The following is a 72,089-nucleotide window of genomic DNA, read 5'->3' as shown; positions in this document are numbered from 1 at the left end:
CTAGTAAATAACAGGATGCAAAGCTGAGCCTGTCCAGCTCCAAAATCTCAGTCTGAGTCCAGTATATCCAGCAGTCAGCCTAATTCCCTCCCACTCCAGCTGTCCTAACGCAAGTACTTTCATTGCTGCTTTGATACAGTCATTTGCCATCAGTTAAATCAGTTTTTACATAGACTTCATTTGTTAATGGCTGTTAATGCTTCTGTTCTAGAACTAGCTCTCCCTCCGGGATGCCAGGGAACATTTCAAAGTTGCACAAAGCAGTAACAAATTATATTTTTCTTAACAAATTTCTCACCTAGTCATAAAACGATTGCGGATGTTGCCTGTGTATGTTGGTGTTTACTTTCTGGCTGTGAGCAGTAGTGCAGGAAAACATCAAAGTTTTGTGGTTGACAAAGAATCACCTCTGATCTTTACTTCAAAGGTAACCAAACAAAAAACCGTCACAGCAACACTTTTGAGATGAACGTCAATCAGGCTTTTTCCTCAACTTGTTTATACAAGTAAGTGCATTATAATAAGTGAAGCTTGTTAGAATAACCATAAACTTCATCTAAAATAGCAGCAAAAATACCTACAGCACATGCACACATACTTTTTTCCTAATTATTATAAGAGAATTTTAGTAAATGGCATCTTTTTATCCTTTAGCCCTGATTCTCTAACACTGATTTTTAAAGGGTTCCAACAAGGTTCCATCACAAAGAGGGACAAGTGCTATTTCTAAGCCCATAAATCTAAACACTTGGCATTTTCTGTAATGTCTGCAAGACTTTCTCTTCTTCCTCTCCAGAGCCCAAGTCTGACTCTGCCTCTTCTCCTGAGCACACACTCAGCTTCACAAAGCCTTTTGGTCTGGGACTGGGGCTTCTTCAAAACTCTCAATTTTACCTCTACCTCTTCCACCTCCACCTCCATCTCTTCTGGGATGTGGCAATCTGAGGAAAGAGTCCTTGCTCCGGGCACACTGCCTAGACTGGTTTGATGCCTCGTTTCTGTCTCCACAGCACCTGGTGCTGCCTGGACCACATCACTTCCAGTGCAGTCACCACCCAATCAACCCTTAGAGAGCCAGAGTTATATTTGCATCATCTTCGTATCCCAGGCACACAGCCCAGTGCCCAAAACACAGTGGGTGCTCAGTTAGTACCTGTGGTCCAGTTGAGTGTATAAATGCAAGTGTAGACCACCCTTCACCCCTGTGGCTGAAAACAAGAGTCCTCAGGATTCTGGGACAGGAGAGGGATAACACTTAAAGAAATCAACTGGAGCAGAGATAGATAATTGGAGTATGTGATGTGGAAAGGTCCAGATTAGCTCATTAAAAGGAGGCTCATTAGGAACAAGCTAAAGATGAGATAGATAATAACATGACAGTTGTTGTAGGGCACGGGCTTGAGCTTCTGGCCCCAGAGCCCATGCCTCAGGCTATGCCTCCATGATGAGCCTGTCCCAAAAAGAGCCCGGTAAGATGCCCCCAGCATGAACTAGATCACCTGTTAGTAATCCACTGTGTTATTGGGAATTGATTAAGAGCATTATGAAACACCTTAAAGTGGTTTTTAAACATTTTTAATTATTGGGAATTGATTAAGAGCATTATGAAACACCTTAAAGTGGTTTTTAAACATTTTTAATACCTTGAATTTAATAATTCATCGAATCAACATATGTGTTGTTTCAAATATGTGTTGACTGTTGTGATATATCTAAAGAAATGTCTTGTACAGCTCACAGTCCTAGTTAATATGACGGTAAGAATGTCAAATGTAAAAACATTACACTCTTGCCATTCACTCTGCACTTATGCAGCCATCACCATGAAGAGTTAAAAGAATGTGAACAAGAGCTAAAGACAGAATATTCGTCTTTTCAAGTTTTTTCTCAACTCCAGCATATATTAAAAGGGTGATTTCTCCTCTGAGTTACTGAAAGGAAGTGAGAGTTGATTTGCAGGGATTTTATTAATAGGGATTGTCTTTATTCTTTATATGAAATTCATCCCAGAATCCAGATAATGAATGTTAATAACAGCATGTCCAGAAGCACAAAGCAAATACGTTAGATTGACTCAGTTGCAGAAAACAGAATTTACATCAGCTCCTGCAGGTCAGCAGGTCTCAGAGGCTGCCACTTTCTGTTCAGTTCCTTCTTCAAACTCATCAATGAGAAAAGAAGCTTTTCCTTCCTTGGGGAAAAGTGGGGAAGGGAGCAGAGATAACCGGGCATGTTATCCTACTGGAAATATCTCCACCTGGAATCTATAGGTGTGAGGAATTAAGGGCTTTCCACTAACCAGCTCAATATTTTGAACTACTGTAGGTGATTTCATTCCTTGTGATTTTGACCTGGATTCTGTCTTTCAAAAATGAGTAAATCACAATGTGTGTCTGACCTAATTGCTTAAATAAGGACTGTGGTCTGCCACAGGAACAGACACCTACGATGGATAAGAGAAATTTCTAACTAGCTGGAGTCCTGCAAAATCATCCCTTTTAAGAATGTTTTATTATTTCACGTACTATCAATCCCAGGCCCAGAGCATTAACATTGGTATTGATGGAAAGATCTCAGAGGGATCAACAATCACTCTAAAGCACATTTTCACAAACTTCTCAACGGGCTTAACATGTAAACTCCCACAGATACTACATCCTGACACACCAACTTATTTTGACGTTATTTTTTCCAGCAAGCCAGCCTCATTCAACATAGCCTTTAATAATGCACTTCAGATACTCTCACTAATCTTACTGAAAATAGAGTGCAGTTCTGAAAAAATAAATAGATTTCGATTTATAAGTCAACTCTTTGACTTCCTTCCTACTGTTTTGATTATCACTTGAAAGATTTATCTTATTCTCCTTTTGTTTAAATTTGGGAACTGGAATTTTAAAGAGTAGCTGATAAAGTACATGTTTTAGACTTTTAAGTTTCAGCCTAATATTAACTCATCAGAAAAAAAAAGCTAGTAGATTTTCATTTTTCATGAAAATATGGCAATAAAAATGTATTTGCTGTTGCAAAAACAGGTCAAGGTCATTTGTGGCACTCATTAATCCTGCCATTCCTGTGGGGGGAAAAAAGCTAAAAGCATTGCCTACATTTTGCAGATGGAAAAAAAGTAACAGGTTCCATCTTGCTCTGAGTATAATATCAAAGCCTATCGTAGAGCCTGAAATAGAAACTGAAGGAATTTGTGTTCCTTTTTTGATGTAGAATGGGAAGCAACTCAAGGAGTCTCATTAAAATTGTGCTACATTAGAAGCAGGTCTATTTCTTCACTAAATTTTCTTTTATAGAATTAAATAGTTCATTTGGCTATACTTTCAATTGGATACCTTATGCTAATTAATTTAACTGACCAAATATAATTCGTGTAGACTACATTGAATGCTAAGCATAATAAATAACATATAATCATTTCAAATAACATTTTTTAAAGAAATATTTAAAATCAAATATTAAAAAATAAACACATAATAAAATAAAATCCAAGGTAGAGTCAAGAAGACTTCTAGTCAAGGGTAGAGTAGGTAAACTGAGAGTGTGTTCTTCCATGAGCACATCAAAATTACAACTGAATTATAAAACGACCAGCCTTGAAAACCAACTGAAGACTAGCTGAACAGAATTCCTATGAGACACAAAATGGGCAGGTCCTAAATCAATGGTGTGGTGATTAAGAATCAGGAGGGATATCTCAGCAATGGAAGTCCCCCCTGTGGATTGAGGGGTCCCTGCTCCAAGCCTGGATCTCTAGTCCAGGGCACCAGTGCTAGGAAGAGGGGTCCCCATAACACTTGGCTGTCAAAACCAGCAGGGATTGCCTCCCAGAGAGACAAAGGGCTGTGGGAGATGGAGACATGCTGCTCTTAAAGGGCCAGCACACAAGCTCACCCACTCTAAGCTCCAGCACAGGGGAAGTAGCTCAAAAAGCACCCAGGATATATGAGGAGGAGCTAAATTCACTAACTTTAGGGCAAAACCTAGAGGGGCAGGATTCGGGGCAACTCTCTTTAGGGACAGAAGAGCTGGCAGGCACCATTTTTCCTTTGTTGACCTCTCCTCCCAACCCAGTGGGACTAGCACAGAGAGTACTTAGCTAACATAATTTGCCCAGCCCTGGTGATTCCCTAGAACCCCGTCCCACCCAACATACCCTATCAACTCCTTCATAGGAGCAGCCTCACTCAGCTGGCGCTGAAGACTCAAAGGACCACAAATTGAACATGAGTGGTGGCTGCCCTAGGCTTTGCCTGCAGACATTCTCAAAGGTCCACATAAGTGGTGGCTGCCCTCGGCTTTGCTACAGCTTCCTTCTCAAAGGTCCACAAACCCCACATGAGGAACTGCTGGCCTCACCATACATTGTAGGTCCTGCCAAGTGGCCTCAAGCTCAGCAGAAGCAGCAACCTGTCTCAACTTGTACTGCAACTCCCATCAGGTGACTTCGCATAAGTAGCAGCCCATCTTAGCCTGGAACATAGTTCCAACTAAGCAGCCACGAGGCTGGCATAAGTGGAAGCTGGCCTCAGATCTCATCATAGTGCCTACCAAAGATTCCCAAGTCAGGCACAAATGGCAGACAGACTTGGTTCACAGTGTAGTCTCTCCCAAGTGCCTGCAAGCCCAGCACAATTGGCAACCAACTGCATATTTCTTTGTAGCTCCTATCAAGTGGCCCCAAGCCCTGCACTAAAGATGACTGACTCTAGTCTGTACCAGAACTCCTCAGAAGAGGCTCCAGACCCAACACACACAATGGCTGGCTTCAGACTACACCAAAGCCCTACCCAACCAACTGACACACCCAAAGTGGGGACTCTGCTATTACCAAAGCCCCACTAAAATGATTCCTGCTCCATGAATCAGCTGCTACACAACAGCTCATCCTCTGTAGTCACAATCACCCTTCACAGCAAGTCAACTTGAAAGTCAGTCCCACCCACTGATACACCAACAGCAATCAAGGCCCAACTACAACAGGAGGGCATACATAGCCATCACAAGTGACCAAGCAGATGCACCACTGGACCCCACAGGACACCTTTGGCATAAAGCTACTCTAATAAATAGAAACAAACACAAGGAATCAGCGAAAATGAGGATACAAAGAAACATGTGCAAAATGAAATAACAGGACAAAACTCCAGAAAAAGAACTAACTGAAATGGAGACAAGTAATCTACCAGATACAGAGTTTAAAACATTGTTTATAAGGATGCTCAATGAAATTAGGAGAAGAATATATGAACCCAGTGAGAACTTTAACAAAGAGATAGAAAATACACACAAACACACAAAGTTAGAAAACATAAAAAACAACCATTAAGAACTGAAGAATACGATAACTAAATGAAGACTACATTAGAGGGAATCAACAGCAGATTAGATGAAGCAGAGGAATGAATCAGTAATCTGAAATAAGAAGTAGTGAAAAACACCCAATCAGAATAGCAAAAAAAAAAAAAAAAGAAGAAGAATTTTAAATAATAAAGATAGTTCAAGGAGCCTCTAGGACAACATCAAGCATACCAATATTTGCAACATACGCATCCCAGGAGAAGAGAGAGAAAAAGGGATTGAAAACCTATATGAAGAAATAATGACTGAAAACTTCCCTAGTCTGGTGAAGGAAATAGACATACAAATCTAGGAAGTACAGAGAGTCCCAAGCAAGATGAACCCGAAGATGCCCACAGCAAGACACATCATAATTAAAATGTCAAAGGCTGAAGAAAAAGAGAGAACCTTAAAAGTAGCAAGAGAAAAGCTATTGGTCACATATAAGGAAGCTCCCATGAGACTTTCTGCTGGTTTCTCAACAGAAACTTTGCAAGACAGAATGAAATAGCACTAAATATTCAAAATGATGAAGGGCAAAAATCTATAACCAAGATTACTCTATCCAGCAAGGCTATCATTTAGAGTCAAAGGAAAGATAAAGAGTTTCACAGACAAGAAAAGGCTAAAGGAATTCATCACCACTAAACCAGTATTATAAGAAATATTAAAGGGACTTGGTTAGGCAGAAAAGAAAAGATCAAAAATGTAAATAAGAAATATAGAAAAAAAAATATCACTCACAAGGCAAACACTTGGTAAAAGCAGTGGATGAACTAACTATAAAGCTAGTACAAAGGTTAAAAGACAAAGTAGGAGATCATGTGCAATTACAACAATAAATTAAGGGATACACACAAACACAAAGAAGAGGTAAAAAAAAAATAATGACAAAGACATAAACATGGAGGGGATTAGCAAAAATTGTAGTGATTTTAGAATGTGTTCAACCTTAAATGACCAGCAACTTAAAACGGACTGCTATAAACATAACTTGGTATATATAAAGCACTTGGTAGCCACAAACCAAAAATCTATACAAGAAGTAAAGAGGAAAGAGTCCAAACATAACAATATATAAACCTACAAAAAAATAGAACAAGAGAATAAGAAAGGAACATAGAAGAACTACAAAAATGATCAACCCCCCCAATAAAATAGCAATAACTATACACCCATCAATAATCAGTTAAATGTAAATAGACTAAATACTATAATCAGAAGACACAGGGTGGCTGAATGGATAAAAAAAAATCACATACATATGCTGCCTACAAGAGACCCACTTCACATACAAAGACACAAAGAGACTGAAAGTACAAGGATGGAAAACAATATTTCATGTAAATGGAAATGAAAAAAAACTGGGTAGCAATATCTACATCAGACAAAATAGATTTTTTAAAAAGGGGTTTTTTATAATCATAAAAGGATCAATGCAGCAAGAGGATATAACTCTTGTAATTATCTACGCAACCAATGTAGGAACACCTAATATGAAAAAACACGTATTAATGAACATAAAGAGAGAAATTGACAGAAAGCAATAAAAATAGGGGATGTTAACCCCCCGTTGGCACCAATAGATAGATCATCCAGACAAAATATCAACAAGGAAATAGTGGCCTAAAATGACACATTTGATTAGATGAACTTAATTGATATTTTTATAGCATTTCACTCAAAAGCAGCAGAATACACATTTATTTCAAGTGCTCATGCAATATTTTCTAGGATAGACTGAATGTTATATCACAAAATAAATCTCAATTGATTTAAGAAGATTGAAATTATATTAAGAATTTTCTCTGATCACAATGGTGTGAAACTAGAAATTAATTACAAGAAAACCAAAAAACACAAACATGCTACTAAACAAGGAATAGATTGACAATGAGATTAAGGAAGAAATCAAAAGACACCTTGAGACAAATGAAAATGAAAATACAAGGACCCCAAATCTATGGGACACAGCCAAAGCAGTTCTAAGAGGAAAATCCATAGCAATATAGGCCTACTTCAAGAAACAAGAACTATATCAAATAAACAATCTCACCTTACACCTAAAGGAATTAGAAAAAGAAGAATGAACAAAATCCAAAGTGAGTAAAAGAAAGGAAATAATAAAGATCAGATAGGAAATAAAATAGCATCTAAAAAAAAATAGGAAAACTCAATGAAACCAAGAGCCAATTCTTTGAAAAGATAAATAATATTGATAAGACTATAGCCAGACTCATCAAGAAAAAAAAAAGAAGCACCCCCAAAATAAAATTAGAAATGAAACAAGTGAAAAATGACAGCACGGAAATACAAATAATTATAAGAAAATACTACAACAGATTGGACAACCTGGAAGAAATGGGCAAATTCTCAGAAACATACAAATTTTCAAGACTGACTCAAGAAGAAACAAAATCTGAACAGAGCAATAACTACTAAGGAAATCAAATCAGTAATCAAGAACTCCCAACAAACAAAAGTCCTGGACCACATGGCTTCACAGGTGAATTTTCCAAATATTTAGAAAAGAATATCTATCTTTCACAATCTATTCCAAGAAACTGAAGAAGAGGGAAGGCTCTCAAACTTATTTAACAAAGCCAGCATTACCTTCACACCAAAACAGCAAAAATACTACAGAAAAGGGGGCCAATATTCCTGATAAACATAGATGCAAAAATCCTCAACAAAAAAATTCAGCAGCACATTAAAAAGAGATTTATTCCTGCGATGCAATTTTGGTTCGATAGTCACAAGTCAGTTAATGCAATACACCCACAGAAGCAAAATGGACAATAAAGATCATGTGATCAGGTCAAGACACAGAAAACGCATTTGACAAAATCCAACAACCATGATAAAAACTCTCAGCAAAGTGCGGAGGGAACATACTTCAACATAATAAAGGCTATTATTACAAACCCACAGCTAACATCATACTCGACAGTAAAAAGCTGAAAGTTTTTTCTTTAAGATCAGAAACAAGACAAAGATGTCCACTTTCACCACTTTTATTCAACATAATATTGGAAGTCTTTGCCACAACAATCAGACAGGAAAAAAAATAAAAGGCATCCAAATTGGAAAGGAAGAAGTTAAACTGTCATTTTTTTTGCAGAAGATGTGATACTATAGAAAGAACCCTAAAAATGCCACCAAAAATTATTTAAACTGATAAATGAATTCAGTAAATTTGAAGGATATAAAATTAATATTCAGAAATCAGTTGCATTTTTATACACCAATAACAAACCATCAGAAGGAGAAATTATGCAAACAATCCCATTCACAATTGCATCAAAAAGAATGAAATACCCAGGAATAAATTTAACCAAGAAGATAAAAAACTTGTAGTTGGATAGCTATAAGACATTAAACACAGAAACTGAAGACACAAGGCAGTTGGAGCATATATTGTGCTAATGGATGAGTGATTAACATCATTAAAATGTCCATACCACCCAAAGCAATTGACAGATTCAATGCAATTTCTATGAATACACCAATGTCATTTTTTCACGGAATAAGAACAAATAATCCTAAAGTCTATAGGTAACCACAAAAACACCAAATAGCCAAAACAATCTTGAGAAAAGAGAACAAATTTGGATATATTACACTATGTGATATCAAACTATACTACAAGGCTATAGGAATCAAAACAGCGTGGTACTGGCATTAAAACAGCCATGTAGATCAATGGAAAAGAATAGAAAGCCCAGAAATAAACCCATGTCTACATGGTCAATTAATCTATGACAAAGGAGGCAATAATATATGAGGGGGTAAAGACAGTATCTTCAATAAATGGTGCTGGGAAAACTGGACAGACACATACAAAAGAACAAAACTAGACTACTTTCCTATACCAAATACAAAAATAAACACAAAATAGATTAAAGACCTAAATGTATGATCTGAAACCATAAAACTCCTAAAAGAAAACATAGGCAGTAAACTCTTTGACATTGCTCTTAGCAATATTTTTTTGGATATGTTTCCTTGAGCAAGGGGAACAAAAGGAAAAAATTAACAAATGTGATCACATCTAACTTAAAAGTTTTTACACAGAGAAGGAAACTATCAGCAAAATAAAAAGACAATCTATTCGATGGGAGAAGATAGTCACCAATGACACATCTGATAAGAGGTTAATATAGAAAATATATAAGGAATTCAAACAACTTAACAGCAAAAAACCCCCAAGCATTCTGAATAAAAAATGGGCAGTGAATCTGAATAGACATTTCTCCAAAGATGACATACGGATGGCCAACTGACATATGAAAAGATACTGAACACCACTAACCATCAGAGAAATGCAAATTCAAATCACAATGGGATATCACCTCACACCTGACAGAATGGCTATCATCAATAAATCGACAAACGTGTTGGCAAAGATGTGGAGAAAAGGGAACCCTCATGCACTATTGGTGAGACTGCAAATTGGTACAGCCACTGTGGAAAATAGTTTGGAGGTTCTTCAAAAATTAAAAGTAGAACTACTTCATAAACCAGCAATTCCCCTTCTGGATATTTATCTAAAGAAAACCAAAATACTGATTCAAAAATATATATGTATTTTTATGTTCACTATTTACAGTAGCCAAGATATGGAAGTAACCTAAGTGTCCATTGATAAGCAAATGGATAAAGAAGAGGCGGTACATATACACAATTGATTATTAGTCAGCCATAAAAAATAAAATAAAATCTTATCATTTGCAATTACATGGATGGACCTAGAGGGTATTATGCTAAGTGAAATAAGTAAGAGAAAGGCAAATACCATATGATTTTACTTATATGTGGAATCTAAAGAACAAAATAAACAAATAAAACAGAAACAGACCCATAGATACGGAGAACAAACTGGTGATTGCCAGATATGAGGGAGTTTGGAGGATGGGTGAAAAACGAGAAGGGATTAAGAAGTACAAATTGCTAGTTATAAAAATAGTTACGCAGCTGCGAAGTATAGCATAAGGAATATAGTCAATAATATTGTAATAACTATGGTGTCAGATAGGCATTAACTTATCAGAGTGATCACCTGGTAAGGTATATAAACGTCTAACCACTATGCGGTATACCTGAAACTAATATAATATTGTATGTCAACTGAAATTGGAAAATAAATTAGTTTTAAAAAATAATGAAAAATAAATCCACTCTAATCAAAACCCGTATGACAACAAGCCTATAGTTTAGGTTCAGCTAGCCAACATGCAACTTCTAATATGGCTCTCTTAATATATTTCTGGATTTTAAAGGTTTCTAAATCCCACAATCACTTTTAAAGAAAAGCACCTTCAAAGTTAAAGAAATTGAGAATTCCATGCTGCCATCCTGTGTTCACCATCTGGCCATTGCAGCTATGATTTCAGTTTCCTTCCCTATGTGCCTGTGTTTGTGTACAAGCGTTGGTGTGAAGCTTGAGCCACTAGCTGCTACACTGTTTAGAAGTACTGAGAATTTTGAAATGTTCACAAGCTATCTATACTATTAGAATGGGAATAGAATAGCTCTCACGAAATGTTAGCAGTATGGGGATCCTTACATGCAAATTGAGGAATTTCATTGTGCTTATTGTGCCCAGTAGGTAGCTGAAAGGATTAAATGAGATAAGCTATGGTGAGCAGTTAAAGAAGTGCAGAGCATGTAGTAAGTATGCAATAAAGGTTAACTCTTATTATCTTTGAAACACTGGCCTGAACACATGTTGACCTTGCAAACATCAACTTTTTATTGACATGCATTCCTATGACACATTATAATGAGCACCATTTACGGGCATTTTTAAGATGGTCTACAAGGGCCGGCAGGGTCTTGCAGCCACCACCATCTCACACCATATCCCCCCCACTAACTCCTGCATCTCAGTTTATATGATGCTTTATCCTGCATCTCTCTCCATCCCTACCTCTTGGCTTTTTGCACAGAAGTCACAGCAGCTTTCCTTCTTTTCCATGAGTGCACTGAGCTTCTCCCAAGACACACACTTTGCTCTTCCCTATACTTGGAACTATACCCGCAAGCTACCTCTCCTTTGCTTCATAAACTCAACTTTTATTTTCTGCTTAATCATCCCTTCCGCAACTTCAGAGCTGAGTCTTTGACCTGCATTCAAGCTCTTGTTAAATGGTAATTTTACATTTTTAAATATGATTCTTGTATTATTGTCTTTTTTATCCACTAGACTAAAAGTTTGCCAAGGGCAAGTCCATGTTTTTGGGCTTTTTTCTATTTGCTCCAGGTCTACCACACTCTTAGAGGTAAATATGATAGGATCTCAATAAATATGGGTTTTATAAACAAATAAACACATCCCAACATGAAGCTATTGCTCCCAAAGATTGAGCATTTCTTTCTTTCTCTTAGCTTTATTCATCTATACTGTGAAAACATACATATTTTACTTGGTAAAAATAGCACGGGGCAAATAAATGTAAATTTAATTTAAAAGGGAGAAGGGGAAAACAGAAATCAATGAAGTAATCATAGAAGTGAGGTGGCAAGTCAACATTAGCAAGGGGAAGTATAAGTGGTGGTTACGCCTGTATCTTGAGCCAGATAGAAGGAAAAAAGACGGAAGTCGGTGAAGATGCAGGAGATGAAAATAAAGAACGTCTTGGGGAGGGTTGAGGATGCCAGTGGGACTGGAGCCCAGACCAGAAGGCAGAAATGGTGCCGCTGGGGTAAGGGTCCCCTTAGGTTGCAGAACAGTTGGAAGGATAAAGCAGGCTGCAGGCCCATTCAGGGGCTGGGGAAAGAGGGACTGGGAAGCCGAAGGGTCAGAAGACTATCCCATCCCCAGGACAGGTAGTCTTCTTAGTGACTATCCTCTCTCTAGCAGACTGCCGCCAGGACTGTGGACCATGTGTCCTGCGCCCCAGGGCAATAGTCCTTGTCCATCGTGCATCTTGGTCTCTGCATTATCAACTACGGATCAAAATAGTGCCCTTCTCAGGTGTGCAGGGTGCCAAACAGCCATCATTCCTGGTAAAAAGACTTTTGTCATATTTAGACATTTCTTCGGTGAAATATATTTTCCAAAGCAGCATAGTAACACCAGTCATGAGTTTCACCTGTTTCTTAGTGTCAGAAGGGGCATTTGTTCACAGAACACACTATTTGCTATTTTCAGTTTTTCAAGTTGTAGTAAATACCTATGTTTTTCTCCTTAGCACTAGCACTCTAAGACGAATTTTCTATTTACATCAATTTGATTTTTTTGTTCTCCACTAGAAAATCAAAAGCTTTTGTTTCGTCCATGTAAGGGGTAGAAGGGTGCATGGCACATAATAGGCACTCAAAAGTAAAAAATGTGGCATAGGGAAGAGCCGCTGGGCATTCTAGGAGGCTGTGTGACTCTGAGCCCTGGCCGAGGTGCTGAGCTGGGGAGAGGTCAACGGCGAGGTTCTCGCCGGGAGAGTTCTCGCGGAGGGCACGTTGGCCTGAGAGAACCAGGTCCCCCACCGTCAAGGCCTGGAGAGACCACAGATCAATCCAGATCCGACGTCAGGACTCCCTGAGGATCCGAAAACGACGCTCAGCGCAGTCGGCTCGTGCTCCCATCGCAGCGGAAGCCGAAGGAAAAGGCCTGGGGCGACGACGCAGGGGCCTCTCTCCGCCCACCCCCGCCCAGTCCCCTCCTGGGGTTCCGCATCGCCTGCTGAGTTTCCCCGGTCGCCGGGCTTCTTTGTCCTGCGGAGCTGGGCGGTGAGTGTGCATCGGTCGTCCAGTCCCTTGCAGCGGGGCGGTCACGGCGGGGACCGGAAAACGTGGGGCCGGGCTCGCCCCGCGTCCCCTCAGGCTCTGCCCGCCAGGGGCTCCTGCTACCGGCGGCCAGAACCGAGGGGCAGAGCAGCGGTCGGCGGCCGGGGGTGGGTTGGGAGGTCGGGGCGGCCGTGCCGGTCCTGGGGCGGGTGAGGCGCAGACACCGCGCGGAGTCCAGACGTCCGGCGGGCGCCCTTTCCTGCGCTTTGCTTCTCCTGGGCGCGACTCGGGCTACTTTGTAGGGGTTCCGAGTCGCCCCGCCTATGGGGGGAAAGGAGCGCCCTTTCCGACCGACCGTGGGCCTGGGGAGTTTGTCTCCAGCGTCTGCGGGGGTGCAGCGGCCTGAGTTCTAAGCGCAGGCATGTCCCTGTCTTTGAATGAAATGAGATGACCCAGGCCCCCAGCACGTGGCCAATGGCGAACCGAGATCACCTGTGCTGTGGTTTGGGCAAAGGCTGGAATCTGGTTCTTCTCCCTTAAAGGAAATTTACATTCTCCGGCTGCACTGAGTAGAACAGCTGCTTCTAATGGATTTTCTGACTCGTTAAAGAAGCTGCTGAGATCCACTTTTTTGCTAAAGAATGTCCAAACCTGTAGAGAATTTTTATAAAAATTTATTTGAGCTAAACAGAGAATTCGCCTGGACTACTTTGTAGGGGTTCCGAGTCGCCCCGCCTATGGGGGGAAAGGAGCGCCCTTTCCGACCGACCGTGGACTGAGGAAAATACTTCCTACCAGGACAGTTTGTAGTTTCTTTTAGGCATTCGTGTTACCGACCCTCTTGGGTCAGGGACCCAAACGGAGGTCCTTCTGACCAGTGCCCTTTGCACCAACAGAACGAGACTGAGTTTGGTAAAGCAGAGCAGAAACTTTATTCTTTGATCAAGGAATGAAGAAGGGTGAGCTTAATACAGGAAAGAGGCATGAGAACTGTGCAAATTGACCAAACATGAAACCAAGTTGTATTCAGAGCCTGCTTAGTGCTGAACTTAGCTGACCAATCATGCAACAAGGCCATAAGGAACTTACAGAACAAAGAAAAATTCCTGTGAAGATTGCTAACAGCTATTTATTTGTCCATACTGTTAACATTTATCCATACCATAAAAGAAAGAACAAGACCATGAGCTGTACCTTGGAAAAGTTAAACCTAACATTTCTTTCAGTTTTTACTCCCCATAATCAGTAGTTTTCTCTAGAAACTAAAAACATATAAGCTCAGCCTCTAGGGATGGTGGGTCTGTCTGTCTGTCTGTCTGTCTGTCTGTCTCTCTCTCTCGGCGGGGACCGGAAAACAGGGGAAAGGGTTCTGCATGCTATCTGGTAGTGATCCAAAGCTTGCTGGCTCTGATGTTGAACTGTCTACAGCTGTCCTGGTTAACCAACAGCAGTTCACTTTGGTTCTTGTAAGCCAGCACAGCTTGTGACGCAGTTTAGTTATTTGGGAACATCAGGATTTCCTAGATGACACTTGGAGACATTTAGAATTAAAGAGGAACACAAGGAAGGTTAAATGAAGATAGGAGAAGGCAAGGTGGGGATTGGATTACAGGACAGTTAACAAGATTGTGTGCTCCCTTGAGGGGAGTTATGCTTCGGGGGTCTAAAAAAGAGAATTACTCTGGCATTTCACAGATGTATTAACCTAGATGTGTAAGAACAAGGGCCCAGGCTTGCTTAAGGCAAAGACCGAGCTTTTACTGGAGAAGTTATCTGCATGAGAGTGACTACCCATAACTTTCCCAGTTAAGATTTATGATCAGATCACCCTGTGAAGTTACTTTCTGTATAACCCCACGTTTTTTGTTGTTTTGTTGTTGTTGTTGTTGTTGTTGTTTTATCATCACATAGAATATTGACAAAAGAAGAGTGCAGGAAACTGAAGAGAACCATATAAAAAAAATCCCAAATCGCCCTTTCTTGTGCCCTTTTAAGGTTGACACAGCACCCTAAGAGGCTAACACAGGAGGGTAAAGTAAGTCTCCATAAAACCCAGAGAAGAGATTATAAAAGTCCTCTTTGTATCTTGTCTGGAGTCACAGCTGAATCAGAGGAAAATTTCTTTTCTGTTTGAGCAAAGTGATAAATTTAAATTTAACCTTCATTGTGATGATACTTTCAAGTAAAGTGTTGATGTTTGTCACTGAAGGCAGAACATCCCACTAGAATGATATAAATGCTATAAATTGAGAATATCTGAAAGCACTGGCTGACAAAGTGAAACCAGGCCCTAATAGTTTTTTCTTTTTTACTGTCTTACAGGAAATAACAGCAAGCTTCCTCACAGTGCTCCTGTGACCAAGCCCAATCAAACTGATCCCAAAGACTTGGGCAGGCCAGGAAGCCAACAAGAACTCTGAGTGACCCCAATAGGTAGCCAAAACCAAAATTCACCTCTAGCCAGAAACTCTGTATGCAGACTCGGTCCTCATGGACCATATTCAGAAGTGAGGGCTACCTAATAATTTGTACTTAGCCAGACACCTCGATCTAACCTAATCAGAAGTTAACAAAACAACATTTTGCAAGATCTGCTATCTCTCCTTAAAACCCCTTTTCCCATCCAAATAGGGGAGACTGATCTGAGTCTTGTCTCCGGTCTCCTCGTCTAGCCGCCTGAAAAATAAACCCTTTTCTCTGCGAAAACCTGTAGCCTCAGATTTTGGCTTCTTGTGCACCATGGGCAATAGGCCCACTAATCAGGTTCAATAACAAATCCTGGCAACTCAGATGACAACATAAGTCCTGTCTGGACAATTGCCAGTGGCTTTCCAGCCCCTTTTTGGGTACAGGGTCCAGACAGCTCGTCTTAGCTGCCTATGTGACTTTACCTAGAAGATCTGCGAAGGGACCTTCTGCTCGTCAGTGTCAACAACCTTTAGTGCCTTCAGTTTCTTTTCTTTTTTTTTTCCAAAGAGAAAATGGACTTGAGAACAGACATTTCTGCATGTGCACTCTTGGTTATTTGTACCTAAATCATACAGGATCGTGGGTTAGAGTCTCAGCCAGAGAAAATATTTGGCAGAAATGTTGCAGCCGCAAAGGTACTCAGAATCTCTGATTGGAGGCCCAGCCTGGGTTAGAGTCCCACGTCACTGGTTGGAAAGAGACTTTTTTTGTTTTCTTGTTTTTTGTGTGTGTTGTCTTGAGGGAAAGGTGCCTATCAACGCAGCAGCTGTCAGCCTCACCTCTGCCGTACTGAATGAATCTCACAGTTTGCCCCCTTGAGGGCATCAAACTCAGAGTCCAGGGTGCTACATTAGGTTTCGATTGCCTGACCCCATTGTCTTTCGATATTTAGGTACCTTATGTAACTATGGGAAATACTAACAGTATCCCTGAGTGTAGTCCCTTAGGTCAGCCTTTTTGGCACCAGGGACTGGTTTCATGGAAGATAATTTTTCCATGGACCAGGGAGCAAGGGGTATGGTTTCAGGTTGATTCAAGCACATTACATTTATTGCACACTTTATTTATATTTTTATTACATTGTAATATATCATGAAATAATTATATCACTTACCATAATGCAATATCAGTGGGAGCCCTGAGCTTGTTTTCCTGCAACTAGATGGACCCATCTGGAGGTGATGGGAGACAGTGACACCTGAAATGTGTTGTTTACGTCCAGTCTACTCTGTAATCTTGTTGTGGTTGCTGTCACTGCAGAAAACCCTGCTTTGCAAAGATAGGATGTTGGAAGTGGAAGCAGGCTTTTCAATGCACATAACAGATCCACATGCACATCCTCTTGAAAAATATACTGCGCAAAAACAAGCATTGTTGCATTGGTAGACTTGTCAACCTGGATTGCGTACTACAGTGACTCACTAATCCTCTCTAAAAATTGTGCCTCTATATCCTCTGCTATTCCATCAATTCGTCTAGTTATGGTGCTAGCTGAAAGAGGAACACGTGCCACCTTTTGAACTGCAGCTTCTCCTGAAAGTTCATGACAAATGTTCTTAGCAGCAGGCAAGATCAACTCTTTGCCAATAGTGAAGGGTTTCTTACCTTTAGCAATGTGGTTAGCTAAGAACTAAAAACGATGCTCTCAGTGCTGATACATTTGATGAAGTTGTGGCCTTCAATCTTCTGTTCTTTATATTCACATTAAAAAAACAAAACAAAACAAAACAAAACAAAACAAATTCCAAAGCCTTCTCTTTTAATGCAGGGTGCTTGGTCTCCATGTGGCGAAGCAGTTTTGAAGGTTTCATGGTTTTGCTGGATAGCCGGTTGCCATAGATTATACAAAGTGGCTTGGAGAATGTGAGTCACCTGTTGCAATGAACACGTAATTTAAGTAGACTCTTGATATTTTCTTTTAAATGCAGCTTTCTTTTTGTTGGCAGTCAGATTCTCCTGCTGTCTCTTCGTTATTGGGTCTTTTCTCCTTTTCAAAGCTCTCCAGTGACGTTTGTTTTTCACTCATTTTGGCTAGGGTTAGCTTGTGGGTTTACCAAAACTGTGACTGAGACGAGTGCACAGTGCAGGAAAGAGGCACAGACGAAGTGGTAAATAAAATAATGGGCGGGCCGCGCATGGACTGAAATAAGTGTCGGATTCTAGCAGAGAGCCTGCCACCAGATGCAGCTGTACCATGGAAGTACATCAACTCACTTGCCACTATAAAGCCTGCTATCAGATGCAGCTTAATTGTCGCTTGCCACTCACTGATAGGGTTTTGATATATCTGCAAGTAATTGATGTATTATGGTCTCTGTGCAGTCGAATTTCTCTGCTAATGTTAATCTGTATTTGCAGCCGCTCCCCAGAGCTAGCATCACCGCCTCAGCTCCATCTCAGATCATCAGGCATTAGTTTCTCATAAGGAGCGTGTAACCTAGATCCCTCACATGTGCAGTTCACGACAGGGTTCGCACTCCTTATGAGAATCTAATGCCTGATGATCTGAGATGGAGCTGAGGCGGTGATGCTAGCGCTGAGGAGCGGCTGCAAATACAGATGAAGCTTCACTCACTTGCCCGCTGCTCAACTCCTGCTGCAAGGCCCAGTTCCTAAGGGCCACAGACCAGTACCGGTCTGTGGCCCGGGGGTTGAGGACCCCTGCCTTAGTCTACATTCTCTAGAATTGGTCAATTTTCATCTGTGAATCTATGAGAAGGAAAAAAATGATTTTCTTTTGTAATACTGCCTGGCTTCACTGTCAGCTGGGGCCAGGAGAAAGTTGGCCTGAGAATGGGTCATTGAACTACATCATTTTACAATTAGACCTGTTTTGCAAAATAAGTGTTTCGAGATCCCCTACATGTCTCGACCATAATAAAAATTTACAAAAAACATGTAAGATTATGGTTCAGAGAGAGGATTTGCACAGAAAACCTGTTTTTCCAGAATCTAATTTAGATGAGGACATTTCTCTCTCTCACTTGTTAGCCCCTACAGCGCCCCTGCCATCATCCAGGGTGCAATTGAAAATAACCAGGGAGGACATTATGAAATTCCTAAAGCCACTGGTTCAGCTTCGTACCCTCCTGTACCTGCTAGTCAAGTAGGAATGATCCCGCCCCCATATCCAACAGGGTACTCAATTTGGCCCTGGGAACTCTCCACCCCAAGCAGGCCTATTCTCACTAATGTAATTCCCTGCAGGTGTCAATGAACAAGGCATTCTCTTTTTTCAAATTTTGATTCATATAACTGGAAAAAGACCATGCCTGACTACTAAGATGGTCCCCAAAATATGAGAAGCTTATTTACTTTCATCTTTGATAGCCATAATATTAATCGGGCAGCCACTCAAAACTTTACGAAGTTTTCTTACCCTAATGGAGCATATAATGGTGCTGGGTAAGGCCCGAGAAAGGGCTGATAGGCAACACAGTCTGTAGCCAAATGAACCAGTAAAAGCCCCTTCTTCCCAAGCACTGCCACAAGATGAGTGAAACTGGAATGCCAACAAGAGTCAAGCTAAACTATTACGAGGCTTGTTTAATCATTGGCATGCAAAAGGGAGTATCATATATGTTTATAAGGTACTACAAGGACCTACAGAAGACCTCTTTACATTCCTTGTTAGGGTTTTTGAGGCATACTGGAAATATACTGACATAGATTCGGAAAATCCTGAAAATATGAGACTAATTTATATGACCTTTGTCACTCAGGGTGCACCTCATATTAGAAAAAAGCTTTGAAGACTTGAAAGAGATCTGGGTACGCTGATATCCCAGCCAACAACTCAAGGGCAGCTATCAGCGATTTCTAGGTATGGCAGGGTTCTATCGCCTATGGATTTCCAGCTGTGGACTCATTGCTAGACCATTATATGAGGTCCAAAAGACAAGGGCCCCTAGACTGGAGAATGCCAAATGCCTCCTTTATGACTAAAGAAAAGTTATTGACGGCCCCAGCAGCGGGCTGCCCAAATTTAAGAAAGCCTTTTGATCTTTTTGACTATGAGAGACAGGGATAAGCCTTGTGGTCTTCACTCAAAAATTGGGAATCACCAGGAGGCCAGTTACTTATTTCTCTAAGCAACTAGATATAGTTACTAGAGGGTGACCTCTCTGTTTAAGGTCAGTGGCAGCAATGTATGACATCTTCCAAGAGACAGAAAAGTTCACCTTGGGTCAACCTTCTACAGTACATATCCCCACACTGTGTGCTACCCCTTTTGGAACAGAAGAGAGGGTATTGGTTTACATCAGGAAGATTGGGCAAATACCAAGCCATCCTCCTGGAGAACCCAAATGTCGAATTTAAGGCTGTCAACCTTAAACCACACCACTCCCCTCCCGAGTGACGCAGAGGAACCCATACATAATTGTATACAAATACTTGAATAAGTCTATTCCAGAAAACCAGATCTAACCGACTAGCCCCTAATAGATCCCAATTTGGAGATGTTTATGAATGAGAGCAGTTTCATGGGTCAAGAACTTAGGAGAGCAGGGTATGCCATAGTCACTCATCAAGAGGTAGTAGAAGCAGAAGCCCTTCCTCCAGCTATGTCTGCCCAAAAGACTGAACTAATAGCTCTTCCCAGGTTCCTCTACCTTGGAAAAGGTAAAAAGGTAACCATGTAGGAGGAGAAAAAAAATGGCATAGATGATAGAGGCTCTGTTCATCTCTCTGGTGACCAAATCAAAGTTGTGATTCCAAAGTTGGAAACAAGGAGCAGCAGCAAAGAAAAATAGCCTGGGATCTAGATGAACAAGCTATACAACTAGGGAGAAATCTAAGAAAGCACCCTGCAATGGCAGAAGGTAGAATGGGACGAGGACACGGGTCTGCCCGGTCCGGAACAGCTGAGATGGAGGTTGAGGCAGCGGCAGTGGCAGCGGCCTCTTAAAGGGGCCACGTCTGGGAGCGGATTTTCACAGTGACGGAACTGCTCACTCTGAGCACCAGGTGCCCAGCTGGCTGCGCGCAGAGGGCACAAGGGACTTACAGGGAGATATTTTCGGAGTAAGGGTCAAGGGGAGACTCGTTTGGTACAGAAGTGCCAATGGTATCCATTGTTCCCTATTAAGCCCTCCCCCTTCTCATTGCGTGGACACAGCACCACCATAGCTGTGAAGTCATCGAATTGGATGACAGAAATCTCTTCACCCAGAAGATTCCCTGAAACTCCACCTCCTCCAACTCAGGCCCCACCCAAGTCACATCCACGTATATCCTCAGCAACTCAGATGCACCTTGCTGAGCAGCGCCTGGACTCACACTGGAAGCAACTGGCTCTGTTTCTGGTGTGGCCTTTTGAGGCAACTATAAGCACAGCATCTATGGATTACTTGCTGAATCTTGACAGGTGGCCCCAGAGGAGCACAGGTTGGGGCTAAATTTGACCTGCAGCTGAATCCCTCTCAGGACTGTGCCACTGGACACCTACTTCACAAATCCACACTAATAAGACTGGGAAAATTAGAAGCTTTGCTTAGTACATAGAAAGAGACACAGAAAGGCAGCGAAAATGGGAAGACAATGAAGCAGAAACCATATGAGAGAACAGAACAGAGCTCCAGATTGAAGCAATGAAATTGCAGTGCCCAGCCCTGATTACCCAGTTTTGACAAACCTTTTCACCTGTATTGCCATGAAAATTGTGGGATAGCTGCAGGTATTCTAGGACAAAGTTTTTCCTCTCGGATACATCCCTAAGAATATTGCCCATGTCATTTGGACCCTGTGGCATTATGCACATCTCTATACCCAAATGTGGTAGCCTCAGCTGCTACCCTAATTGACAGAGCCAGTAGCCTTGCACCAGTTTCCTCTATTTACCCTTATGTTTCTCATGATGTGTCAGATCTCTTACAAGTACATAAAACGCAGCACCTCTCTATTCAACGACAGATCGCCTATGAATTGGACCTATTAACCTACCCCATTGTCTTGCACCTCTGTAATATTCTTAGAGTCAAGACCCGGCACCCTCCTCCCCCTCCTTAATGGTAAAGAACCCTTTTCCCTTCCATGTGGTTGCCTTACAATCAGAGATGCTTTCTAAACCACAAGTGACCCCCTATACACTTCCTTTAGCAATTCTGGTTTGCTCTGTTCTATTATGGCTCTTGTAAATGAAATTTTGGGGTAAACTGACTATGCTATAGTTTGCCCACATGAAATACTTGCAGCACATTCTGCCCACAGTGAAATCAGCCCAAGCTGTCAAACCTCTAGCTCTTACTAGAGCTTATACATTAGCAAAGAGAAAACTACCACTATTTACACTGACTACATGAGGACAAGACATTGTGGACATCACTTACTCATAGAGTTGCCAGGAGTTGGAGCCAACCCAACAGTATGGAACAGATATGCCTTCGGAGTCTGTCATGCTGTTGGCACATTTTGGTACTTCTATCACAATGGCATATGGTTTACAGATTAGATAGCTTACTGAAATTGCTATTGTTCATTGCCTAGCATATACCAAGGGATCTTGACACAATATCTGTAGAAAATGATAGAGCTAAAAAATCTTCTGGCTGGGCCTCCCTTGCCCACTCAGCTTGTAACCTTACACTTGTCCCTGACCAATATTACTAGCTATCTGGAAAATGGCCCACAACCTGAAAAAGAAGTGGCTATGAAAAGGTATCAAGCATTTATCAGATGGATTACACATTAGACCAAATGGATTTCCTATGGCCCCCTATCTTTTGACTTTTTGGCTTGTACTTATCTCCCATCAAATAGGACATATGTGTAAATGAAATAACCAAGGATCTAAAAGACATTTGGTTCTGCTCTGGTATCCACAACATTTCAGACCAAATTATTTTTCAGTCTACTACCTGTAAATCCCACCAAATCTTTCTGGAGGTAACCAGTGTACTTCAGAGAGTCCTCCAAGACCCACACTACCCTTTATGGCACTCCAGATGGACTTTATAGGTTTACTCTAGTTTTAGGTTGTTCTCACTGTGTGGCTATTGTCTGCATATTTATTGGATGAACTGTGCTATCCAACTAGACATGCTGATGCCACAAAGGTTGTAAATAAACTAACATTCCTTGTTTTGGCATTCCTTTATTATTTTGCATTCACTTTCCAGCAGAAATAAATCAGTTGCTTGCATAGACTCTGGGATAGTCATTAAAATTCCTTACTCCCTGTCATCATTCCCAATCCTCAGGGCAAATAAAATGTAAAAACTTAGACATGAAAAGAACTCTAGGAAAAATCTGTCAGAAACTAGACTCCTACAGATCCAGAATACCCTAAATTGACCCATTTTGAAATAGTTTTTGGTTACCCCATGCCTGCTGGCATCTCTAAACCTTCCACTCCTAGATTGGGTGAGCATTATGGGGCCTGGAGTAAACAATTCAATACTACGACTAGTCATACACAACTATAATACTTGGAGCATATCAACAACAGAGAAAAAGCCTGGTCGTCACTACTGACAAGCCTTGCCTGCCTATCTATCAGGAAATGGAGTATACATCAACGTTTTTAGAAGAAAACATGCATTGTCACTTCACCGGGAGAGGCCTTCGGAAGTATTGCTATCATCAAAATAGAAGTCCTTCTGGATTCACATGAGACACACCAAGCTAGGTCGAGATCATCACCCCATGGCAATTAGAAGGCCATCCCCATGAGTGATCTCAAATTGAGGATTTTCAGAGCCTACTCAGGCCCTAGAAGCAGACAACACTATGAAGTAGATAGCTTTACCCAAGATCTCAGATCAAGAATTTCATCTCTGTCTGTCTTCCTTAGAAACCTCTCCTTTCCCTGACATGAAACATTCTGTGACTTAGAAATTTAAACAAAACTCTGTTCCTCTGTTCTTCCTCTGTTCCTCTCCTATGGGCTCCCTTTCAAATTGTGTCTTGCTTCAACTAACACTTACTGCTTTTTCAACAATTCTAGCACAACCCCAACACCTACACACACCAGTCTTCCAAACCCTGGTCACCTTAACTAATCAGTCTGATTGCTGGTTATATCAACATCTATATAACACATAAGAACATGAACTAGTTTTTTTCCTGCCAGTACAAGCACCTGATGAACCCATTTTGGACAGTGGATATATGAAAAGGAATGGCATCCGCAAGCAGGAGGACAAAATCACTCTACTTCCCTTTATGGTAGAGTAATTTGGCATTGGGAAACCTCCATGAAAGCTCAATGTCTGTTCTTTACTCAAATGAAGCTATTGGAGGGAAATTTTTCTCTTTGCATTGAAAATAAAAATGGCACCAGACACTTCCTGGGTAACATACTAAAACAATGCTGTAATCAAAAACTATGGTTTGATTACACAGATGGCACCTTGAATCCCTCTACCAATGTTATAGAAGTCCAAGACAAATTATTCTGATACCTTTGCCTCATCACTGAACAATATCTCTGGTTTGTAGGCCACACAAATAGGACCTGAAACAGCTTAGCTGTTCACCTGGTTCTCTGCCTGATAACCATGATTAGTCATATACAAGAACTGGATGAGCCAATATTCTGGGATGACCTGGTCAGGCAATGACACCTACAGCCACCAAAATCAAACCAAAGTTCTTCCCTAGCAGGCATTTCACAACCTGTTTTGCTCTTATATCCTGACAGAGGCACGTGGGAAATGGAGAAGTGCAGATACCAATGTAAGCAGTGACAAAGGTCATGATGGATACCAGACCCCAACCTGGTAGGTCACAGTTTCTACTCTTACCTTGTCCAGGAACAATTCTGGTCTCTATTTCATGTGGCAATAAGGTACATAAAGGGTTCCCACCTAAGTGGTCAGGGCGATATGGACTTGGATACCTGGCACTTTAAATGCTAGACAAATTACAAACTAGGCTCATATATAAAGTAGCACCACATAGAAGCACCCAATGAGACATCATAGACAGTCCACCCATATATCTCAACATTAATTCAATAAACATCCCTTTTTCGAGTTTGGGGACTTCTGATCAAGAAGAAGCAATTCTCAGCATTTCCAAAGTAATAGATCAAGAATGGATTGCCCCTAATCAGACCTTGAAGGCATGCCAATCGGGAGTTAGCAGTGTAGACTCTGTAATCTGAAATCAGCATCTGGATGCAACAGCTGCCCAGCAGGGAGAACATATGCTGTCATTGGCAAACAATGCTGCCTCCACGTAAATAAAACAGAAGAAGAAATGTCTCTTCTAAATCATTTAAAAGAATAGATCAACATTCTATATCAAATAAATGAAGCACAGTCCTTTAATTGGACAGACCTAGCCTCAGGAATAAAAGATCCGTTCAGTGAAACAGGGAGCCATGTATCTGTATTTGTTCTTTTCTGCTTAGTTATCATTGTTATAAATTATTTTGTTTCCTTTGGCAAATCCCTTACCTACCAACGTTCAACCCAAGTCCTCCCTCCACAGCAACTGACCTGGCTCCTGACTGGTGACTTCATGTCAAATTCCAAACAGGGTAACAAAGGGACTAACCCCATCAGAATGACATAAAGACTACTTTAACCTGAGAACATCTAAACAAACAGTGGGTGCAGGGAAAAAAATCCTTCTCTAAACTTCCCTTTGATGAGAAAAGCAGGCTTTTTCGAGAATTCAACTGCCATAAACCCTCTCCCTGGGAGTTTTCTGAAAGGGAGGAGACTGGCTTGGCATCAGGACCTCCCAGGGAGCTGTGTAAATGAGCCCGATCAGAACCTCCCATACTCTCCCACTGAAGCCTTAACACCCCCTCCCCCAGTCCATTGAGACCTCCAACCACTTGAACCTAATCTGGCAGAGAAAAAAATTCCCCACAATAACACTTTCTAGATGTTTCTAGACACACCAAGAGGGTATGTTCAAATACACAAGGGAATTTGGAAACCTTGATTTTGTCTGAAGGTGGAAGAATTCAGGGTACATGTACACGGGCTTTCTGGAAATCCTTTTAAATTAGTCTCGACCAATGAAGTTTGGGTAGTCATCCTTTCTGCTTAATAACAGAAAACTTTCTCTTTATTTCTTTTAGGAAAAAAATCTATGAACCACTCAACCTGGGATGATCTGCAGTGGTCCTGACTTCCACGGGCATTTAATTTACAGTCTAAAGGGGCATTTGTCTGGTGTGAGTTGTAGCCATCTTAACACCATGGGTAGCAGCAAGGAGAAGAACAACTCAGGAAGGATAAGCTAGAAGCTAATGAAAGTGGTTACTTATAAGGGAGGTAGGTGTCAGTGCCGAGCTGATTGAGAAGGGGAGGTTCGATGATGAGATGCCCAGTTGAAAGAATGCATGAGAGGCCGACATAAGAATGAAATGGCAGACACCCACTCTATTGCGGGAAGTTCACTCTGCTCCGTTAGGGGACCGCATGCGCTTTATATATGTCAGAGATCAATAGTGGCATTCTGCCACACATGTGTAATACAATAAGCTGAGTCATACTTGCATAAGTTAGGTGCAGGTGCCCTGCTACACTAATGTAACATTCTAAATCTGGAATCCTATTCCTAGCTGCCAGCCTGGATCATAGCCAGACCTGGGACCAGCCAGGCCTGGAACCCACACTCCACCCCTACAGGGTCACAGCGTGGGATCTGGCCCGGAGGGCACTACCTTGGGCCCACAATCCACTTGCCATTCCTAGAGTGGCTTAGCTCCACAGGGCACCACTGGGGTACTTTTTACCTGCCATCTCTCTGAGTGCTGCTAGCACACCAGGGGCATAGTGATACAGCAACTTGTGCTTGTGCCCGGGTCAATGATAGCCTCCATCATTTCGCTACCTGTTGCATGGTACAGGCCCCTACATGTCCCAGTTTTCAGTGGACCCAGGGGCCAATGTCCACCGGAACTGGTGGTACACGGGCTGAGTGAACTTGTGCCAGCGCATCAGCTGCATCATTGCCCAGGGCCTGTAATGGCCGATGGCTGGGAACATGGTATATGGTGGCCCCCTGCTGAAGACCCTGCTTCCAGAGGTCTTCCCACAACCTTGTGGCCCCATAGGGGGCGGCGGCCTATCATCCACTTCTGAGCAGCCCACCGGAGCAGCCACAGAGTTAGACCTTGATACACAGCCCAATTGTCAGTACACATGTGCACTGGGCCAGTTTCATTCATGAGGACCAACCACGTAGTGTGAAGCTCTGCCATTAGCTGTATTACCCAGCACCATTTTCATACCAAAAGTTTTCTGTGGACAGCTGCAATGCCACAGCAGCCCACATCAAGGGCCTTGGCACGAATCGTCTGTGTACAGGCATCCTCAGAGATGGGAGCCCGAGCCTCTACACAGGGACTCGGTACATCTCCTGTCTCATCAGGCTCTGCCAGCTATGCTTGGAATTGCACTGGTCCCAATAGGAAGTGAGGTTGACCTGACAGGGGGCTCACAGAGAACTGCACCCGCTGTTCCAGGTACACCCCCCACTTGGTCAGTAAGGGTCTGTGCAATTCCCGTACGTGGAGTCTTCACCCAACACCACAGCCATCCCTCCATGGGGTACATGGATTACACAGTTACGGGATTAGGGCCAATGATGGCCTCACTGGCCAGAAAAGCTGCATATATGGCAGCCTGTTGCTTCTCTATCAGAGAATATCGTGCTTCCACACATTTCCACAACTGGGACCAGAAGCCTATCAGCACTTTCCAGAAACCGTGCTTCTGCAAAAGGCCCCATGCAAACCCTGCATCATCCACCTGCACCGTAAGCAGGAATGGGAGGGCTGGATCTACTACACATAGAGTTTGGGTTTGTGCTACAGCTTGCTTCGTAGCCTTAAAAGCCTCTTCTATCTCGGGGGTCTAATCTCACTGGGCACCCCGTCACACTAGATGGTGCAGGGGTCACATCAAGGAGGCCAAATGAGGAATAAACATTCTCCAAAATTCCAGCAGTTCCAAATAGGTTTGGAGCTGCTTCAAAGTCTCAGGTTGGGGATAATCCTGCATTTTATCTATCATCGCCTCCAGCATTACTTTTGTCTTACCCGACCAGACAACTCCCAAGAACTTGACAGAGAACTCAGGTCCCTGGACCTTGTCCTCATTGACTGCCCAACCCCAGTCAGCGAGAGCTTCTCACTGGCTGGTTGCCGCTGCTTCTAGTTCTGTGAGAGAATCAGAGGTTAGCATTATATCAATATAATCATACAAGTACACTGCGGGCGGTCGTTTCCACATGGCTAAATCTTGAGCCACGAGACCGTGACACAGGGTAGGGCTGTGCAGATAGCCCTGGAGAAGGATGAGGAATGTCCACTGTCGCCCTTCACTGGTGAAGGCAAACTGTTCTTGACTTTCTGGGGCTATGGCAATAGAGAAAAAGGCATTTGCCAAATCCACCACATAATGGTATCATCCAAGTTCATGTGACAATCGGTCCATGATGTCTGTGACATTCTGCATGGCAGCATCCAGGAGTGGCATAAACTTACTCAGCTCCCGATAGTCAACCGTCAGGCTCCAGGAGCCGTCAGGCTTCTTAACTGGCCACACGGGGGAGTTGTACATGCTATGAGCAGGACGAATAACACTGGCTTTTTGCAGCTCCATTATAGTGCATCCCATTTCCTCATGGCCGCTGGGCAGGTGATACTGTTTTGTGTTCACTACCCAGGTAGCCTGGGGCATGGTACGGATGTCCCTGGTTAATAGTTTCACCACCCGGATGCGAAGGCGGAATTCACCAGCAGTGGTATTCACAGTCAAGCCTCTCAAAACATCAATCCCCAAAATGTACTCCTGTATGGGGGATATATACACTTGGTATGTCCAAGGAGGCAATCTGTGGATACCCAGTGTCACAGAGACGTGCCACATGCAAATGATTCAACCCCCATAGCCTTCTGTGGTTGCAGTGGGCCCGGGAAACTTATCTGGATTCCTATAAAGCAGGGTGCTGTTAGCACCCATGTCCACAAGGGTTAATACCCTCTGCACATTTCGGGGGGGTGGGCAATGTATAGTCAGTTCCACATGCGGCCTCAGGTCAACCGGATCCCCCACCAATCGGGTGCTCAGGCCAAATCCCTAATCAGGGAGATAATCAGCCAACCGTACCTCACAGGTTGTGGCTTTTCTGGGAATAGGAGTGAACTGCTGGTCAGGGTACAGCTGATTCCACAGTGCCAGCAGCACTTTAGTAGGTTGCTGCTCAATCTTTTTTGCAGCAACCCCTGCCACGAGGAGATCAAATCGTATTTGCCTTCAGCTCACTTTCACAGCTGAATGGGCTGGGGGCTGCCACGCCCTCCTTTTCGGCCACGCCTCTGTCCATGCACTGGTTGGTCTGGGAGTGTAGGGGGTGGTACAGCACGAACTCTGGTGGAACGGTCCTTGCGTTTCACTTCCATATCCCCCAACTTAGCCATGGCAGAAGTCACTTAGGGGATCCACCTATCCACATAAGGGGCCAGCAGTACCGCCATGATGCCAAAAGTACCAGCCGGGCCAGAAGTCAAAATTAAGTCCTCCATATGGGTTGTAAATACCTCTTCATCAGGGCTCCTATACTCATTGCAAAACATCATCTGTCACACGCCCATTTCCCAAATTATCTGGACCATATCTAAGTACGTGATCCATCTGCTCACTGTCTCTGGCAGCTCCCCGGGTCCGCCCACACTGTCCGGGCAGCGGCCATGAGCCAGTTAATGAGGGAGTGATTACCTGCACCCCGTGCCATAAGCGCCACATTCTAGAGGCGATACCTGAGGGACGGTATCATTGTTATGGAGGCCAGCTGGGCCATCTCTTCTGGAGATAATTCAGTCCCTTGGCCCATCATCCTACAGCCGCAGCAGCCACCCTGGAACTGTCTCCCCGTCTCTCTGCGTACCTGAATCATCAGGTCCTGGAGTTCGGAGCAGGTGTACTAGATCAGTGTGGTTTACTTTTTAGCTTGGGGGGCTCCACCATTTCCTCCCCCGCCGCCCCCAGGGCCAATGGCTATTCCACTTGGCTGTACCATATCACCTGCCACGCTTGCCCCAGTATGGCTGGCAGGCTCCCGGACTGGAACTATGGCAGCGACCCATCAGGGCCCCGCAGCATGTGTTCCGCTGCTGCCAGCTGTCTTTCCAGTGCTTCTTCCTGAAGTTATAGGAGCTGCACCGCTGATTCTGGTCCAGAACATCCAGGCTGGCCTGCCGCAGCACCGCCAGGAACATCCAGGCCACCCGACCCACCCGGTGAGGGAGTCGCTCCATTCACATCTCAACATTTCCAGGGCTTTCCGGATGCAGCTTCCCTCCATCCCAGTCACTGCAGAATTTCCTTCTTAGTCTGTGACGCGCGAGGAATTGCCACTACCCAAATGGGCAGGGGGGGGGGGGGGGCAGCAGGAGGGGGAGGCAGGGGGGGCAACGGCCCACATGTCCTCCACCTGAGTCTCCTCCACCCAGGGTCTGTCTGTACTCACCTCATCCTGCCGGCTACGCCACGTGTCAGCGCCGAGCTGATTGAGAAGGGGAGGTTCGATGGTGAGACGCTCAGTTGAAAGAATGAACGAGAGGCCAACATGAGAATGAAACGGCAGACACCTACTTTATTGCAAGAAGTGCACTCTGCTCCGTTAGGGGACCGCATGCGCTTTATATATGTCAGAGATCAATAGTGGCATTCTGCCACACATGCGTAATACAATAAGCTGAGTCATACTTGCATAAGTTAGGCACAGGCGCCCTGCTACACTAATGTAACATTCTAAATCTGGAATCCTATTCCTAGCCGCCAGCCTGGATCACAGCCAGACCTGGGATCCAAGTGGGCAATGAGATTCCCATCCCCTTTCTAAAAGTTGAATATAAATAAACCGATGAACATATAGCAAACTGACAATTTGCTCTCATAAAGAAAGTAGTTATTTCAAGTTACACAAAAACAAACAAACAAAAAACAGTATTCTCGGTACGTCTTAGAGGTGGATTTATTGTACATAGTAATGTTGGTGTCGAAAGAAGGTAAGAAATGAAAACTATTTCGGTGGAGGAGGCTCCTGAGCAGAAGTCTTATACCTGCTTCTTTCCTGTATGTTTTAAGCAAAGTGTAGTTAAAGTCTTGCACTGAAACTAGAGAAGCCGTTAAAGAACAGGCGTGCAGCTTTCGGTATTCGGTGTTTGTGGTACCTGGGTCATGAGGTGGTTGAGGGATGCAGAATGCTATATTAGAGTGGCAGAAGTGTTATAAGCAATTGGGGGGTAAATGTTAGGAAAAGAAATCTGTATTTTCTATAAATTGGAGATAAAGAGCAAAGGGCAGGTAGGGCCAATAGTGCTTTCTCGAGCCTTCTTGACTATAACCGTGGTAGAGTTTATTATTAATGGTATTATTTCAGAAAAAGGTTGAATGCCACTGGCCTTGGGATTCAGTGCTCAAAAGTCACTGTTTAAGAGGTTTGAGACAAACTAGATTATTCACTTACTTATTTGTTTATTTAGTCTGTCCCCTGCTAGGGTTTGGGCTTCACAGAGATAGGCACATTTGTTGAATCACAATGAAGAAGGTTGTGGTGAGGATTAAATAAGGCACTAAATCTCTCATGGTTGACCCTGGGTGTTGCTTAACTCAATGTAAGATTGAGTTCGCTTATATCCAATATGCATATCTAGCAGGTTTGACCTTTAGCATTAGTTATTTTCGGGTGTAATTTTTGGAAAACTTGTGAGTAAAGTTGGTTATACCATTTTAGAGTTCTTATCATGGCTTACTTTGTTTCCATTTTCAGTATTCAGGTAAATTAGAAACCTTGTACATATATGCAAATGTACTTATTTAGCCCTTATTTCACAATGTCAGGAACTAACAAAGTTTAGAGGAAAAACTGGGAAATGAGAATGCAGTCAACTGGAATGTTAGAAAATGTCTCTTGAAAGGATGAAGTCTTATTTTATCAACTGGCACAAGTGATTCTGAGATGTGTTAAGCCTCACAATATTGGGCTAAAGTATATAAAATTTTCTTGCTTCCATATGTAAAGTTTGTGGGAGATGAAAAGTCATAGGAAATAGTTTCAAATTTAGCAATAATGGACACAAAGACATTTTTGATAATTGATACTTAAATTATTTTTTAAGAAAAATATCTTCTCTCCATCATTATGCAACATATGGTGCAAAAGATACATTGATTGCAAGAGTTTTTTATTAACCAGCTCAAAAGGCTCACCAGATGTTTTGGCAATTCATTGACTTATCAACACTTACCAAGATTCAATGAAAGATGTCACAAAACCAGGCCCATAGTAATCACTTATGTTAGAATTGAGAATAATCCTTTGAGTGATGTTTGTTACAATGATGAATGATTTGAACACCTTAACTTACAAATAGAATTGTGATGGCTCTACAAAATACATTGTTTTTAAGTGTTTTGATCTCAAATTGACACTAGAAGTTTTGGTTTAATAAATGAAAAACATCAAAATTAAAGTATTGTGTAAATATACTGTTTCTTGTTAAAGTTTAACTCACAAAATTTTAGCATTCAATGGTGGATGTTTTCTGTTGCAGTTATTACCATGGTGTTCTAATGGTGATTTCCTACTTCCTTCTACATTTACTAACTGGAATTCTACTACAAGGAAGATTTGTTATTTCAATCATTTCTATCAGTATGGACTCATAGCTATATATATTATTCTTTGTTTATGACCCAATACTATCATTTACACTGATACATTGTCCCAGTTTTGGCCTCTGAGAGCTCTTTGAAGTTGGCTCCTGCAGGCTTTTCACATACTCTCACCCTCTGTTTTGTTTTATTTTTAACACTTCCTTTCTTTCTGGTGCTTCAAGATTCTCCAGCCTCATCTGGCATTTTTTCTGTCCAGCCCTAGAACCGGTCATTTTTCCAGGGAACCATGGTTCCTTTTACTGATAATGTTATCGAGAAACTTAGGTCAGGATATGAGATGTGCTCTTTTCTACTGCTGCTAGGGTATCATCACATGAGCCCCCTCAGCGGACAAAGCTAGGAAACATACCACATGTATATGAATCCATGTCTACACGAATACCTATATTTCTATATCCAGACATATTAAATGAGTTCATACTGATTCCTCCCGCTCTCAGCACACACGGGTTCATTCTAACCTCATCTCCACCCTCGCTTATTTGTAACTTGTTTCTCTCACAATGAGAAACCTGTCTCCTGTTATCTACAAACTATTTACTTATTTGTTAAACCAGTTATGTAAAGCTGGCACAGAATTGCTAAACTGTACCCCTAAGAGAAACCAATTTAACTAGAATACAGTGTTCTATAAGAACTGGCATTTAAATTTTTTTTAATTCATAATTCTGTGACCTTTTCAGAAAAAAACTGATATTGAAATATACATGTATGTTTTTCTGAAACAATAAATCATATTATGTATATGATGTATATAAACCTATTTTCAAAGTTGATGTATCAGAGGAGAGAAAAAAATAGCGTAGTTGATAGAGGCACTATTCATCCCTCTGGCAACCAAATCAAAGTTGTGACAGAAACAAGGAGCAACATCAAGGAAAAGTCACCTGGGACTTAGATGAACAAGCCATACAACTAGGGAGAAATCCAAGAAAGCACCCTGCAACGGCAGAAGGTAGGATGGGGCGAGGACGCGGGTCTGCCCGGTCTGAGCAGCTGAGTGCGACGGAGGCTGCGGTGGCAGCAGATGCCTCCTAAAGGGGCCGCACCCATGGGTTTTCGCAGTGATGGACCTGCTCACTCTGAGCAACAGAGCCAATTCAGCTGCGCACAGGGGTCACCATGGACTTACAGGAGGACACTGAGTTGTCAGAGTGAGGGCCAAGGCGAGACTTGCTCTATACAGAAGTGACGGTAGTATCCATTGTTCCCTGTTGAGCCCTCCCCACTACCAATACACAGACACAGAGCTGCCATAGCTGTGATGTCATCAAACTGGATAACAGAGGTCACTCCGCCCAGAGGATTCCCTGAAACCCTGCCTCCCCCAGCTTGCGGCCCCACTCAAGTCACATCCAGGTGTATCTTCAGCGAGTCAGGTGCTCCTTGCAGAGATTCAACACTGGAGGAGGCAGCTGGCCTCAGTTTCTGGTGTGGCCTTTTGAGGCAACTATAAGCACAGTATCTGTGGATTGTTTTCTGAATCGTAACAGGTGGCCCCAGAGGGGCACATGTTGGGGCTAAACTTGGTATGCAGCTGAACCCCTCTCAGGACTGTGCCACTGGACACCTACTTCACAAATTTACACTAATAAGACCAGGAGACTTAGGAGCTTTGCTTAGTACATAGAAACAGACACTGAAAGGCAGCCAAAATGGGAAAACAAAGAAGCAGAAACCAGAAGAGAGAAGAGAACAGAGATCCAGATATAATGGAGTCAAGTAATCTAACAGATGCAGAGTTCAAAACACTGGTTATAAAGATGCTTAATTAACTTTTGGGAAGTGTAGATAAATTCAGTGAGAACTTCAATAAAGAGATAAAAAACATAAAAATGGAAATCATAAAAGAGAACCAGTCTGAAATGAAGAACACATTATCTGAGATGAGAAGTATATTGAATGGAATAAACAAAGGAATCAACAGAGTGAATAAAGAAGAGGTTCACAAGCCCTATCTAGAGGACAGGAAAGCCAATCAGAACACTCAATAAGAATGGCAAGAAAAAAGATGCCAATACTATAAAAATAATTTGAGGAGGACATAGGACACTCTTAATGCTCCAAATATCCGTCTGATCGGCGTAACTGAAGAAAATCAAGATATTGAACAGCTATTTGAAGAAATAATGATGGAAAAATTCCCTCACCTGGTGAAGGAAATGAACATAAAACCTTAGGAAGGTCAGGGGATTCCAAAAATCAGGGATCCAAAGAGGCCCACACCAAGACACATCATAATTAAAATGCCAAAGCTTAAATACAAAGAAAAAATATTAAAAGCATCAAGAGAAAAACAAATAATTACTTATAAGGGAATACCCATAACATTGGCAGCTGATTTCTCAAGAGAGATTATGCAGGACAATAGGGGTTGCCAAAAAATATTCGACAGGATAAAGATCTAGGATATACAACCAAGAATAATTTATCCAGCAAGGCTATCATTTAGAGTTGAAGGACAGATAAAGAGCTTCCCAGACAAAAATAAGCTAAAGGAATTTATCACCACCAACCAGCATTACAGGAAATGTTGGGGGGACTTCTTTAAGAAGAAAAAAACATGTATCGAAAACAGGAATAAAGAATGGTAACAACTACATTCCTATCAATAAGTATCTTAAATGGAAAAGAATTAAGTGCTCTAACCAAAATACAGAGTGATTGAAAGGATAAGAAAACAAAACCCCTACATATGAAAAGGAAGGAGATGGAAAAAGATATTGCCTTCATGGACCTAGAAGGTATTTACGCAGACAGAGAAAGATAATGATTTCACTATATGATTTCACTTATATGTGGAATCTAAGAAACAAAAAGAACAAACTAATCAAAAACAGACTCACAAATATTGTAGACAATTTGGTGACAGACAGAGGGGAGGGGAGTTTTCGGGGCTGGAATAATGGGGTGAAGGGTTAAAGAAGTACAAATTAGTAGCTGGTGGATGGTCATGGGGATGGGGAGCACAGCACAGGGAATGCAGTTAGCATTAATACATTGGCTAAGTGGAGGGTCAGGAAAGGGAGGGTGCAATTGGGGGGATCATTTTATGAACTATATAGATGTTTAACCAATGTACTCTATATTTGAAACGAAATTTTAAAAAGTTGATCTACCATTGGAATCTAGGTCCAGAATGGAAATGAGCAAGAAAACCATTTAATCATTTAAATCACTTAAAATGGGATAGGTCTTCTCACTCAATTCTAATGTTACATATAACACATAGATGAACTACTGGAGAAGAAATACTTTCTTATTCTTCTGATTGTCATATTGTGACTTTATAGAGAATAGAATATTTAAATGTAGCAATCTTAAACAGCAATCAGGACTACAGCGAGGGACTATTTCAGGGTGAACAGTTGCATTGTTAGCTTGCAACAATTCTATAGCATATGACTTTCAAACCTAGAGATCTGCAAAATCAAAGGTTAAGAAAAAGCCCATTCAACATTTAAAAAGTATGGCATAAACTAATTACAACTGTGGGGAAACATGTATAATAAAAATAATTGTTACAAGAAAATATGGAAGATTTTCTCAATTTCCCAGCCTGAATACCTTAGGATTCAATAATTCATTTTTGAGGGAGATCTTTGTAGTGTCATAATAATTCTGTATCTTGATTGTGAGAGTAGTTACATGAATCCACACATGACAAAGTAACACATAGAAACTATGGAACATTGGGACACTCATGACAATTTTCTGGTTTAAATATTGTACTATAGTTACTTCCACTGGGGAATTTAGGTGAAGAGTACATGGAATCTGTACTATTTTTGCAACTTCTTGAGAATCTGTAATTCAGAGTGAAAAGTTTTTTTAAATGACGTTTTAAACCCTTAAACTAATACACACGCACGTGTGTATTGTGTGTGTGTGATCAAACCTAGTTGTCTTTTTTTTTAATGGATTTTTTCTGTATTGTGGTCACATTAAACTATACTTAAGAAAGATTAAAGCAATTGGGTATTGTATAATGTGATAGTAAAACTTCATTCTCTTTGGCTGAGTAATTTCACTAGGAGTTTTTCTTAAGGAAATACTCTACCCTTCCATCTTCCTAATAAAGAATTTCCACGAAGATGTTCAAAGAATCTTAGCATAATACAATTCAATGTTGCTAGTGTTCTTTTCTATCTTCTACCTTCTTTCCCTCCACTACACTCACATGGCCAAGAGCTAACTTTAGTTGGCCCCCAACTACCTACCTACTGGCTTGCCCCTGCACTGGAGCATTAGGAATTTAATACCTAAAGATACTGCCAGGTCTCACTTTAAGTTCACAATTACAAATCCAAAAGTGGCACTTAGCATTGCCCAAATATTCTATAGTTTCTATTTTCCTAAATGACTATGTCATACTTTTTCTCCTCTTTTTTCTTCAAAATAGTCTTATAGTTCCTTCCACCTTTCCCACCACCACCACCACCACATTATCATCCAATGACCTTGTCTGGGAAGTAGAAGCAATTAGACAAGCAGTCTATCATCCTCCCACCGACGTACCCCTATTCATACCACACTCTGCCTTACCTCTCTTCCAGTGATATGCCCTTGAACCTTTTACTGTCTACATCTCACATTCTTCTCTCAACTCTCTCCATTGAAGCTTCTGTCCATCAATGACATTGTTCTCATCAAGGACACTATGATATCCACCTTCCTAAATCAATGGTTCTACTAGGTTCTCGGTGCCATTTTTAGTAGTTGGCTACTCTCTCTTTCCAAACATTTTCCCTCATTTACGCTGTGATGGTTAATTAATTGTATGTATCATCTTGATTGGACCATGGGGTGCCCAGGTGTTTGGTCAAACATTCTGGGTGTTTCTGTGTGGGTGTTTTGGCTAAGGCTAACACTTAAACCAGTAGACTGAGTAAGCGGATTTCTCTCCCTGATGTGGGTGGGCCTCATCAGTCACTTGAAGACCTGAATAGAACAAAAAGGCTGATTCTCTCTTGAGTAAGAGAATTCTTCCTGCCTGACTGCCTTTAAACTGGGTCATCAGCTTTATTCCTGCATTTAGACTTGAACTGAAACACCAGCTCTTCCTGGGTGATGAGGGTCTCCTGCTAGCCCTCAGGTGAAAACCACAACACCAGTTCTCCTGGTTCTCAGGCCTTTGGATTCAGTCTGGAACTACACCATCAGCTCTCCTGGGCCTTTAATTTGCTGATTCAGCCAGCAGATCTTAGGGCTTGTCAGCCTCTGCAATCGTGTAAGCCAATTCCTTAAAATAAATCTGTGTGTGTGTGTGTGTGTGTGTGTGTGTGTGTGTGTGTGTGTCCTATTTGTTCCATTTCTCGGAAGGATGCTGACTAACACCCATGCCTTCCTGGTTTTTCTCTTACTCCAGTAGGTATTCCTTGGCCTCTTCTGCTCCATCTCTAAATGTTAGTGTTCTGGGGCTGGTTCTAGGCCCCTTGCTCCTGTCTATCTGCATAATAACCTTCACCAGTGTTCTAATTCAGGCTCTGTGGCTTTAAATAGTATCTATGTCCCAACGATTCTTAAATCTGTATCTCCCACCCTAATTTCCCCACTCAACTCTAAACTCTCATATGTGTACTTATTTGTCATCTTCACTTGGATGTTTCATAGGCATCTCTACTTTAGCATGGCCAAAGCTTAACTCTAAATTCCCTCCCAAATCCATTTCTTCTTCAGATTTACTCATCTCAGTAAAAAGTGATGCTATCCACCCAGTTGCTCATGCCAAAAATCAGATGGTCTTCCATTATTTCTCTTACCCCTCTGCCCCACACATGTATCCATCACTCCATCAGCAAGTTCTTTCAACCCAGTTGCCACAACACAATCCAATCACTTTAGTTCAAACCACCACTTCTTCTAGCTGAGACTACTACAGTCCTCTCTTAACTCTTCTAACTGCATCTAATCTTGTCCCCCTAAAATCTGCTTCACACAAATGAGACTTTTAGAAATAACATCAACAAAAAAAGATCACATCATTCCCTTGCTGAAAAATCTCCAAGGGCTTCCTATCATTGTTAGAATAAAATCCAAACTACTTACATAGCTTATAAGGCCCTACGTGATCAGATGCTTTAATCCCTGCTATGTGCTCTTGTCTGTTCCCTCAGCTTGCAATGCTCACCCTAACCCTACTCTTCAATAGTAAGATCTCAGTTTAAATACTACTTTCGAGAAGCTTCCCTTATTTGAATTCCCCATCTAAATAAGCACTTCTGTCCCTCACTTCACGGCACATTGGCTTCCCCGTATATCCTTTTATGAATGAATGTGAGATAATGGGGGCTATAACCATCAGAATGAATAGTAAGTATTAAAGGGAGGAGGACTTTTTTCCCACTCTCCTGAACTTTATTAAAGAAAAAGCAATGATAATAAATCTCTAGAACATAGTCAATTTTCTGGGATTCTTCCCTCAAAATGTAACATTTGATTTCTAAACACATGCCAGAGCGTACATGGTTCCCAATTGTACTAGGTAGATGAGAAGCTGAAATCCTAAAATGCTCATCTTCCAACTTTCTCCAGCCTGTGGTCTGTCTTTGGATGGGCAATAATGGCCTGAACAGCTACTATGGCTTCGTTATTTTTGGCCTGTAGCTCTCTGAGCTCTTCTATATGCAGCCGTGACAGAATATGAGCACTTCCTTAAGAACTGCATTTGTTTTATAAGAAACACTCCTGTGTCAAAACCAGGAATATGGTTCTCAAAAGCAACAGGCAAGTCCTCTTTTGATTTGCTTTAGCAATTGCATCCTGTGTCAGTCGCTCCTGAAACAAAATGCAAATTGCCTTAAGCGTTACCAAGTATTCATCATGATGCTGAATCTAATGAAGATTAGCCAAAGCCATTACACCAGCCTTAAAGTCAGGATTATGTATATCCAAATTGATCAATGGCTCTGCATTTTAAGCTGTATTATCAGCATTTTTGTATTAGCAGTTACCAAGTCCTTGTATTTTTCAGCATTATCTCCACGTTCAAGTCTAACAGCTAAACCAAAAAGCCAGTCACCTGCTTGTTGTCAGTTTTGAATCTTGAAAGGATAAGTAACATCTCTGAGATACTTTTCAAAGAACTTGGGCCAGTCACTGCTGTGGATGATTCTTAAATTACCTCTTTAATCAATTATGTAGTGCCTGATTTCTGATCTTCAAGCCAAACATTAAAGTTTCTAAATTGTATTCATCTTTGTAGTTGAAGCCAGCAGGGTGGTGGTAGTGAGGAACTTCAGCTCGTGTGGGAATATAGTCCCTGCTTCTCACTCTGGACCCCCAGGCTTTTCTTCCTGGAGAGGAGAGGCTAGGAGAGGGAGGAGGACATTTTAAATGAGAAAAAAGATCCTTTTGTGATCCTGGTTTTTTTTTTTTTTATCATGTTGATTTCTTAACTTTTCACTTATTTACTCATCCATTCATTCAACATTCAACAAACTTTAGTTGAGTACTTACCATGTGTTAGCTGTTGTTCTGGGTATTGGATACACAGTATATCAGTGAACAAGACAGACATGAGGTTTATATTCTATCAGGAGAAAAATAAAACAAAAATCACACTTTGGAAAGTGTTATAATAAAGAGGGATGTGATTGTCATTAGCTGGAAGGCTACCTTATAGGCAGCAGGGCAATTAAATGAAGTCTCTGATCAGCAACTTTCTTGCAGCGTATTGGGATTTTAACACACCTTTGCTGGGATGCACTTTCCTTATTGTAAGATGGGAATGATAATAATGATAGAAGCTATCTCATTGGGCTCTTGTGAGATTGTATCAGTTTTGCACATAAAGTCAGAAAGTGCCTGATATATAGAAAAACACTTAATAAATGTTAGTTTTTATTATTTTAAGCTGGGGACTCAGATTAGATATTTGGGAGGAAGAAATATTTAAGCTGAGACCTAAAGGACAAGAAAGACCCGGACTTATGAAGATGTGGCCAGGGAAAACATTCTGGGCAGAGGAAACAGTGCAGACTCAGGTGGGATCCAGCACCGGGCAGTTCAGTGACTAAAACTGAGTGATCATGTGGGGATTTGGATTTTATTTCAGTGCCGTGGGAAAGCAATGGAGCATTTCAAGTGTGAGAGTTTACTCAGTCTCATTAGGATCTTTACAAAGAATCACTCGGCCTGTCACGCAGAGAATGGATTTTTAGGAGTACAAGGATGGAGGAAGGGAGACCAGTCAGAGAAGGGGTGTGTCAGAGGTCGAGGTAAGAGACACAAGTCAAAGACAGTAGGAGTGGAGACAGAATGTGGATCGACTTTGTGTCATACTTGATTTTTAAGCTTTCTATTCTGTTATTGTGCTTTTATTTTCCATTTTACAGACATTTTAGTAATATATTTCAGATACCCCAATTTTTCTATTGAATTCTTCAAAGCAGAGAGAGAATTGACTTTTATTACACGGGTATGTTTCATGAATTGTTCCCTAATATTTCTCCTTGAATTTAAGCTTTTTTATATTTCATTTCTTATCTATGGACTACTTATTTTTTCAAATTTCTATCCAATTATCAAAATACATTCATCAGTTTTCTTTATCTCTTTGATTTTGAAAAATCGTATAACAAGCTTTCTGTTTATTTCTTAAACTTGGAGTTTCACATGTTTCTGAATTCTTATTCATTAAAGTAGAATTCTACTATTCCACTACAATTCTGTAAGTGCTGCGTAATAAGCTGTAAAAGTTGATATTAACCTTTCTTTTTCAGGTATTCTTTTATATTCAAATCCATTTATTTTTCCATGTGCATTTAAAAAATATTTTCTCTTTCTATTTAACATGCTCTCTACATTTAATTGGAATTGTATTAAAATATTTTTAACATACACTTATGCAATTATAAGTTAAGAAGGGAAACAAACATATAAAAATATTCAGTCCCAGGTTTCAGAATTTACTTCTTAGGCACCCAGTCATCTGACGTCTGTTTATTTTTGTCTCTCTCCCTCCACTCTTTAACCTGTAAACTCACTCTATTCAAGAATATACTGTAGTTCTCCATCTGTTCAATTCTGTTGTCAAAAGACTCCCAGTAATAAAGTTAAAATGAGCACTCAGCTGGTACTTACTATGGAGTAGGGACTGTTCTAAGCACTTTACATTTTTAATTCATATAATCCCTTCAACTCTAGAGGTAGGAACTATTATTATCTCATTTTATAGATGGGTAAACTAAGGCACAGAAAGGTTAAATAACTTCCCAAGTTCTCACAGCTACTAAGGATAGAGGCCAAAGTTAGCCCCAGGCAAACTGCTCTACAGGCCATTCTCCAAAGCATTACCCAATATGATTTACAACTAAACAAATATACATAAAAATATATGTAAATAAATATATGTACTACATCTTTTATTGTTTTAAGTATTTTATATTTTTGTAGTGATTTAAATTGGATCTTATTGTTCAGCTCATTATAATTGGCTATACAAGGATCCTATTGACTTTAATCTATTTTTCTTGCCATTAATCTATTTTTATACCTCCAGAACTTCTTTACCTGATTCCTATGAATTTTCACCTGCAAATAATGATGCATTTTTCTTTTTCTTGTATAATTTTATTAACATAAAATTTCCAAAGCAATATTAAATAATTGTGTTAATAGGAGTTAATTTTTAGGCCTGAAATTAAAGAAAATGTGCCTAGAGTTTCATTATTAGATCTAATTATACAAAAGTTTATTTTTATATATTTGGATATATTCATCTCGTCTCTGATGGGAGCAAACATTACCTTAATAATGGTAGGTAGATCTAAGATCTTCCCCAAAAACTTAAATTATAGTCCTTTGGCTAGAAGATTTAAAAAATATAAAATTTAATTCAGCTAAATTGGATTTGAAAGTATGGGACACCTAAGTGTGATTTCGATATCATAGGGAAAGAAAGAGCTCTTTAGATGAAAGTAATGCAGGACAAGTCGAATTTCTCCCAGTGCACCGAGAGAGGGTTCTTTGAGCGTAAGAAAGAATTCAAACGCACGCCAAAGTTAGAGTCAAAAGAGAAGTTTTTTAGAGAAGGGGTAATGATCCCTAGACAGAACCTGGTCTCCTCTCAAAGACAGAGAGTTGAGTGCCTGAGAAAGACTCAGAGAGAGACAGAGAGAATGGAGAGATGGGGACAGAGAAGGACAGAGAAAAAGACACTGAGAGGGACCCTGATTGGGGAATTCATTTTATATATCAGTTAGTTTCTGTGAATTACAGTTTAAAACTTTGCCCATTTTCCTTTGACAGCGTGGACATACCGTGTGAAAGGTTAGGAGTGTGTCGTGAGAAAAGATAAATGTGTAGTGTGAGAGGCCTGCTGGCAATTCCTAGCCTGTGATCCATAGGCTCCCCATGGTTTCATCCATAGGGAATGAATAATTTTGTTTTGTGTAGGATGCCACTTAAAGACTCTGTTTTCCCTTCAGTGTGGAGAAGTGGTTTCTTAGCAATCCAGCAGTAATCTTCTTTTGGTCTGCAGGTTTCTTCAAGGTCTGATGGTAGGGCTGATCAATGTATTGCAGTCTCTGAATACAACTTGATTTAACATTTTAGTTTTGTTGCCTCCTCCCTACATTAAACGTATTTACTAGTCAACTATTTAGGACACTAATTCTCAAACTTGTGTGCGCATTGGAATCAACTGGTAATATTTACAAAAGATACTGGGTCCTGGGTCTCACTCCCAGATAATTGATATAACTGGTCTGGGGTATAGCATGGCCACTGGGAATTTTTTTAAAACACCCCAAGTGATTCTAATGTTTGACCAAGTTTTATAACCACTAGTTTAAGGAAGACCTTAAACCTATTCTCACACTGTGCAAATGCTGGTTAATAGGTTTGTATAGCCTAGTGGTAAAATATGCCAGTGTGTACACCAATGTTCACAGCAGCATTATTCACAATAGCCGAAAGACGGAAACAACCCAGGGCCCATTGATGGATGTGAGTGGGTAAACAAAATGTGATATATATACACAGTGGAATACTATTCAACCTTAAAAAGAAATAAGATTCTGATAGATACTACAACATGCATGGACCCTAAAAACATCATGCTGAAATAAACCAGACACAGAAAAGACAAATGCTGCATGACTCCACTTACATGCAGTTCCTAGAACAGCCAAATGTATAGAGGCAGACAGTAGAACAGAGGTTACCAGCGGTTGGGAGAAGGGCGGGTAGGGACTTACTGTTTAATGGGTATGGAGTTTCAGTTTGGGGATGACGAAAATTTTCTGGAAATGGATAGCGGTGATAGTCGTCCAACATTGTCAATATTCTTAGTGCCACTGACTCGTACACTTCAAAATGGTAAAAATGAAAAAATTTTTATGTTATGTATATTTTAGAACAATAAAAATTTCAAACAAAAAAAGTTGTCAGTGGGGCACTATGAGCCTTTTTCAACTAGTTTTAGAATGTTAATGTTAAGAAATATAACACAGAGTGGTTTAGTAATGGCCTTAATGGAGTTTGGCAGTTGTTTTCTCCCCGTCCCATTTTTAAGAAGGTAGTTTTTTTACTTTCCTAACAATTGTGAGCTGTTATAAAACATTCACACGTGTGCAGACAGGTAGAGGCATAAAGCTGAAATCTGCAATCCGCTGCTGTGAAGGCCATTGTGTGTGGATCCTTTTGAAGCAAAGAAGAGAGGTGAGTCTCTCTCACCCTCACACTTTTGATGTGCTCCTGCCTGGACTAAACATATACACACCAAACAAAACAGACATCGAAATCACTATTTTTATTAAGTGAGACGTTTATCGAGAGAAGGGTAATTTGTATCTGTCCTGATAATGTTTCTGGTGTTCCAAAGAGGAAGATGAATCAACTGAAACATCTCTCTTTGGTAAGAATTTTTGTGAGAAAAATGAGGCCATTTATAAACTGTCCTGTTTGAAAAAATAAATGCATCACAACGTCAAAGAAAGACCTTGATTTACTGTAGTCTTGATGATCTGCTTTAGCAGAAAAGAGGTGAGCTTTCTTGGCTTGGTTTTCCTATGCAAAATAATTGTATCATAAGTTCATATTGGATGCAAGTAGCAAATTATTAATATTCAGAATTTCTAAATTCTAAAAGATGTAGAGTCCAGGAGATCAAGAACTTGATAGGTTTTTTTTTTTTTCCTGAGGACTGCAAGGATGAATCTGTTCCAGGCTTCAACTCTAGTTTCTAGAGGTTTTCTGGCAATCTTGGGTATTCCTTGGCTTGCAGAAGCATTTCTACCATCATTTTCATGTTCATATAGTGCTCTCTCTGTGTGTGTCTGTGTGTATGTGTGTGTCTATGTTTGTGTCTGTGTCTCTGTCCACATTTCCCCTTTTAATAAAGACACCAGTCATATTAGATTAGGGGCTTTTTCTACTTTAGTATGACCTCATGATAACTAATTATAACTACAATAACCCTATAACATCACATTCCAAATAAGGTCATATTCTGAAGTACTAGGAGTTAGGACCTCAATATATGAATTTAGGGTGACACAATTCAATCCATAACACCTAGGGTATGGTCCTTATCCTTATGGTCCAAGATATCAGCTAGATAGCTAGTCATCACATTCATATTAAGGTCTTCTTAAAGGGCCCATCGTTGCACATCCTTCTACATTAACTTAGATGTTTGCTCTGGAGGGTGTCTCAAAGCAGTCAAGCATGGACAGATTCTGGTTCTGAGGTGGTCTTTGGAGAGCTGTACTCCTAAAGAGGACACTGACCCTTTGTTAGCAATGCATCCTATTCAGAAATAAGGTCAGAGAAGCCTGGCTGAGGATTAAGGATGGAGAGAGGGAAGGTTGTTACTTCTCAGATCATTCCAGAAGAATTTTATGGAGAAGAAGGGATTTCAGGAGATCTTACAGTATGATCACCACAATAAGTCTAGTAACCATCTCACCATACAAAGTTATTAGGATATTGTTGACTATTTTCCCAATGCTATACATTATTCTCTGTGGCTTATTTATTTTACAACTGGAAATTTATACCTCTCATTCCCCTTTACCTTTCTCATCCTTCCCCCCACTCCTCTCTGTTAGGCAACCACCAGTCTGTCCTTTGTATGTTCCTCTCCCTTTTGTAACGTTTCTTCTGTTGGAGGTTGTATTATTGTATGTTTGACTCCTCTAGATAATATGTTCCTAGAGAGTAAACAAACACCCTTTTAGGTGTGATAGGTCTCATAGAGATGGTGGTGGTGGGGATCCATAGTTTAAATCTCAGCTTCAATACTTATTAGCTATAGGAATTTGACACCCTCCCTACACCTTAGTTTTACATTTGAAAAATGAGGTAACAATATTTACCTTTTAGTGGTGTCATGATCATTAAAAATAACAAATAAAAGTGCTTGGGCTATATAGTAGATGCTCAGTAGTAATGATTATCTGCTATTTGTCAGTCTCTCTCCAGGGGCTAGCACAGGCATCTTGCAGAGTAAGTGACCAATAAACATTTGTTGCCCCAGTGAAAATTTAGATCACTATACTCATCTGGAAATTGATTATAATTAAAATAGCCATCACAGTACTATAAAATACAAGACATTGGAAAACAAATAATTATCAAATGGAAGTGTTGTGGGAAGAAATAAATACATCTCATTTTAAAAGTAGCACTCGAAAGACATAATAAGTACATATGTGTCCTTTTACAATCACAAGACTTCAATATTACCGATGGAATAAATAGGACAATATGGTTTGAGGAATTCCTTACCTACAGGAGCCAGATCTGATTTGGACCTCTGATTGCAGGTCTGAGGGCAAATTCTTTCAAACACTGCTAGTGACAACCCAGGAAAGTACTCTAGAAGACAATTGTTAAGTGTAACCTTGGATGAGAGCAGATACTACAGCAGAAATTTTTTCCTATGATTTGGGGCTACATACCTTTTGGTGTCTGATCACAGGAAATGTCTCCCAAATCATTAAGCTCTCCCACACCTGAAATAATATTTTCATTGCTAACAGTGTAAGGTCAAAAGAACTGGACGTCTGACCTATTTATGAGACGATATTTTCGAATCTCTAAAAAGAGGTTTTACATAGATATTTTTGAAGAGCAGCCCAGCAATAAACCCAAGATGGCTTGTAGCTATGAAATGCAGTATCTGATATTGGCTTCTAGACATCTTCTAAAGGAGTGCTGTTAACAGAAATTCCTGTGAAGATGTTCTATAGCTGTGCTGTCTAATACAGTAGCCACTAGCCACATAGCTACTTATATTTCAATTTAATTACATTAGAATTCACTTCACTGATACACTATCAAGGGTAATTATAAAGCTATATAGTAATTCCCCTTTATCCACAGGGAATCATCAAAGACCCGCAGTGGATGCCCAAAAGCGCAGGTAGTACTGAATTACATATACACTATTTTTTCCTATACATACATACATTTTCACTTAAAGGAAGCACTTTATATATTCTCTTTGGCACATATAAGGCACTACAGCACTACTCTTGCGCTTTGGGGCTATTAGTAAGTAAAATAAGAGGTACCTGAACACAAGCCCTGGGATACTGCGACAGTAGAACTGATAACCCAGACAGTTACTGAGTGACTAAGGAGCAGGGAGAGTATACAGTATGCTGGACAAAGGGCAAGACAGAACAGGACACCTCGAGATTTCATCACACTGCTCAGAATGGTGTGCAATTTAAAACTTATGAATTGTTTATTTCTGGAATTTTCTAGTTAACATTTTTGGACCACAGCTGACCTCGGATAATTGAAACTGAAGAAAGTGAAACCATAGATAAGCAAAGGAAGAGACTACTGTATTAATGAAGACCATGTGGTATTGGTGCAAAGATAGACTAACCAATCTATCAAACAGAATAGAGTTGGGGAATAGGTCTGCAATGTATGGTCACCTGATTAATGATAACTGCAACTGGGAGGAAATTATCTTTTAAATAAATATGTTGGATTAAGTAGATATCCACATAGAAAAAAAATATATCTGGACCCACCTCTATATCTCATCATTCACAATAATCAATTCCAAATGGATTATAGTTCTAAATGGCAAACTAAAACAGTAAAGCTTTTAGAGGAAAAGAGAAAGACTTTTCATAGCCTGGAGTAGGCATAGATTTCATAAATAAAACCATAAAACAGTCACTATAGAAATTGATAAATTGGAGTATTAAAATTAAGACATTTTCCTCAAAAGACACTATTAAAAGAATGAAAGAAATCCAGAATGGGAGGAAATATTTGCAACATATATGTCTGACAAAGGATGCATATAAAAAAAAGTCCTATTCTAATGAATAAACAAATTGTGGAATATTTACCCAATGGAATACTATTTAGTAATAAAAAGAAATGAATTACTGACACATGCAGCAACATGGATGAATCTAAAATACAGTTTGCGGAGTGAAAAAGGTCTTACACAAAAGAGTATATACTGTATGATTATAGTTATAGGAAATTTTGATCCAAGTAAAGCTAATCTATAATGGGCCAAAAATCAGAACAGTGGTTGCCTGCGAGAAAGTAGAAATGGAGATGGACTAAAAAGGACAGGGACATTGAACTCAAAACTCGTTATCTTGAAACTCAGCAAACGTACACTGAAGATTTATGCATTTCATTCCAGTTAAGTTTTCCATAAAAAAACCTTAAATATCGAATTCTAGTTAATGACAGACATGCTAAAGTATTTAGATGACATGTATTGCTATCTGCAAATTAGTTTGAAATGCAACAACATTAAGATGAAGAGGATAGAAATATAATAAAGTTTTATGAAATGTTAATGGCATTATGCGTGTTTACTGTAAAATTCTTTAAACTTTCCTAAATATTTGAAATTTCTTATAATCAAATGTTAGGAAAAATCAAATGAAGACACAGCTCAGAAAAACAGGCAAAAAATTTAACAGACACTTCATTCATAAAGTTATTTCTAAATAACCAATAAATACATGAAAAGTTACTCAACTTCATTAAGCATCAGGGTACAAATTAAAATCACATGAGACACAACTGTCACCCACCAAAATGTCCAAAATGAAAAAAGATGGAAAAATGCTGATGAGAATAGAAAAACTGGAACTCTCATATGTTGTAAACAGCAGTGTAAATTTGTGCAAACACTTTGGAAAACTGTTTAAAAATATGTACAAAATCTGAATATGACACAATCTACAATCCAACAATTCCATTTCTAGGTATATAGCCAATAGAATTGCATTCACCACTCATCATGTTCCTCAAAAGATATTACAGTGTTCATAGCAGCAATATTTTTAATAGCTCCAAATGTAGACTACTCCAATGCCTATTAACAATTGACTGGATAAATAAATTGTGGTATATTAACACAATGGAACGCAATACTGAATTCTCGTGAACAAATTGTAACTATAGCCAAAATACTGATGAACCTAATGAACATAATAGTTAAAGAAACCAGATACAAACGTGTATGCACTGTAATGGTTCCATTTATGTAATGTGCAAACAAGAATGCTACTCTACTTACTATGTACTATTATAAGTCAGCATGGTGGATAACCCTTGCACAGAATGGAGTGGTTTGTGATGAGAAGGAAACACTTCTAGGATATTGGTTATGTTCTGTTTCTTAAGCTTGTTGCTGATGAGATGTTTGCGAAATATCAGCAGGCTAGTCATGTATGGTTTGTGAACTTGTCTATAGGTGTGAATATTTTAATAAACAGCACTCACTGCCAGAACCTATGGACAATAAGAGGCCACAGAAGCATTTGACATTTGCGAGACTTGAGAAGGATTTGAGCCATGATCAGCTTTGCATTAGGAAGATTAATCCTTGGCTTTACAGAGGGTGGCAAGGAGAGGAGTTAAAGGGCAGTTCATAGAAGTAATCCAGGCAAGCAGTTATGAAGGCCTGAATTAAAAGTAGGACAATAGCGTTCAAAAGGACAGGGTGTAGTAGATAGCAAAAACACAGAACTTGGGGCAGGTCACTAAATTCCCCTGTGCCTCTGGTTTCTGCACTTGAAAAATATTAACAGTACCTATTCCACTGACGATTATTTTGATGATTTAATAAGTTAAGGCACAGGGGGGTTAGTGATTGTTTTTTAAAAAACAGTTCTTATTGCATACTATGCAGAGCTAAATATAAGGTATTAATGTTAGAAAGCTTTAAGAGAAATATCTTAATTTGGCATGGTCCATGGAAGTCTCCCTGCCCAAGTGGGGCAGTGTGGGACACAGGGTAGAAGGCAGAGGTTAGGAATGATACAGAACGGGTCAGAATCTGCACAACGTTGTGAATGCAATTAATGCACTGGGCGTGAAATAGCCTTAAGATGCCATGCGTGAAGGGTTAGGACTCACTCTACACAGCAGCCTCCAGCTGAGGACAAACACAGGCGTTCCTTCTGCTGTTCCCCACCCTAAGCAGAGAGGTGAGGCCGGAAAAAGTACCAATGGGACACGAGCTTTCCCGGGCTTACCAATTGGGAGCGCACAGGCTGGGTCCCATTCGGTGATTGGCTGACTGCATCTTCCAGAGTTCTCGCGGCTGTAGGGAGAAGTGTCAGAACTCTCGCGAGGGTGCAGAACTCTTCTTCCGGCGCATGGTTACCTCGTGCGTCCGCTACAGGTTGTTTCCCTGCGTCTGGTTCCTGGGACACCTGGAGGCCTCCACCGAATCTCAACTCTGAGCTGTGAGCCCTGGAGGGCCGGTGGGCGCGGCCAGGGAATTTGATCAGCCTCAGGCAATGAGTCGCCTTTCTTAGAACGCGAATCCGCCGTGCCAGAGGCCGAGGTGAGGCGCGGCCCCGGCTTTGGGTTCTTTTAGCCACAGGAGCTCGGGCTTTACCACGCGCTCAACTGCCATCTCCTCTGCAGGTGCGGAGATTGGCCGTCAGAGCGGCTGTGCTGCCACTTGGTAGATGGAAGCCGTGGTAGTAAAACGTGACCCAGTTAGACTGTGCTAGGTGCTAACTCTCATGCCATCTGTGTTTAAGGGTTTGCAACCTTGAATGGGACGTTTGAATTAAAAATAGTGGGTGAACGGTGGTTCTATTGTTAACACACTTTCTAGTGCACGCAATGCAGTATGATATTATGCGTAGAGATTAACTGCCTTGCTTAAACGATCAACTCCTGGTGTCCCAGCCAATTTCTAGCTCATGCTTTTTGTGCTAATTTACAGTGAGTTCAAGTGGGGATACTGTCACAGTTTGTTTCTAATGCAGACACTTAAAGCAACCTTATACATTTCCCAAAAAGGTAATGCAGATTCCGCCAGTAAAGAAGCATGTCAAAATATATTGAATTCTTCCCCTTGGCAAACAACATAAAAGTATTTAATGCTAAGAGTCTTGAGTCCGAGACTGTTAGCACTGCCAAAAAAAGCGGGGGGGGGGGGGGGGGGGGCATGGGAGGAGGGAGGTGCGGTACAAACGGAGATTGGGAAAAGAATATTTAACCCTGTAGATATCTGAATCTTCATGTAGCTTTCATTGAAAATAACAGGTATTCGCAGAGATATGGAGAAATTGAAACCCTTGTGCATTGCTGGTAGGAATGTGAATGGTGTAGTCACTGTAACAAATGGTTTGGTGGCTCCCCCATAAAATTAAAGAGGTATCATATGATTGGGTAATTCCACCTGGTATACACCCAAAAGATTTGAAGGAGGGACTCAGTACTTTGTACACCATTGTTCATAAGCAATTTTATTCCCGATAGCCAAAACTAGAAACAACCCAAATGTCCATCTAGAGATGAATGGATAAACAAAATGTACTATGTACATACTGTGAAATATTATTCAGCCTTAAAAAGGAATGAATACCTGTGACAAGGTTCAAGGTGAACCTTGAAAACATTATGTTAAATGAAATAAGCCAGACGATAAGGACCAGTACTGTATGATTCCACTTATATGAGGTGCTTAGAGAGGTTACCAGGGGCTGGAGGAGAGAAGAATAAGGAGTTACTGTTAAATGGGCACAGGATTTCAGTTTGGGATGATGGACAAGTTCTGGAAATGTGATGGTTGCACAGCGTTGTGAATGCAATTAATGCACTGAATTAAAGAGTTATATGATCACTTTAAAAATGGATAAAAGGATAAATTTTATGTATATTTCACTACAATAAAAGCCAAAAAACAATACTCATCAATAGATACAATCTAAAGTCACAACCAGTCATTAGAAAACCTTGTTAATTTTAATTACAGTGTCTGCATTGTACTACCATAATTTGTGAAAACCTTTTCAAACTTTGAGAACTAAAAGAAATTTGGGTTCAAAGTTTAAACTCTGAATATACTAGGTAGTATTTGCAGGATGAATATGGATAACAATACTTATGTGTTAGAATTCTTAAGGACACAACTACACAATGTATTATATAGACTGGAGACATCATCGGCATCCACTCATTATATATTTGGAAATAAAGTATTTTGGTATTTTGTATTTAAGCCTCTCTATTAAATCAACAGCAATAGAAAAACAGCCAATATAAGTGGCTGCTTAAAATGTTATTAGATTGTATCTGTTTAATCTTAGGGTGTTGGGGGGGGGCAGGTAAATGCTCCCTGCACAAAGTTAATGTATTTCAAGTATCAATTTCCTATCCATCTAACCAGTGAGAAAATGCTGATTTATTTTCTCCCCTTTTGTATGTGGGAAATAGAAGGCATTAAAGCTGAGATGGCATGCTGCTGAAAGCTTCATCAACTTCTCTAAAGATCATTTGCACTCTTGTTGTAATTTTGACTAATTTTTCATGTGTGGTTTGTGAAATCAGAGGACTGATTGTTGCCAGGACATATTATAATATGTTTCAGCTCACCACAACAGGGCTTTCAAGGTCGCCAGCTAACTTTGTGAGTAGATGTAAAAAAGAATTATTCCTTTTTTCACATAAAAATGAGTGGCCATTATTTAGAGCAAAGAATTCAGATTAAACTTTATGTAAAGTTAAATAAATCTGCAAGTGAGAAACTTGAAATGTTAAAAGTAGTTTATGGTGACGAAGTAATGTCAAGAACAAGAGTTTTTGACTGGCACAGAAGGTTTAAGGAACATACAGATGATATCCATGATGATGCTTTAGTGGCCATCCAGTCACCCATAGAACATATGAAAACACTAAGGAGGTCAGAAGTTCGGTATGCTCAAATAGCCAATTTACTAAGAGAAATGACTGAAAAGTTAAATTTAGGTAAGGAAACAGACTAACTCTGAAAGAAAATTTGCACGAGAGGAAAATTTCTGGCAAGGTTATATCTCTTGCTACTGTGATCGATGATTATGTAGAGCCAAACCAAAATAGAGCTACACAAGAACCTGCCACTTGGGTGTATATTCAGGGCACAATCACAGTTTTGTTTCATGGGTCTTGGAGAAACTTGAGGCTGTATCTAAAATGAGCTGAGCTTCAAACATTTTTTACTGGCTTTGTAGTTACATGATTTAAGCAGAGTGCAACCTGTTGAGTGTGATAAAATAGAGAACACAAAGCTAGAAGTTTATTGGGAGAAACCTGTTTCCTCAGAATGAGAACTAACATGGAGGCATGTCTACCTTATTTCTTCAAGGTGGGTTCATCTGAATAAACAATAGTTTACCTACAGGCTTGGAGTTAAACCTTAAACTAGGAGCTAGCAATTAGTGTCACTCTATATGGAACTATATCAAAAAAGGATAAGAGAGTAGCCACTTTTAAGCAAAAATGTTTAGACTTGTAACAATGAAAACTTCTTTTTCTTGTGGAAGATTGAGCTCAGATGTTGGAAAGAGGTATGCAAGTCTGTCAGCAAGAAGGAAGTAGAAGAGGCTGTAAGGAGTGGTGAGCAGTCCACATAAAATACACTCTCCCCTTCTATCTATATCCTTCACCCCCTAAAAAAGGGAGTACCTGATTTTGGTCAAAACCTCACAAAACTTTCTATTATTTTTGTACTCTAACTCACGATTTTAAACATTTTTTATTTATAAACTGCAGGTTGGAATTTGGTGTGAAGGGTAAACGAATAGGGCTGAGTTTTGATCCTTTCATTAGGAGAATGAAATTACATAGGTTGAGAATGGTTTCCACATTTTCCATGTACTACTGAGTGTGGTGGTTATATCTTAAGCTTCAGTACTAATAGGCATTAATCAAAGGGAAGGCATTATCTTGAATATTCATGAGACCATAAATAGCTTCAAGTACATTATGGTCAAATGGATAGTTTTGCTGAAACATTATTTAAAAAAATTGATAATTCATGTCAAAGTTGATATAGATATGGTATGCTTATACAGAAGTAATAGGTGAAAATGGTTTCACACAAAAGAAATTTTGATAAACTAGAAAATAATGCAAAAAAAAGATTTTCAGATATCTTTGTCCATGAACATTAGCATTTTAGCTAAGGAGCCAGTCGTATCATGCATTGTTTCTTCCTATAAGAATAAATTTTTAGTTTGACAAGTTTGAACTCATTCAGAAACTTGAATTCTTTGCCCATTTCCTTCCTACTCTATAGTATGAAGAGGCCATCATTTAGTATTGATATTGTTGCAATCTAGATACATCAGAATTACAGTATATAGGACTTAAGGCAGAGCCCTGCGGTAGTGACACTGAGAAGGCTAGTTTTATTAGTTATACTATTTGTTTTTTTTAAAGCCTCCCAGAAATTCAAGTTTACATTTCATGGAACATGAGCCAAAACTAATTGAGGTTGATTTTGGAAAAATTGTCTCATTTTAACAGTCTGTATTACCTCTGGGACACTGCTGGCCTAAGCTGTATGGCCCACAGGCAAAAATTATAATTAGAGTAATTCTTTCTATTGTTTCTGTTACCAAATTTTTACAACTTGAACTTTGGATGTTTTTGTACTGTGTAATAAAATTTATTAAAAGCATATATAAGTAACTGATATTCCAATTAACAATAAGTTGACTTTTTGTTTTGATGTTTTCTTTGCTAATCCTCCATATTTTAGCCACATACATGTTCATGCCTCTCATGCTTTAAACCTAAATAAATTTCAACTTCACTGCCATACCTCTGAAATTTTTTGAATTGACTAATCAGTAGATAAGACCTATCCCTACCTACCTCACCCGTGTGTAGGAGGCAGTGTGGTGTGTGAGGTTCCAGCTCCAACTTTGTGACTTAAGATTTCTGTTACCCGAGTTTGCTGTAACAAATTACCACAAACTTGGCTTAAACAACAAATTTATCTTCTCACAATTCTGGAGGCCAGACATTAGAAATCAGTTTCTCTGAGTCGATCAGTATGCTCCCTTAGGGGCCTGGGGAGGCCCCGGTGGCATAAGTGGGGAGGGATGCTGTGTTCCTGGAATCTTCCAGCTTCTGGCCTCAGCTTGAAGTTGCATCACTCCAACCTTCAAGGCCAATGTCCTGCATGGAATCTCCTCTGCCTTCCTCTTCTAAAGGCACTTGTGATTGGATTTAGTGTCCACAAATTACCCAGAGTAATCTCCCCATTTCAAAACCCTTTATCTAATCACATCTACAGAGACCCTTTTTCAAATAACATTTATAGGTTCAAGGTTAGGACTTGATATCTTTAGTGGCTATTATTCAGCCTACTATATCATCTCTAGGTTTGATAGGTTTTTCTATAAAACAAGGTGGTTACATCATATAATCTCTGGAAGAGTACCAGCAATAAAAATTTTCTGCAGTAATGAAAATGTTCTGTATCTACTGTCCAGTACAGTAGACCCTAGCCACATGTGGCAAATGCAACTGAACTGAATTATTTTGATTTAAATAGCACATATGACTAATGGCTGCCATCTTGGACAGTGCATTTCTAAATTCTTGACTCTCTCAAGCACCTTTAAAAATTTCCATTTTCCCCCCAATGTTTTGCCCCCGGCTATAAAACTACTCACAGCTGTCACTTGCTATTGTTTAGTGTAATGGACTTCCAACTTTTTAGCCAAAACCCTTTTACCAAAAAAATTATTTGGAACACCAAAGTATAAACAGGGCTGCACTGGCGAGGCTGGGTGATGGGAAAGGGAGGAGGATCTGTGGCAGATTCAGGGGTTCCACCTGTTCACGGATCCCAAGTAACTCAAGTGGCAGAGAACCACCACTAGGCTCAGTAGAATGGAGGCATTTATGAAACCAGTGGTTATTCTTGGAAACCATGTGCTAGAGACTTAAGTCAGACTTTAACACTTGTAGTTTTACATCTCTCATCTTGACAGTAGTTAGAAAACATTGTCATTTTCTTGGCCCATTTTCACTTTCTTTAGACCACTGTTTATATGGTGTCTTATGCCTTGTTCCGCCAGAACAACTTTATTTGTACCCTGTTAAGGCTTTATGACTGTTTTCTTTCAATTCACAGCACTCAGCTAAGGAAACCTCACAGGCCTTTACACTGGAAGCTGCTATCAATGGATCCATTGCAACCAAATCCAGATTTTTGTCTTTGTTCACTTTTCACAATACCTAGAATAGTACTTGGCCCATAGTAGATGCTTATTTACTAACTAAAGCTAGCATTTTAGTAGTATATAAATACCAAATACCAGTACTGTCATTGTTCCGATATTACAAGGACCAGTTTATAAAAATGATCCTACAGTACAACCAACAAATGACACTGAGTGCTTACCACTCACCAGGTATTAGATGTACTATGTATAAACTCGGCTTAATAACTACGATTACCAATGTACAGATAAACTAAAACTCATGTGGGTTTATGGCTTAAGTTTAAATGTTTAGAGAAACTATGCCAGGCACTTGGCTAGACCCTAAGAATATGGTGAGAACCAAGATGGACTTTACCTGTAATAGTCCAGAGCTTGCAGAATGTAGAGGCAGAGGACAGTCAGGCAAGTACACAAACCACAAAATCTAAGTATAAGGCCATTATAGAGCACTACAGAAATCTAGAACAAAAGCACTTTTGTGTGGGAGTTTGGGGAGGGTAGGAAGGGGTTGATAGTTACAGAAAATGGGAAAGTGTGGTGGGGAGCATTCTAGCTAAGAGTATTTGGAGGCCTGAGGCCAGAAAGCAAGCTGCCATTTTTAGAAGAGTCTAAAATATCCACTGTAGCCCTGCGTATATTCTTACAAAATCTTCCCCTTAAGGTCACTTCTCTGCAGTTCTCATTGCTTTTCCCCAACACCTTTAAACCCATCCTGCCTCAGAGCCTTTACACTTGGCTTTCTCTGCCTTAAATGCTTCTCATCCAAATGTATGATCAATCACTGCATCTCGGCTCCTTCAGGTCTTTTGTATTCGGTTCTTCACTAACCAGCCTTATCCGAAATGCCCTCCACTCACGAGGCATATATAGGTACTTCCTATTTCTCTTCCCCTTTTTCCTCTCTAGCAACTATGGCCTGCTAACATATTTGAATATATTACCTAAAGAACTTAAAAGGCTGGAATTTACAAAATAGAATATAAAAAAAAGTTTAGGAAAAAAGGCTAGAACAATGTTATGAAATAAGCATTAAGAATGACTCCAAGGTGAATATTAAATACCTTTATTTAAGACTTCTGGAAAATGAAGTGTCTGTAGACAGAGCTAGGCAACGGGAAGAACTTCTAGTACATACTGGGCTGTTCATCTTGCTGCTGTCACATTTCTTCTCATATGAAAAATTTCCCCCATCACCTATAGTACTTACATATTCTAATAATCTAGCACCACCATGTCCTTTATATTCCTTCTTACAGCTCAAAAAAATTTTTTAAAAAGCTACCTTTGTACCAAATTTTGGAGAACTTCTATAGGTCTATGTAAATACTGTAAAGAGCTTATATTCTTAAATAATAGCTCAACTACGGTCTTTCCCTCCAAAAGCTGACTTAATCTGTTTAAATATTTGTCATACCAGGATACCAAATCTCAAGAGATGTGACTTTCCAGCAGTCACATCCAAAAAGTTACATATGAAGCTTATTCAGGGTTATAAATGTGACAGGAAATCAAGTCATGCACTATCCTGTTGCTTTACCTGTAAAATGAGAATAGCAGTGACTTCAAAGAGTTGTGAGAATTAAGATGAAAATAAAGCAACTGTCACACTGCTCTTCACAAGTATTGTGTTTCTGCTCTAACTCTTGTGAAGGTGCATGGACAGATGGTTGCTACCAGTTATACATTTGTGTTATAAACTGTAGAGTGACAGATCAGTTAAAATACCAGCACCACAGCATTCCAGCTTCAATGGCTTCTATCTGTAGTTTTCAACCTGTAAAAAAAGAAACAAAACCGGTTTCTAAGTGACTCTTTAAACAGAAAAACACTTTGAGGTATGTTCTTTTCAGTTTGTCTCACAGGATGTCCAGGGAAAGCCTCCTATACACGTGTTCCATCATTTGGATGTTTCCCACCTTCAAAGATAACCAAAGTATCCAAATTCCCTTATCTAGTTGAAAACACTGGATGGTATACCCGGAGGAGTTTAAAAAACATGCCTGAAGATATTATCAAAGCTAAGATTAAATTTAAATTTATCACTTTGCTATAAACTATGTAAAAATATTACAAAGCTGCGCAAACAGAAAGGAATTTTCTGGTTCAGCTGTGACTCCAGACAGGATCCAAAGAGGAGTTTCACAATCTCTTCTCTGGGTTTTATGGAGACTTATTTTACCCTTCTGTGTTAGCCTCTTAAGGCACTGCGTCAACCTTAAAAGGGCACAGGAAAGGGCGATTTGGGTTTATAGGGTTCTCTACTATTTCCTACACTACCGTTTCGTCAATATCCCGTGGATCTCAGCAGTTTCTTTAATAAGTCTGAAAACCCAGCAGAAGCAGATGTCTACTGGGTGGTGCCCGTGACCGTAAATTTCTTTTGTGTTAAGGAAGAGCCTGATTCCGGCCTTTGCACCAAACCCGCGCCCGGGAGTCGCCATTGGCCACGTGCTGGGGGCCTTGGTCATTTCATTTCCTTCAAGGACGGGAACATACCTGCGCTTGAAATTTAGGCCGCTGCACCCCGCAGACGTTGGCGACAAACTCCCCAGGCCCTAGGTCGGTCCGCGAAGAGCCCCCGCAGGCAGAGCGGCCGGACCCCTACAAAGCAGTCCCGGCTGCGCCCTGGAGAAGCAAAGCGCAAAGTTGTTACCGCGCCGGGGCCCGCCCGCGGGAACCCCCGTCCCCGCGCCTCGGCGCCGTGTCTGTGCCTCACCGGCCCCGGGACGGGCACGGCCGCCCGCCCCCCAGGGCCGCCGAGGGCTGCTCTACCCCTCGGTTCTGGCCGCCGGGAGCAGCGCAGCTCCGGGCGGGCAAAGCTTGAGGGGACGCGGGGCGAGCCCAGCCCCGCCCGGGCCCGCGGGCCCCCCGGGTGACCTCCCCGCCGCAAGGGACCGCGGAACGAGCAACACTCACCTCCGAAATCCGCGCGACAAAGAGACGGGTGACTGGCGTGCGGTGCGGAGACCGGGAAGGCGGCGCGGGGCGGGGCGGGACGGGCGGCCAATCCCGGGAAGGCTCCGGACCGGGGCGGGGCGGGCCGTTGATGCCCGCGATTCCGCTGCGCTCGCGGCTTTTTCGGGCTCTTTCCGTGGCGTGTGGACGAGTCAAGCCTACGCGCTGCAGCCTTCTGGGAACTTCTGGAAGTCCTGGCGCCTCCCCATCCTTGGCCTTCGTGGATCTGGTTCTCTCAGGCCACTTTCCTCTCCTGGGTAGGCTCTAGCTGCTACCCCAGAGCTGGGCCACGACTCAGAGTTTTCTGCAACTACACTAGTCCAGTATGTGTTTAGAATTTGTCCTGCTAAACCGGAAATGTATGGAGAAGCCGGAACACGTCCCTTTCAACAAGCTCACCCCACGGCCCCTCCTCAACCTGGAACGACCAGCCTCCCTTCTTCATGCTCTCTATTCATTCGTTTAGTGTCGATAAGTCGACTGTAATCAGCCAGGGCTGGGCCACTATAAGCCTTACCTCAGTGACAGACTTAAACTTGGCAAACAGACTAAACCTTGGCAAACACGTAAGTGGAATAAAATTGGAGTATATGCTAAAGCGAGAACTCGTATTACTGTTCTAAGAGTTTACCGTCTGTTAACAAATATAATCTATAAAATATCTTTTATCATCCCTACATTATAGGTGGGGGAACTGAAACATGTTAAGTAACTTTCCAAGGTCACAGAACAGCTGGCAAATGATGAATCTGGTATTTGAACCCACACGGTCTGAAGATATAGGCCCTCAAAACACTGTATGTACTACACTACCTCTCACCACGTGTGTGGGGCGGGGCAGGAAGAGAAACAAATGGCCTACATTTTATTGATTGATCAAGATAGGCGTCTCGGTGGGGTTGGGGGTTTGCAGGAACAAGAATAGCTTTTGGTAGATAGAGCCCAGAGACAGAACTGGAAAGCACTTGACCCATTTAAGGACCCAGAAGTGGAAATGGAACTTAATGTAGGAGTAGAGTGGTCTGAGAAGAGGGTAGCTTGGGGCCTGCTCGTGCAAGCGACCCTGGTAGAGTTTGTGTTTTATGCTAAGAAAGGGAAAGCTGTTCAAATGTTTTTCTTTTCTTTTCTTTTTAACGGGATGATAGGACCTGCTGTAGGGTGTAGTTTAGGATGTGATGATTTGGGCGGGGAGAAGAAGTGAAATAAAATTTATCAATAAATCCTAGCAAACCGCTGCTATCTTGCAGATATTCCTAAAATCATGGTAAAGTGGCTTAAGGGAGCAGAGGGAATACCAGTTTGCTGTTCCTTCATTTTTCTTATCTCGGAGTCTTCCAAATATGTCTTCCTTCCTGGCTGAAGGAAGAGCTTGATAAGAGAAGGTAGGACTATAAGTGACCCGATAGGTCCACTAAGAGATAGATCCAGTTACCAGAATTGGGAAGGTCTCAGCCAAACTGGGAGTATGGGTAGTAGAGAAGCTTGGTTCTAAACTGCAAGAATCTCTCCAATACAAAATGAAATTGGTTTTAGAGAACCAGAAATGATGGGTCAACCCGTAGAAACGTTCCCTGAGATCCACAAACTCAAAATATACCCATGGCCAGTCAACCGCCTGTACTCTCTGAGTAGCCACCAAGCCCCTAGACAAAAAAAAGAAAAGCTTCTGGGAACTAGTCTAGGAACAGTTGAACACTGCTTTTCTCCACCTTCTTTGGAATGGAATATACATCACATGGTCCTCTTTTTTACTGTCTTGCATAGAAACACATTAATCCCAATATCTCCCTCAGACTTACTTTTAATCCAGACTTACTTTTTTTTCCCCAATGTAGGAAAGTCTTAATAATAAACCTCCAGTCTTGCCCTATCCCCTTCATTCTATTTGTGTGGTAAAACCCTGCTTGTTCATAGTCGCTACATATCAGAAGGAAGCTAGACATCTATATACAAAGGACGAAGGAACTAGTACGTGTTAAAAGTGAAATGGAGTTAATCAAGAACTTAGAAACAACTTGTAATATATTTGTAATATTTTTGTATTTGCTCTTATGCTTGTTTATTTGAGATTATTCATTAATGTATTGCTTGTTTATTTATTCATTGTTTATACCCTATTTTAGTCCAAAAACAATTTAAATGTAGTTTACGAGAATATATTACAACGAGATTTTTTTTTTTTTTTTAAAGAATGAGGAAATTGGAGTGCAAGGGAAATAAGATAATGTCTGTGGCTAGTACACAAAATGTAGTCCATTATGCTCTGTACGCTTGCTGGAAGAAGGTCAAAATTTTTTCTGAGTTGCCTGCAGTCAGTGAAAAAATCTGACATGCAAGAGAAATAAATCAAACATGCAAGAGAAATACAAATATTCCTGAAAGAAATTTCCTCCATGGATCTTCATAAGGAGAGTACTACAGCCAACCTCCTCAATATCAATAACCTAAAAAGAATGTTTGTAACCTCTCAAGCTTTCATGTGTCCAAGATTTTTGCCGCCCAGAGTATTTCTTAGTCAAGATGATTTAGCATGGTTAAGTTCAATAAAAACAAAAAAATTTCCAAGTCCTAATTAGCAGGTGGCAAGAAGAAAATTGGATTCTAATTATGAAGCAGATAGGTCATACTACTGTAATACTAAAATTAGTCACTGAAAACAGATGGTATACTCTAGTAAGAAAGCTTTGGTAATTTGGGTTAATTCTGTGGTCGAGGATTCTATATTAAGTGTTTTCTATATAAGGTTATAAGATTATAAGAGTAAACTTAGGTTCTGAAGCAATATACCACCATAGGAAATCCTCCACAATAAAATGTTAACTCCAGCACATCAAAGTACAAGTTTATTTTGATGTGAAATTAATTAGTTGCTTAGAGTAAGTATCAATTGAATATTTAGTTAACAATAATTTCATCCTCTTAGAATTAAAATGGCATTTGAGGAAAGAATTGGAACAGTTTTTCTCTTTCTTTAACAATGACAGAAACTTTGAACCCAGTGCTTTTCTATTCTGACCCATCGACAGTTACTCCACACCCTCCACCCTGCTCCCCACATCCTTGGGCCTCCACTAATCTACTTTCTGTTTCCATGAATTTGCCTATCCTGGACATTTTGTGTAAATGGAATTACACAGGATATGGTCTTTTGTGTCTGGCTTTTTAAACTTAGCATATGTTTTCAAGGCCCAACAAACAAGAGTAGTGTTATAAGGTGCTGGGGACTTCATTCCTTTTTATGGCTGAATAATATTTCATTGATTGGATATATTGAATTTTGTTTACCCATTTATCAGCTGGTGGAATGCCTTTGACTTTTTGGAGAAACAATGTCAGTTGTCCGGTAGAGTATCCCACATGCTGGCTGATTGCTTACTACTGATGCTGTTTAATTTGTTTCTCAATCCTCTATGTTTCTCATAGACTTGAGAGAAACCCCATTTTCTTGAAAACGTGGTTGTCAAACTTTAGGGTGTGCAAGAACCTCCTGGCACACTTGCTAAAGGTACAGAATTTTAGGCCCTATCACTGGAGAATTTTATTTAGTAGACTTGAGGGGATGAGAGATGCCAAGAATATGTATTTTTAACACACCAACATTCCCAGAGCACATTTTGAGAAACTCTGTGTCCTTAAATAATGGCACTTAACATTTCACAGGAAAGCCGTGAAAGCAACTGAGGTCATTGACTAAGACTTTTTAAAAATAAAGTTGGAAATATTACTTAAAGAATTACTGAAAGGGGCCTAAGAGCCTTGCTGTTGGCTTCTGGGTTGGAGATAGACATTTGAAGGAATGATGGACAAGAGAATTGTGTTATGGATGTTACTTAGCCAATCTGGAGCAAGTGAAGTAGCCATATAGCCTCTAAATTAAATTACTGCACAGTATTGACCTCAAAATTTATAAATGCATTCAGATTAATTATTACAGTACTTTTGGATTCAGGAAATTTTAATTCTTAATCTGAAGCCCTTTTCTTTTAGGTGACCAAGACGAAGTAAGTTGTAGGTATTCTAAGAGACCTATCCTTTTGCTCTAGAAATATGCCACAACAAAGTACAACCATTTTTGCTTCGACACTTTTGTATTATCTTTCTCTTTATCTAACCAGTGTATTTTACAACACCCAAAACTCCTGAGTAGAAAGAGTTGTTTTCCCTTAATTTAATGACAAGAATTTTCTTTCACTTAATAGATGAGTGATGCTTTTAAGGGGTTTTTAATGGTGTCAGAGCAACCAGAGCAGCAAATGGAGTTCCATTTACTCTGCATGTCTCATTAAGCTCTCACGGAAGAGGGTAATGTAGTTGAGGAAAAAACCACCCATGCCTTTTTGGGCTTTTAGATAAGAAAATGAATTTCGGGATATGAAAACTGAGATTTGACTTTCAAATGCCCTTCTAAGAGCATCTTGAACTTATTAGCCTGACTTGTAAAGGGTGAGTGCCTACAGCAAAAGTATATTTAAAAAAACTTTTTATTAAGTGAAATTTCAAGCATACCCCCAAATAAAGAGAAGACTGTCGTAAAGCTCCACATCTCAGCCTCATTCATCTAACAACCTACCTTTATCTTTGACCATTCATTTTCAAGGAAATTGCAGACATTGTGTTATTTCACCTGTAAAAAATTGGGTGTGCATTTCTAATTGACAAAAACATTTAAAAACATAACTATGTGCCATTATCGCACCTAACAACGTTTTTTCATTATCATCTAAGACCAGGTCCATATTCAGATTTCCCAATAGTCCCAAAGCTATCTCTTTACAGTTGCTTTCCTTTCATTAGAATCCAAACAAGATCCACACATAGCATTTGGTTATGTCTTTAAGTCTTTTATTTTGTAATAATCCTCCTCCTTTACTCAAACACTGGTTGTAGAAATTGGGTAATTTGCCCCATAAAATGACCTACATCCTGGATTTGTCTTTTTGCTTTCTCTTAGTGTCATTTAACTTGTTTCTCTATCTTATTTATTTCCAATAACTGGCTTGTTGAAATTCAGGTGGAATTTTACGGGCAAGAAAACGTCATACTTCCTGGTCTATTACATCACAAAGCACCTAATAGCACAGTTGTCCAATTTTTCTAGGCTTCATTAATGGGTTTAGGTGGTGTCAATCTGATTCCTCCATTATAAAATTAGCCATCACTCTCACTGAATGTCTTTATCTTCCATTTGTTCATTTCTTATACCCTTTATTCCATTAGAAGCTGTAAAATAGTAATTAAATTTAAAAATCATTCCTTCTACATTTATTAGCTTGACTTTTATGAGGGGCGACGTTCCCTCATACACTGTTTGGTTACCCCATAAAACAAACAGGGGAGGCAGGACGAATACTTCCTTTCCTTTATTTATCAAATTTCAGAGTAATATAACCTCCAATAATGATGGGGATGTTTCATATTATCATGAATTTGGGATTTTTATGTTTTACATTTTATCAGAGTGTTTTTAAAATTGATGCTGGAGATGGAGTCATGAAACGTTGACATCAGCTTTCTGAAATTGTGTTTTTCCAACCATATATATCAGAACCCCCCGGGGCATTGGTTAATATATAAAATCCCCACTAGGACCTACTGGGGTCAATCTGGAGTAAGCCCTGGAATCGGAATTTGTGACAAACTCCTATAGGAATTTCTAAAATAGCTATGGAATGAATGCCTTTATGGGACAACCTCATCAGAGTTTGGGGATAAAGCACCAAATGAGTATACAGTCGAGCAGTTACTCCAAAATAAGGTCATGAGATTAGCCACTGATAATTCAAGAGAAGGGAGGCTGAATAAATCAGTTCCTTCAAGAAGGGCCTATGTGATGCTATGCAATGCCAGACTCCTTGCAGTGCTGTATCTTGGTTGAGACAATCTAGGTTCTGACTACCCATTGTTATTAGAACTCTGGGAAACTTTTACAGTAGTAAGTCTATATAGCATGGTTCTACGTGGCATTGAACTAATCTTTCTGCAGATTCCCGTGGACCAGTATTTTTTACATCCATAGTTTCAGATCCTACACAGCAGCTGTCTACTATGCCCCAGAGACTCCTATTGCATGACCGTGTCATCTCATCAGATAACAGTTCTGCATTCATTAGGACATGGAGTGCCATTCATATCTGACGTATCAATTAGCACTGTTCTCATATGTTCTATTTTTGAATTGCTCATCTTCTCTAGGGAGCTCACTCTCAATATTTTATTAAAGTCTTCTAATGCTTGACATTTTGAACAAGACATTTTGAACAAAACATTTGTTTAGTTGGTTTTCCATGAAAGTGATAATCCATTTTTGTAATTTCATTTGCCTTTATTTATTGAATTTTAAATAGCATTGTTGAATACACTGACTCATAGGAAAAAATATAGATGCTTAAAAAAAGAGCCAAACTTGTGGATCTTGTCAACTGAATTTTTTGCAAGTTGGAAAAAGCTAAACTATATCTCTCAGCATTTTTCTGCTCAAGTTCTTGGGAAGAAAGAATGGGAATTAGGTTCCTGGAGCATAAAGGAAGTTCCAGATTTCTCTTGATGAATACAGCCACATTTTATGCTAGGGAAGTTCTGTGTTATGCCAATAACCAGCCCATAGAGAGGGCATGGCAAAAGACAGGGTTGGGCAATTCAGCAGGGCCCTTTAGGGGGCCAGAATTATTATACATAGCCTGTTTTAAGATTCTTAGAGTTGCTGGCAACACCCTGGCCTTGAGACTATTTGGTTAGGGTAGGGGTCATAACCTCAAATGCCTGTGGGGGTCAAGAAGGCAGCATGAAAGAGTAAATAGGCCAGGGTAGGAGACTGCTGAATTAGAAAGAAATGTCCCCACAGATGGAAGCTGCCCCCATTAAGTTTCTCTTCACCTTTAACCAGAAATATGAACCCTGAATAGCTGGGGCTTTTAAATTTTAAGAGCCGCCAGTAATCTGAATTTTTATGTGAGCTCTCTAGATTTCAAATGTTGACATTAATTCAAGTGGATTTTGAACACAGCGATGGTTAAACTAAATACGTCTGTGGGCCACCATTTGGGGCTTTTGATTTAGAGGATACAGTACTTTAACACCACAATGAAATAGAAGGGAACTTACATTTTCCAGATATAAGAGAGTCTATGGCTGGTTTGCTGATCCTATTAGCAGATACTCAAACCATAAACCTTATAGGGATAAATTAGCCACATTCTGTTCAGTACCCAGAGGTTAGACATTTGCAGTTTGTGCCGTTTGTCACCTAGAAGCTCTGGATTAATATATATGGATAAGTGCAGAACCATAACTCATAAGTCCATGCTCTATTGATTGTGGACCATCTTCCTACAGGAAAGCTATTGCATTACATTAGGAGCTAGTACCACCTCCCCACCCCATACCCCCACCCCCGCCCCCGCCCCTGGCCCTGAGTCCTCAGAGGAAAACAGAGCTGTGTATTTACGTGGACTGCTTTATAAAACTCTAAGCCTTGCTGAAAAAGAAGGTAGTGAGAATTTATACTGCTTTTGTCTTTCTGAAGAGTGATAGCCAGATAGCATGTTCAGTTGGGATTGGATTTCAGTGTCGAGCTCTATTCTAATCAGTCAGAGAGAGAAAGTGTGGCTATATAGTTACAACACATGGACATAGAGATCTTTCATGGTTAATTAAATGCATTTTCAAAATTAATCTGAACTTTGGGAAATTAAATCCAATTTAAAGAGAAATTTTAGACTTAAGAAAGTACATTGAATAACATTCTAGATATCCTTTAAAAGGCTAAGTGTGTATGGACTAGAATTCTGTTTCTAGCTCTGTCTGCAACTGGTATGGGTCTTAATCACTTAACCTTTCTTGCCTCCAAGTTGGTTGAATATTCAATTATTTTACAACTTAACTTGATTTTTTTAAAAAGCTGGTTGTTTTTGTTATTGCTTATATTCAATGACTATTCATTTCTCTATCTCGTTTTATTTCACAGAGATATTAGATGAATCCTTATTTGTGCTAGATGGCTTAGAAGGACCTATCACGTGTCTATGTTACCATTTCTGTGTTAGTTGGGACATGGACTGATCATTGAGATGGGTCTAAAAGGAAATAGGATGATGTAGACTCATTACCAAAAATAATTTAATGAGCATTATAAAGTCGTTTACGGTTCTCTCTGTTCTGCTGGAAAAGGAAACACAATTAGTTGTTTATTAAAATATAGTACTTTAATATCACAATCAAATACAATCATATATATAATGTAAAGTTAGAAGGCCTCATAATACTAAGTATGGGGAGGATATAGTGCAACTGGAACTCTGCCACTCTGCTAGTGGGAGTTCAAGTTAGTACGACCACTTTTAAACCTGTTTGGCATTATTTCCCCAAGCTGAACATAGGCATACCCCACGACCCAGCAACTTATGTCTAAGTGTAAACCCAACAGAAATGTGTGTGTATGTGTTCACCAAAGGACACATAAAAGAATGTTCATAGAAGCATATTTGGTAACAGCCTCAAGCTAGGAACAACCCAAATATCACTCAATGTTGAATTTGTAAATGAATTGTGATGTCTTCATACAATGGAGTACTGTACAGCACGAAAAACTAACAAACTACAGCTTTTCTGAGCAACATGGGCTGAATCTCATAAACATAATATTGAGGAAAAGAAGCCAGGCAAAAAGAGTTACATATTGCATGATTTTATTTATATAAACACACGTACACAAAAAACCCAGGCAAAATTAGAAGTCAGGAGAGGGGTTACCTTTGGGGAAAAGAGAGGATAATGAATGGGAGGGATGGCTTCAGGGATGCTGTTATTAGTCTACTTTGCCTGGGTGGTGGTTATACAGGTATCTGTTTTGTGACAATTCATTTAAGATGTATATACTTTTCTGAATGTATGTTTTAATTAAAAATGCTAAAAACAGAAAAAAATTGATGCTTTGTGCTTAGACATTACAAAAACAGCTCTTTAGAAAAGTTGTAATAACCTATAGAAATCAGTAATAGCTATTGCTGAAACTCATTATTTTATAACACTGACTTCTACCAAATGGCTCATAACTACCAATCCCGCCTAAAAAAAAAAAAAGATAAATAAGCTATCTTGAATTGCCATTGATTTAAAAAACAAGTCCAAGTAGCAATGAGTATAGTGTGCCTAAAATAGAAACATCTACAGTATTATTGTTTCAAAGGTTCCAAATGAACCAGAATCCTATCAACACAGCACAAACCATTTGTAATCATTTGAATCAATTAGTAGTCTTGAAGATTTTGAATTAATTTACCTAGTTCATGTGGCTCTTGAAAGACTTATCAAGTGAGTATAGCATTCGGAGTCAGTCAGTCCCTCATAGCCTACCTCTTTTTGGCCACTGGTGTCAGTAGGTAATGACTAGCATGTGTACAGTGCTTTACGAGGTACATAGCACCACAGTTACCACTAGGAGGATTCAGTTCATGTGGCCTTGTCAGTGTCATCCTTAATCTGGCCATCTAACTCTATTTTCTGAGAAGAAATGGAAGAGTAGGACTCTACCCCAACTGTAAACAAGGCTGTACAGCAAGAGAGTTAGGGACAGTCTTATCTTGTTTTCAATGGACCATATGTTTGCCGGCCTTCTGTAAGAGCAAGACCAAAGAGGAGAATTATAGCTGTTGCCCTCTGAGGAAGTCCCATTCCAGGTGCCACTTATGAATCCTTGCCCTCCCATCAGGTGGCAGTGGTGGCAGGGAGGTTGTTAAAGCTGTGGAAGTACTCACACATGCACTGGGAGTACGCTAAGGTATAATGGTGAGAAGATAGTTTTTCTTTTATTGTAAATAGCATTTATGGACATGGAAGGAACCTAAATGCCACCCAAGAAAGCCTGTCCTAAATTTGATTAGGCTATTAGAGTCACTATTCACTTACCCTAGAGGTTCTATACTTGGAGTTCTTTTAATGTTATCCTCTTTCAAATACACCACCACTCAACAAATACAGCAGGTCCTCCAATAGCGTCCTTTCATTCAAGGTTGTTTCAATATAATGATGATGAATGCCTTAGGAACTTAACTCTTGTTTATACCAGTTAGCCTATAGTATTGGTTTTGCTATACCTTGTTTCACTTAAAAGTAATAGAATCTATCAACAACATTGAGGAATTACTGTATTTATTGAGCACCAACTATGCACCTTACTATGGCAGTGAGCAAGGCAGTCAAAAACCCTTCAGGAGTGATGGAGCATCTATTCCTGTCTACTGAAAAGATGGAGGCCAGCTCATGTTCATTTCCTCAACCTAATGGATGTTCCCCCTCCTTTCCAAAGCTCTTGGGCCCTTGATATGCCCCTTACTCTCCTAATAAGGGTACTCCATCAAGCATCACTTCTAGATTCACTAGTTCCTCACTTTTTGATGACAAACATTCTCAGGGTCTGCCAACACTAATATCATGGTAAAAGAGACATATAAAACAATCAAACCCTCATTTATTTCCTTATTTTATGACCAAATCTTTCTAGAAAATCTCATTTTAAAGGAAGCTCATTTGCTTCAACTTCCTTACCATGTGTTTACCTTCTAAACTCCACCACTCTCATACCCAAGAGGGCTGTCAGTTCTATATAATCCAGACAAGAACATGGAGGAAAGAGAAAACCACCAGGAAATCAGGATAGTGAGTGAAATAGTTCTGATCAAGTGTGCCCGCTAAATATCTGAAAGCCCCTGTGTGCATGCCTAGCATTGTGCCAGTCATTTTAGGGTTCTAAAGAAGTATGAAAAGCGGCCGAAGATGAGACTGAGAAGACTTCTTCTGGAAGTGAGGTTTTAACTGAGTTTTGAGGAATAAGTGAACTTGAAATAGAAGAAAGAATAATTGGCTAAGGGTAGGGGGAGTTGTGAGCCTGTAGGCCTTGGAAACATGGAGTGAGAGTGATGTATTTGCTTGATTTAAAAATTGGAAGATGTGGGGCAGAGCCAAATTAGAGAGATCTTTGCAAACCAGACAGAGAGCTACTCACTGAAGGTATTTTTGAGCTCTTCAATTGTCTACTACCCTATCTTACTTTTCCTTCAAAGCTAAACATTTTTAGTCTGTCTCCTCACCAACCTTTCACTTAACCCATTCCAATATGAATTCTAGCCTAACCATTCCATGCAGACTGCCCTTGATAGAATTCAAAGGACTCTTGACTAATAGGCTCTGGTGAGATAATACATGAGTTGGGGCAAATTACTTAAACTCTTCAAGGCTGAGTTTTCTCCTCTCTAAAATGGGGATTATAATACCTTTGGAACAGTTGTTCTAAAGGCTTAGAGAATCCTCATAAGGTTGTCAGAAGAATTAAGTACATTTTAAAGCCTGCTCAAGAATTGAATGTTGCTACTATTGGTATTTTATCTTCCTTGATCTCTTAGCTGTGTTTGATACATTTGACTACTCAGCAGCATCCTGAAATACTCTTTCGCTTTTGTGATGTTGCAAGTTTCCTTGCTTCTGCACTTTAGCTCTGTATTAGTTTTCTTTGGCTCCTTGTCCTCCGCCTGATTCTTGCATGGTGGAGTTCTTCATGACTATCCCCTTGTCTCTTCTCATTCTATACACTCTCCCTAGGCAATTTCACCATAACTGCATCTCCTCCATTATCTTCTATATATTAATTACTCTTAAATTTATCTCTAGTTTAGACATTTCTTCTGAGTCCCAGATTTGTGCTCGATATAACTATTTAGGTGTTTCATGGTTATCTCAAACTCAACACCTCTGAAACCAAACTCACTTCTTCCCAACCACCTACACTTGAATCTTCTCTTTCAGCATTCTCTATTATTAAAAAAATGACATTCCTTTTTATTCTAGTCAGAATCTTGGGTCTCATCTTAGACTCACTCTGTCCCTCATCCCAGTCAATCACCAAATTCAACTACTGCCAAAAAAAAAAAAAAAAGACTTTAATTTGTCCACTCTCTCCCGCCCCTCATTGTCATTCCTTACCTAAAGCCAAACTACTGACCAGTGACGACTCTGGAACTCTCTCACCACAGATTCCTAACTGGCCTCACCTAACGTGCTCTTGCTTTCCTTCGACCCCCTTTTCCCATATGGTAGCCAGCCCAAGTAATCTTCTTTCAGTTAATCAAAATATATGAGCAAATAAAATTTAATAATGTTCCAACCCAGCTTAAAAATACTTCAATGGCATTTCAGTTGGCACTTCATAATAAGCTAATTGTTCCAAAGTCTTAGGGAATCTTAACCACCTATAAATATACTCATGATTTTAGATGTAGTTTCCCTGTTGTAGGAACTCTAATTCGATGCTCACTCCAAAGTTAGCTTATCTTTATTTTATAGTAATTGCATGCAAAAAGTAGCAAAGACAGTCATAAACAGTGCCAATGAGTACCGCCAATGAAATTGAGCAGTGCAAGCACTACGACTGCCTTCTTTTATCTTAAAATCACCGGTGCCTCACACAGCATCTGGCACAATGTCTTTAATAAGTATTTGTTCAATGCATGATGAAAAAGGAAAAAGGCTGTCATAAAGTTCCTCGCAGAATTGCAATATAATTCACAGAAACCAGTTTGGTTTCAACTCAAGTCTATAGCCAGTAAAATGTTTTCCCTTCAGACAGCCAAATGTTTACTATCGTTTGCATATCAAATGAGCTGCAATAACCTATTTGACAATGAGGAAGAAAGGAAAGGAATGAATGTGCCAGGCACAGTGCCTGAGACCAGATGAGAATTTTTTTTTTTTTTTAAGAAATTAACAAGACAAGGTTCCTTTCTTCCTGGAGATTCTAGGCCACTTGGAGAGGCAGTTGCCCAGATACTTAATATCTGAATTCTTAGCTCCTCCTATAGACAAGGCACTGTGTCTCTAGGTGTAAAATGAGTAAAACCAGACCTGTCTCTTCATGTCTGATGAGGGTTGAGAAATAAACATTAATCAAAAAATCACATGCACAATAATAATAGCTATCACATATAGTGGTTAGTATAGGCCAGGCATATTTACAGTATTTTACATAAACTAATGCAATCACACTTTGAGAGGTACTCTTATTATCTTCATTTTGTAGCTATAGAAATTGTGGCATAGCTTAAAAAACTTGCTCGCGGTCATACAGCTTGTCCAGGCAGTCCAGATGCAGGGTTCATATTTTAACCACCCACTCTACTGCCTCCATCCTGTGTGTCATATGGCATAAACATATTTGCAAATATAAGGTCTATGAAGGGAAGATGGGTAGTGCTGCAAAAACATAACAAGAGCATCTCATCTTGTCTTGGGTCATTTGAAGGCTGAGTGGTGTTAACTAAGCAATGAGGGGAAGGGCGGGGGAACACACAGGAAATTGGTAACAACACAAGAGAGAGTATGGAACCATTCGGATATGAGAGTTCATCGGTGGTGGTGAGGGAAGAACAGTGATCTGGGAAGGCCTCAAGGAGCAGGCAAAACTATAGGAGCAGGACCTCCAAAGATAAGTTTA

General features: G+C 40.2%; 2 long non-coding RNA genes, 2 other non-coding genes and 1 pseudogene across 4 annotated transcripts; 3 read left to right on the top strand and 2 right to left on the bottom strand.

The window, feature by feature from the left end:
- The first annotated feature begins 12,575 nt into the window (after positions 1–12,575).
- On the top strand, positions 12,576–17,253 carry LOC120588064 (uncharacterized). The gene is made up of 3 exons (XR_005649133.1): positions 12,576–13,077; positions 14,986–15,109; positions 15,397–17,253. It is a non-coding gene; the product is annotated as an uncharacterized LOC120588064 (long non-coding RNA).
- Positions 15,057–15,178, top strand: LOC120588706 (small nucleolar RNA SNORA26). Its single transcript, XR_005649290.1, has one exon. It is a non-coding gene; the product is annotated as a small nucleolar RNA SNORA26 (small nucleolar RNA).
- A 21,141-nt stretch (positions 17,254–38,394) lies between the features above and the next one.
- LOC120588059 (RNA transcription, translation and transport factor protein-like) lies at positions 38,395–49,810 on the bottom strand (annotated as a pseudogene).
- Positions 49,811–49,855: 45 nt separating this feature from the next.
- Positions 49,856–50,240, top strand: LOC120588060 (uncharacterized). The gene is made up of 2 exons (XR_005649131.1): positions 49,856–49,986; positions 50,070–50,240. It is a non-coding gene; the product is annotated as an uncharacterized LOC120588060 (long non-coding RNA).
- Positions 50,241–57,759: 7,519 nt separating this feature from the next.
- Positions 57,760–57,881, bottom strand: LOC120588705 (small nucleolar RNA SNORA26). Its single transcript, XR_005649289.1, has one exon. It is a non-coding gene; the product is annotated as a small nucleolar RNA SNORA26 (small nucleolar RNA).
- Between the last annotated feature and the right edge of the window lie 14,208 nt (positions 57,882–72,089).

The sequence above is a fragment of the Pteropus medius genome, unplaced genomic scaffold (assembly GCF_902729225.1).
Source record: "Pteropus medius unplaced genomic scaffold, Ma_sr-lr_union100, whole genome shotgun sequence".
Classification (NCBI taxonomy): Eukaryota; Metazoa; Chordata; class Mammalia; order Chiroptera; family Pteropodidae; genus Pteropus; species Pteropus medius.
The sequence above is the reverse complement of the archived record's forward strand: the minus strand, read 5'-3'. Positions and strand labels throughout refer to the sequence as shown.